Here is a 72,089-nt window from a genome sequence, read left to right on the forward strand (position 1 = left end):
TTCAGAACATCACTGGCAACTAGAAACTCATATGCAAGAGTGATTTTTATAACTGTAGATAAAATAGATAATGGAATTGTAACAGTAAATACACCTTAAATATAAATATACACATTGCCATCCCACACGTATAAAAGTCATGCTCTGTAAATGCTCTGTCTACACCCTATCTTTGTGGGACACTGAATTTCAGGATGGATCTTCGAGGGTTTACATGTGTCCCATTAGTTATAGATATTTCCAGAGATCTTATGTAGGAGCAACACATTACAAATTTTGAAAAAAAATTAAGTATCACAGAGCATTTTTTGAATATTTAATACTTTTGTTCTATAAAGAGTATTTCTTAAATATTACAAATGGTGAAACAAATATACTAGCTTACAGATATATACAATGTACTAATTTATACTTCAAAAATGCAGGAAGAGAAATTATATATATATTTATATATATATATATAATTTTAGATCTAATGAACAATTCAATATTGCTCTTGAGTTGGTCTTGCTGTATTGCATGCATGCCTAGGGCACGCCCATGGCTTGTCACCAGATGGAAGAGGGATTGTCAGGGACAGAATGGGACCCATGGAGCCCCAAGCTTATTCCCAGAGAGCCATCTTCTAAGCAATACTTTGAGTTTTGTAACTTACTGAGGCAAGGTCAAAATCTTTTGTGTCCATACACAATGTAGGATGTGTCCTCAAATATCACAACTACTTATTCGAGGATGGGGCCACATAAATGCTAAAAACATCTGATTCAGTGGAACTAACTCCTTGAGCCCTGAGTGTCAATTGGAGAGCTTTGAAAAGATTATTTTGAGATAATCATCTATACCCTCAGTGCAGTTCATAAAAAATGATCTCAGAACAAAGACCCATGATTGAGGCATCAATAGCCTTCCAGTAAACTCACAGGCAAAATACAAAGGAACAAAATGTGTCCTGAATGACATCAGATTTTCAATAATTACAAGCTTCTCACATTGATAAAGTTGTAAACACTTAAAAATGTAGACATTGCCTTGAGAGGGCTAAATGAATTTCTAACTTGGATCAGGAGCAATGTGGCAGTCATGGGAAGCCTGCAAACTGGGAGCCTTGTAGACAGGACAGCTCATGGCAGACATCACATTTGACCATTAGCTGAACCCACCTAAGATCTCTATAGTTCATTCTGGCCATGAAGTCCCATTTTTTTTTCCCACTTAACCCAAATCTAAATTACAAATGGATGGCATCTCTCTGAGAATGGAAATAGAAAAAAAAAAAAGGGGGGGGGGGGAGGCGGACAAGTTGAAAAGCAAATGTTCTAGAAAATTCAACAATGAGATCTCACTGTGAAGGTTGTGAAACAGTCACGTGGAACAGGAGCCCAGCAGAAGGTATGGCTGTTAGGACTTGGAGAGGGACTTGGTTCTGGACCAGGAGTTCTGGGTTTCCCTGATCCCCACTGGCAGCCAGGCCAGCCATCTCTACCCTCCCTGCCCAAGTTGTATTCTAGGAGGCCAGAGTGGTGGGCAGACCATGGAGCCAATGGCTTGCAAAGTGCCTCCTACAAACTAAATACATCACAAAGATGAGTTATTAGCAGAGCAGAGGGGATGAGAGGAAGGCAAAAAAATTAAACCAAAAGGGGGAATTTAGGATCTGTTGAGAGCACAGAGCTGCCCAGAAGTGGCCACAGCAGGAGGGGCAGGAAAAACAGAAAGTGCAGGAGAGAGTGGCATCCATAAAGGTCCTGAATTTGACCACTCAGTACCAGCTAACACCGCTGCCCAGCAGACTGGAAGCATCCCTGCACAAGCCTGAGGGCAGCACTCACTCTGCCTGCCAGGCAGGCGACAGGAAGGTGTTCTGCAAGGGAACATTGCAGAGGAAGCCAGAGTGGGATGCAGACTGGAACCAAGAGGAACACTTACAGGCTCTGTCAGTGGGAATTTCCAGGAAGCAGCTCCAAAGCAGCCTTGAAGAATGCTTGAAGATGCCAGCAGAAGAATTAGCTGAGTAGGCTGTGCCCTGCCAGTGACAGAGGCCTGCCCGACCTGTCTCCAGCCAGCATGCAGCAACCAGCAGTGGTGTAAGGATGCAGATGAGATTGTTTCGAGTGAACCCAGCATTGGCCAGCTCTTAGAAGACAATTTCTAAAGGAACATGCACCATAATCGATTACTTGAACTCATTTTCCAGGAATATACTTGTTAGAGATAATCATCAAAAACACGGTGAACAACTTCTGTCTCAAAGTGTTTCAATAAGGTGCAAAGTATGGCACAAACGTGTCCCTGTCTGTTAGAAAATGAATGTGCTTCTGGTCTTCAGAGGGCCTTTATTGTCTGTTACTCAGTTGGAGATAGAGCAAGTTATTGAAAAAAAGATCATGTTGGAGGACAAAAAATGTCTAAAAAATAGCTACTTTGATTGGTTTTATTTAAAATCTAAGGGCTGGAAGAGTTATACCCCTCATGGGTCAAAGGAAGGAAACTTCTCATTTCTAAAACTCTCAAAATATCACACACAAAAGTATTATTGTGATGTTTCAGTTGTCACAATATCCTCACACAAACGTTTCAAATGGAAATTGAAGAATTTCTGACAGTGGCACATTCTTAGTGAATTCACCATTGTATGTGAAAAGAAATACTCTAAAAGGTTGAAATGATACCTGCTAATAACTAGGTTAGTGAGGACATCCCCTCAGAGTGGCAAGGCTCACAGGTCAGCTGTATTATTTTGAATTCAGTTAAAGAACCATAGAAGGGAACAACTTTGGCCTGGTCTTCTCGCCTCCTCCTGCCCGTCCCATCCCCCAGGGATGTCACAGGCTTCGGAGCAGAGGGGACGCCTGGTCTGGGGGGTGGTGGCTGCAGCTCTGGGTTAATGTGCTCTCACGTGTATCCAGATGGTACCTCCTGCTGTCAGCAGAGCACACTCTCCTTCGGCAGACAGGAGCCTTCCTGCCTCCTGAGGGCCAAGGATGCCTCCAGAAATGGCTGATGTCCCTTTGGGTTCCCTGCGATGCCGAGCGTGTTGGTTTTCATTTTAAGCATCCGTCAGATTCCCTGATTCTGGAGAGGGGGTGCTTATCGGTGGTGGTGTGAAATGCCCTCTGAGGACAGTTGGGCACGTCTCAGTCAAAATGCACTATTTAACACGTGGGCGTCTGACATGCTACCCTGACGACGGGGGGTGTCACGTGGGACGGGGAGGGGCGGAGAGGGGAAACACAACCGTTGCTCCCACGGGAGGGCAGTTCACATCACCACGCACTTTCCCTTGAGCTTCTCTTTCCTTTTCTGCTGCTTGCTCTTTTTCCCGTCGATTTGGAGGCTCACGGTCCTGCGCTTCTCCAGGTTGAGCAGCTCCTGGAAGAGCTCCTTCACATTGAGGTTGAGCTTGGCCGAGGTCTCCATGAAGGCGCACTTCCACTTGCGGGCCAGCACCTCGGCCTCGCTGCTCTCCACTTCGCGGTTCGGGCTCTCGTCACACTTGTTCCCCACCAGCATGATGGGGATGCTCTCCACGTCCCCTTTGATCTCGCAGATCTGTTCATAGATGGGCTTGAGCTCCTCCAGAGACTGCCGGCTGGTGATGGAGTAGACCAGGATGAAGGCGTGCCCTTTGGAGATGGATAGCCGCTGCATGGCCGGGAACTGGTGACTGCCCGTGGTGTCCGTGATCTGCAGGGTGCAGATGCTCTTGTCACAGCTGATGACCTGCCTGTACGTGTCTTCCACGGTGGGGATGTAGCTCTCCCGAAACGTGCCTTTCACAAACCTCAAGACGAGAGAGCTCTTGCCAACACCACCTGCGCCGAACACGGCCACCCGGTAATCATTGCTCTGCTCCGGCATGTTGCTTGCAGGCTCCAACGATTAACTAGGAAGCACCTACCAAAGGAACCAGATGTTTGAGAGAATTAGTAAAAGAAAACCTAGGAAAAGACTGCTTTACCCTCTGTGGATAGCCTAAAGGAAAAAAAAAAAAAAAAATAAGTGGTATTATTTGCTTTCACTTTTTCTACATAATTCAAATTTCATTTTAAAATTCTCTAATTCTAAATCCAATTATAGTTAACCCTCAGTTTTCAACAGGGCTGTTGATCTACTGAGTGGCTAAGTGGAGTCAGTCTGTTCCTCCTTATTGGACCATGGTTCTGAGCAGCTTTGCTCTCACATCACCCAGCACCCAGGGAAAAGATGCAAAGTCAGTCCAAGGGAGGAAGAACCCAGGAAAGGTAATGCAGACTTGGAAATTAGCCAATCCTCAACACACACACACAATCACAGCAGATCTTTACTGTTTAACCTAAAGTTCTATATGAACACTCAATATACCGGTCATAATACATAATTTTTATAAGTACAGAGAGGGAGCTAAAGGGGAGCAGAATGCAACTAATATTTAGACAATTTAGACAATGAGTTTATATTAACTCATGAAATCCTCACCACCCTGCAGAACTGGTGTCATTATCCCCTGCAAAATGAACCTGAAAACACAAAAGGAACAGGGGAATGTAATGTCCCTGATTTCACACAGCCAGTGAGGTGAGCTGTTGCTCAGTTGTGTCCAACTCTTTGTGACCCCATGGACTACAGCATGCCAGGCTTCCTTGTCCTTCACCTCCCAGAGCTTGCTCAAACTCATGTCCGTTGAGTCAGTGATGTCATCCAACCATCTCATCCTTTATCACCCTCTTCTCTTCCTGCCCTCAATCTTTCCCAGCACCAGGGTCTTTTCTAAGTGAAGTGAGACAGGGATGCAAACTGACGTGTCTCTCTCTGTCCCACAGGCTGCTGGAGTCACAGGGGGCCTGAGTGTGAACTCTCATTAAGCACCGAGTATTGACAGTTAACTAAGAAGCTAGGAGGGGTCCTTTCATTAATCACAATTAAAATGACTATGGATGCTTTATTTTTAAGAATGATAAGCATTACTAAGGTAATAGTATAAACCACTATTAATGGTCATTAAAATGGAGTAGAATGGGGTTTCCCTTCAATACAAATACCATCTCTTTCCTGACATATAGATTATTAAATATCTTTCATACTACCCCTTTTTTGGTAAGAAATGACATAAAAACATCCAAAAAATAGAGAATCAAGCAATATCCAACATTTTTAAAGTGAAGTAGACAAGCAATATGGTAATGGGAAACATGGAACCCATTTTCTCTAGGCAACATTTGCTGACATTCACTTTTCACTTTCACTTTTTTTGTAGTAACTGAGGGACAATAATAAAAGGCATTCCTCAAAATCATTTTCAGAGACCAGTAAAAATTAGATATAATTAGCCATGGAAGAAAATGGGTGTGTGCAGCAAATGTCTACTAGCAGACAGATCAGGTCAATTCCCAGGACAGTGACATCTCATCTCATGATTTCTTTCTGAGTTCGCTATGTACATTGGCCTGTGAATATGCTCAGTTAAATAGTCAGCTGTTCTTGTATGCACTTTGGAACCCTTAACCTATCAAATACATATGTATGTACACACACAACAGAATCTCTTTGCTATATACCTGAAACTAACACAGCATTGTAAATTAACTGTACTTCAAGTTTTTAAATGGTTACAACTTTTTAAGAAAAGAACAAAGTGAACCCAGAGAAAGAAAAAAGAAAGACTAGAGTAGAAATTAATAAAGAATAGAGAACTAATAGAAAACAATTAATAGAACCAAAATTTGGTTCTTTGAAAATACAAACAATAATAATTTTTCTATTAGGTTGAAGGAAAAAAAGACTCAAATTATTAAAATCATGAATGAAAGAAAAAACACTACAGATCTTACAGAAATAAAGGTTATAAGGGCATGACCAACTCCAAGCTGACATGTTAGATAACTGCGATGAAACAGATGCAAACTACTCAAGCTGACTCAAGAAGAAATGAAAAGTCTGAATAAAAACATAATGGGATAATAATCAAAATGTTATTTACAAAGAAAATGCCCAGGTCCAGACAGCTTCACTGGTGAATTCCAGCAAAAAAATTAATACCAATTCATTACAAAATCTTCCAAAGAAGTTAATGGGAGAGAATACTTCTTAATCTTTAAGAATCCAATATTACCCTAATACCAACACTAGAAAAAGATGTCACAAGAAAAACAGAGACCACTGTCTCTTATGAATATAAATATAAAAATGAACAAAATAGTAGCAAGTTGAATCTATCAATATACAGAAAAGACATATAAGCATATAACCAAGTAGAAATTATGCCAGCAATATAAAATTAATTTTATACACACACATACACACACACGGGCTTCCAGGTGGCACTAGTGGTAAAGAATCTGCCTGCCAATGCAAGAGACTCAGGAAACTCGGGTTCGATTCCTGGGTTGGGAAGATACCCTGGAGGAGGAAATGGCACCCAACTTCAGTATTCCTGCTGGGAGAATCTTATGGACAGAGGAGCCTGGTGGGCTATAGTCCATAGGGTTGCAAAGAGTCTGACATGACTGAGCATCTGAGTACATACACATATATACATAAACATATACATGTGTGTGTATGTGTGTAATATGTATGTATATATAACATAACAGAATATATCAATGAAAGACAAAATCCACGATACCTCAGTAGATACAAAAAACTGACAACATTCAGCACTCAATTATGTTAAAATAAAAACACTTAAAGGAAAAGTGTAGTCACTGAATCATATCTGACTCTGTAACCCCATGGACTGCAGTCTCTGTCCATGGAATTCTCCAGGCAAGAACACTGGAGTGGATTGCCATTTCCTTCTCCAGGGGATCTTCCCAACCCAGGGATAGAATCTGGGTCTCATCCATTGCAAGCAGATTCTTTACCTTAAACCAGCAATAAAAGTGAACTTCCTCAACTAAATAATGGGCATAAAATGAACAATACCAAACTAACACAATACTTCATGGTAAAAGACTGAATGACTTCTCACTAAGATCAGGAAAAAGAGCATTCACTTTTATAGTTTCTACTCAACATGTTACTAGAGGTTTTAGCCATGATAATTAGGTAAGAAAATGAAATAAAAGGCATTCAGACCGGGAAGGAATGAAGCAAAACTCTCTCTACTGCAGGTGGCATGACTTTGTATTCAGTTCAATTTAGTCGCTCAGTCGTGTCTGACTCTTTGCGACCCCATGAATCGCAGCACGCCAGGCCTCCCTGTCCATCACCAACTCCCAGAGTTTACTCAAATGCATGCCCATCGAGTCGGTGATGCCATCCAGCCATCTCATCCTCTGTAGCCCCCTTCTCCTCCTGCCCCCAATCCCTCCCAGCATCAGCGTCTTTTCCAATGAGTCAGCTCTTCGCATGAGGTGGCCAAAGTATTGAAGTTTCAGCTTCAGCATCAGTCCTTCCAATGAACACCCAGGACTTATCTCCTCTAGGATGGACTAGTTGGATCTCCTTGCAGTCCAAGGGACTCTCAAGAGTCTTCTCCAACACCACAGTTCAAAAACATCAATTTTTTGGCATTCAGATTTCTTCACAGTCCAACTTGCACATCCATACATGACCACTGGAAAAACCATAGCCTTGACTAGACGGACCTTTGTTGGCAAAGTAATGTCTCTGCTTTTTAATATGCTGTCTAGGTTGCTCGTAACTTTCCTTCCAAGGAGTAAATGTCTTTTAATTTCATGGCTGCAATCACCATCTGCAGTGATTTTGGAGCCCAAAAAAATAAAGTCTGACACTGTTTCCACTGTCTTCCCCTTATTTCCCATGAGGTGATAGGACCAGATGCCATGATCTTAGTTTTCTGAATGTTGAGCTTTAAGCCAACTTTTTCACTCTCCTCTTTCACTTTCATCAAGAGGCTTTTTAGTTTCTCTTCACTTTCTGCCATAAGGGTGGTATCATCTGCATATCTGAGGTTATTGATATTTCTCCCGGCAATCTTGATTCCAGCTTGTGCTTCTTCCAGTGTTTCTCATGATGTACTCTGCATATAAGTTAAATAAAGCAGGGTGACAATATACAGCCTTGACGGACCCCTTTTCCTATTTGGAACCAGTCTGCTGTTCCATGTCCAGTTATAACTGTTGCTTCCTGACCTGCATAGAGGTTTCTCAAGAGGCAGGTCAGGTGGTCTGGTATGCCCATCTCTTTCAGAATCCTCCACAGTTTATTGTGATCCACAGAGTCAAAGGCTTTGGCATAGTCAATAAAGCAGAAATAGATGTTTTTCTGGAAATCTCTTGTTTTTTCGATGATCCAGCAGATGTTGGCAATTTGATCGCTGGTTCCTCTGCCTTTTCTAAAACCAGCTTGAACATCTGGAAGTTCTCGGTTCATGTATTACTGAAGCCTGGCTTGGAGAATTTTGAGCATTACTTTACTAGCATGTGAGATGAGTGCAATTGTGCGGTAGTTTGAGCATTCTTTGGGATTGCCTTTCTTAGAGATTAGAATGAAAACGGACCTTTTCCAGTCCTGTGGCAACTGCTGAGTTTTCCAAATTTGCTGGTGTATTGAGTGTAGCACTTTCACAGCATCATCCTTCAGGATTTGAAATCGCTCAACTGGAATTCCATCACATCCACTAGCTTTGTTCATAGTGATGCTTTCTAAGGCCCACTTGACTTCACATTCCAGGATGTCTGGCTCTAGGTCAGTGATCACACCATTGTGATTATCTGCGTCGTGAAGATCTTTTTTGTACAGTTCTTCTGTGTATTCTTTGTATTAATAGATAGAAAATCCTAGGGAATCCACTTAAAACTATTAGAACTAATAAATTAGATCAACAAGTTTTTAGAATACAACACCTGTTTAAAAATAAACTATTTCTACATACTTGAAATAAACAATTTAAAGTTAAGAAACCAATTCCATTTACAATATCATCAACAAGAATAAGATGCCTGGGAATACTTTTAACAAAGAAGTAAGAAATGTACACCTTTGAAAATTATAAAATACTGATGAAGGAAACTGAAGATCTACATTATTGGAAAGATACACATGTTTATGTATCAGAAGACTTAATGTTGTTAAAACAACAATAGTCCCTTAAATCATCTACAAATTCAGTGCAATCCTTCAGAAAATTCCAACTGACTACATAAATTGACAAGCTGATCCCAATATCCACAGGAAAATTCAAGAGACCCAGAATACTGAACCATTGGTAACTGAAGAATAAAAAAGAAAAGGTTGGAGGACACACACTGTTTGATATCAAACCTATTACAAAGCTACAATAATCAAGACAGTGTGATATTGCAGAGGATAGCAAACAGATGAATGAAAAACTTCAGAGTCAAGAAATAAATTCTGACTTTTATAGTCAAATTATTTTTGACAAGGTTATCAAGAAAATTCAAGAAAGAATATCTTTTCAACAAATGGTGCTGAAACAACTGATATTCATATGCAAAAGAAAGAAGCCTCCCTTATAACATATATAAAAATTAAATCAAAATGGACCAAAGACCTAAAGGTAAGCCCCCAAACTAAAAATATCCTAAAAGAAAATACAGGCATAAGTTTATGATCTTTGATTTGGCATTGATTTCTTAGTGGTGATTCCAAAAACATGAACAAGATTTTTAAAAAAATAGGTAAATTTGATTTCATCAAAATCAAAAAGTCTGTATTTAAAGAACACTATTAAGAAAGTATAAGGCGACCCAGAAAACAGGGATAAAATTTCTACAAATCATATATCTGACAAGTGATTAATTCCACAGTATATAATAATTACCTGGCATTCAATAGCAACAACAACAAACTCACAAAAAATTAAAATGGACAAAGCATTTGAACCAACATTTCTCTAAAGAAGCTATTCTAGTGGACAATGAACACAAGAAAAGACACTCAACATTACTATTACTAGTCACTGTTGTTGTTGTTCAGTTGCAAGTCATGTCTGACTCTTTGTGACCCCATGGACTGCAGCATGCTTGGATTCCTTGTCCTTCACTATCTCCCTGAGTTTGCTCAAATGCATGTCCACTGAGTCAGTGATGCTACCTAAACATCTCACCCTCTCTTATCCTCTTCTCTTCCTCTGCCTTCAATTTTTCCCGGTATCAGGGTCTTTTCCAATGAGTTGGCTCTGACTCTTTGCATCAGGTGGCTTAAAGTATTGAAGCTTCAGCTTCAGCATCAGTCCTTCCAATGAATATTCAGAGTTGATTTCCTTTAGGAATGACTGATTTGATCTCCTTGCTGTCCAAAGGACTCTCAAAAATCTTCTCCAGAACCACAGTTTGAAAGCATCAATTCTTCAGCACTCAGCCTTCTTTACGATCCAACCCTCACATCTGTTCATGACTACTGGAAAAACCATGGCTTTGACTATATGGACCTTTGATGGTAAAGTGATTGTCTCTGCTTTTTAATACACTATCTAGGTTTGCCATAGCTTACCTTCCAAGGACTAAGTTTCTTTTAATTTCATGTGTTCAGTCAAATCCACAGTGATTTTGGAGCCCAAGAAAATAAAATCTGTCACTGCTTCCACATTTCCCCCTTCTATTTGCCATAAAGTGATGGGAAATGCAAATCAAAACCACAAGGTAGAGCACTTCACAGACACTTGGAAGACTTCAACAAAATTAAAAATTAAAAAAAAAAAGCCACAGAAAATAGCAAATGTTGACAATGATGTAGGGAAACTGGAACCACTGTGCTTTGCTGATCTGAATGTAAAGTAGTATAGCTGCTTTGGAAAGCAATCCATCACTTCCTTAAAAAAGTAAACAGAATTACCGTAAGACCCAGTGATTTCCCTAATCCTACACCCATGAGAAATGAAAACACAGCCACACAAATAATTGTATGTGAATGTTCTTAGCAACCTTACTTGTAGTAGTCAAAAAGCAGGAAAAAAATCCAAATGTTCACCATCTAATGAAAGCATAAGTAAAAATATGGTATATCCATACAATGAAGTATTATTTAGCAATAAAATGATATGAAGTATTGATAGGTGCTCTAGCAAGGATGAACCTTGAAAACATGATGTTAAATGAAAGAAGCCAATAACAAAAGACCACACATATTGTCTATTTATATGAAATATGCAGAATTGCAGATCTATAGACACAGAAAGGATATTTGTAATTGCCTAGGGATGGAGTGAGGTGGATGTTGGGGAAAACTGGGAAGAGACTGGACAGAGTTTCCTTTTGAGTGATGAAATGTTCTAAAACTGACTGTAGCAATGATTGGACAACCCTGTGAATGTACTAAAAACTACTAAGTTGCATACTTCAGTTGGATGAATTATATCTCAATAATGCTATAATTTTAAAAAAGACTGCATAGGATAACACTCTACTGTATATGATGATGATGTCTACTGATTCTGAAACTGATTCAGTGAATATCCTAAAGTTAATAGGCTCAGCTTTATTTGTAACAGCCAGATGATGGAAACAACACACATCTTCACAGTAGAAATGATAAGCAAAGAATGAAATATTCATACTATAGAAAGCAATATACTGAATTAATTTATCCATACAATAAGAAAAAGCTATGAAAAGAACAAAGAATAATACATGCAACAGCACGGTTGAATCTGACAGTTGAGATCTGCTAAGCAGCCTGCTGAGCGCTAGAGATGTTACATATTTTCGTTGGGCAGTGGTTACAAAGATGTTAACACCATACTGCTATAAGATAGTTATACAGGTTATTCTGAATGATTTCATTCTTTTAAGTTTATTACAGTGGGAGTTCCTTGGTGGTTCAGTGGTTATGAATGCAGGGGGTGCAGGTTTGATCCCTGGTCAGGAAGTTAAGATCCTACATGCCTCAAGGCCAAAAAGCCAAAAGATGTGGATATTGAATAATATTCCTCAAACTGAGAAGGAACTTTGAGATTAAGAAATGAAGCAGGCAACTCCATAAAGTACAATTATGAAGCTTATTGAAGGTAAATTACATATGGGGTGGATGAGGCAGACAGCAATCCAGAAGCATTCATAGCTGCACTCCACCCTGTTGAAAGGGCTACGGGGGAGTTTAAAGGGGCCAATGTGAAATATAGAATCTGACGACCAAGTGAGAAGCATGTTTTCATGCATTGGGAATCAATGGTTTTTCTTCCTGGAGGCTGGTTGGTGTGTCTGTGGGGGGGTGGGTGTCTCATGACCATCTGTGCCAGCAAAGGCATTCATTCCACTTTTCATGTCAGGTGAAGGCTAGGGTAAAAGTTGATAGGAAACATATTCAACTTGTAAGTATTCCTTGTGAGTTAGGCAGAAGGGTCAGGAAGATCACCTGGAGAAGGGAATGGCTACCCACTGCAGTACTCTTGCCTGGAGAATCCCATGGACAGAGGAGCCTGGTAGGCTACAGTCCATGGGTTAACAGAGTCGGACACAACTGAGCAGCTCACACTTTCACTCTCAGTTATAAAGAGAAGGAAAGGGGTAGGACTGAGAACTAAGATGGAGCTGACAACAAGGACTCAGTGTGGTTCAGCCACACAGAAGGAAATGAAGACCAGCAAAGTTTCCGTTAAGAGGCATAGGGGAGTGAAAGTCACTCTGCAGTGGGCATGAGAGTGATGGGAATTAATGAGGTGGTTGGAAAGAAAAGAAATACAGATTCTACCTAAGGAAATTCAGGGATTAAGGAAAGGAGAGGGATAATTGGCAAAGGCTAAGGTAAGGGTTAGACAAGTGCGGAAGAATATCTGTATGGGTCTGCTGCTGGGTATCCGATGGGACAAATCTGAAAGAAAACAGGAGCCACTGGGATTCAGGATGCACACACAGCCAGTTATTCTTCAAGGAGAGAAGGAAGGGCAGGTGACGGCAGAGGAAGCCCCGATTAAACCTGACCAGGCAAATCCCAACTGCTCCTGTTATCTCAGCTTAAAAACTTTAAAAACAAACAAATGAAAAATGATATAATGCATGTACTTGGTTAAAAAAAAATAAAAAGATTATAAAATACTCTTTTATCTACTCCTAGACCCCTTCCTTCAGCAGCTCTGGTCTCTAAGAATGGAAGCTCAATTGTTTCCTGGTGTTCACTTTTAAATTTTAAATAATGCATTCATTGCTTCAATAATAGATCTTAATGTCCTGAATTACTGATTTCGGACCATCTCTCTCTCTCTCTCTCTCTCTCTCTCTCTCTCTCTCTCTCTCTGTGTATGTAAAATTAGCACTATTATCTTCCTCCATTGCCTAATTGTATCACTTATGCTCTATTTTTAAAGCACATATCAGTATTTAAATTTTCCAGTTATAATATTTACAATTTGTTCCAAAATGTATATTGTCTTCTGTGGTTCTTCTTTAGGTTGTTTCTAAATGCTATTAATAAACAGCATTAAAAGGACATTGTAAAGATTTTTTACTGAGGAAGTAGACACAATTGGACCCACTGAGAGAAAGGTCATTTTCACCAAACTGCTGATTGCATAATTTTCTGTGTCAGAAACACTGGGGTCTTACTTTCCCAGCTTCCTGTTTGTTTCTTGCCTAAGTATTAATAATATAATTTTGTATTTCAACTTATCATCTTAGGATTTATTTTATACTTTGGTATAAACATTACTGATAATTTCTTTTAGATGACATTAAAATTTCTGAACTCACACCCTTTCACTTGATTGATTAAGTTCAAATTCTTTTTTCTTTTCAGACATTAAAAATCATTTAACTTTATCATCCAGGGTTGCTGGCACAAAATTCAAAGCCAGTATAATACTCTTTCCTTTGCAGGAAAGGTGTTTTCCCCTTCTCTTGGCAGAGTTAGGGTATTCTCTTTATTCTGGGAGTTATGACATTTCAGGATATATCTACAACTGCTTTGTAACTGTGGTGACTTTTTCCTGGGGTGGGGGGGGGGCGGTGCAGGGGGCTGGTGTGCAGCATGTAGCTGGTTAAAAACTTAACCCTTTCTGCAACTTGGGAAATTTTTCATTTGCTTTTTAAAATTACATCATCTTAATCCTTGCATTTTTTTTCTCTTTCTGAAGCTTCTGTTAGATGATGAACCAAGTGTACCTGTTCTTGATTTCTCTAAAATCTTTTCCTTTATATTGTAGATAAACCTTCTTGTACTCTGATTTTTTTCTTTCTCAGAGAAGCATTTTGTTGTCAGAAAAGGTGATACCAGGCAGAATTTCAGTAAGAATACTAATTGAGATTTGTTACTATTGTTCTTATCTGAGATTGCAGCCATGAAATTAAAAGATGCTTACTCCTTGGAAGGAAAGTTATGACCAACCTAGACAACATATTAAAAAGCAGACATTACTTTGTCAACAAAGGTCCATCTAGTCAAGGCTATGGTTTTTCCAGTGGTCATGTATGGATGTGAGAGTTGGACTATAAAAAAAGCTGCTGCTGCTAAGTTGCTTCAGTTGTGTCTGACTCCATGCGACCCCATAGACAGCAGACCACCAGGCTCCACCGTCCCTGGGATTCTCCAGGCAAGAACACTGGAGTGGGTTGCCATTTCCTTCTCCAATGCATGAAACTGAAAAGTGAAAGTGAAGTCGTTCAGTTGTGTCTGACTCTTTGTGACCCCGTGGACTGCAGCCTACCAGGCTCCCCTGACCATGGAATTCTCCAGGCAAGAGTACTGGAATAGATTGCCATTGCCTTCTCCATAAAGAAAGCTGAGTGCTGAACAATTGATGCTTTTGAAACTATGGTGTTGGAAAAGACTCTTGAGAGTCCCTTAGGCTGCAAGGAGATCCAACCAGTCCATCCTGAAGGAGATCAGTCCTGGGTGTTCATTGGAAGGACTGATGTTGAAGCTGAAACTCCAATACTTTGGCCACCTCATGCGAAGAGTTGACTCATTGGAAAAGACCCTGATGCTGGGAAAGATTGAAGGCAGGAGGAGAAGGGGACGACAGAGGATGAGATGATTGGATGGCATCCCTGACTCAATGGACATGGGTTTGGGTGGACTCTGGGAGTTGGTGGTGGACAACCAGGCGGTTGGCCTGGTGTGCTGCAGTTCATGGAGTCGTGACTGAGTGAGAGACTGAACTGAACTGAGATACTTTTGGTTTCGTTTCTTCATTATGATCCTTCTCTTTCACATGGTTGGTTTCACCAAATGTCTATTGGTCTCTTGTTGACCACTGATATACAGAAGAATCATATTGGCTGCAGAGGCGGCTGGACTGGGTTCTCTTGATGCACAGATCTGTTCACCCCAGCCTAGTCCCCAAATAGGAAGGCTATCTGGCATGACTTTACAGGCAACCTTCAGCTTTTCTTGAACTTGTTTAGGCTAAACTGTCTCTACAGTCTCTTATACTTCTAAAAAGCTTATACATAAACAGGAAATGAAGGAAAGAATCAAGAAAAGAGGGTATCCTTTCCATTGCAAAGTGTCATAAAATATAAACATGTGTGTTTTATAATAAAACTTTAAAAAGGGACATTTTAAATACTGACAGTCAAGTTAGAGGTTCAAAATTTTGGGGTCATAAGAAACACATATTTGGTCTTTATCCATGGTTCTTAGCTCACAGCTTCCCAAACTCTTTCCTGAGAGGTAAAAGCAGTGAGGGCATCTTTTATTACAGTATTTGTCCTCTTGTCCTTAGTTCCTAAAAACACTTCAGAACCATAAATATGTAATGAGTGTTTTATTATTCATAAAAAGCCCCTTTCCATCAACTGGGTTGATGCTAATAAGGTGACTTTTGGAAAGGATCTAAGACTAGAGTTTGGTTGCCAGGATAACTAAACAACCAAGAACAGAGGACTGGAAATTTAAGCCCCATCTCACACCTCTAGGAAGGAGAAGGGAAGGGGTGGGGGAAGCCTGTAGGTTGAATCAATCGCCAATGGCCAACTATTTAATCAATCATACCTCTGTAATGAGGGCTCTGCAAAAACTCAAAAGGACAGCATTAGGAGAGCTTCCAGGTAGGTTAACACATGGAGCCATGGGGAGAATTGTGAACCGGAGAGGGAATGAAACCTTCATGCCCTTTCCCCATACAGCTCTTTCATCTGGCTGTTCCCTTTATCATAAACCAGTAACCTAGTCAGTAAAACATTTTTCTGAGTTCTAGGAGTCACTCCAGCAGATTAAACAAACCCAAAACAGAGAACCTCTAATTTATAACCAGTTAGTCAGATGCACAGGTAACAACCTAGACTTGCAATTGGCATCTGAAGCAGAGGTCAGTCTTGTAGGTTATCCTGTGGAGTCTGATGCTCTCTATAGGTGATAGTGTCAGAAGTGAGTCAAATGGTAGGACATCCACCTGGTGTCTAGAGAATCACTGGACATGTGGGGAAACCTCCTCCACACTGTGACTGGGTGCAGAATTATCAGAGGCTTGTCCTCAGCCTACAGGGTCCAGGACTGTAGGGAAAATAGACTTTGATTTCCTGAGTCACAAGAGGTGCCCATTCATGGATCCTTTGGAAGACATGTTAGATTCACATGAATAAAATTTTTTAAAAAAAGAAACATCTCATGTAAAACCACCATCTTTATCTACATTATGCCCTGAATTAAGCCTGCTTCAAAAGAACATATAGTTGAATGGAGAGAAAAATCATAGATTACAAGAATTCAGCTGTCAGTTTTTGGAAAAGCCAGACAATTTAGTGTACTATCCTGCCAAAAATGTCCCATGAATAATCTGAGATCAAGGGCACTTGCATTTCTTGAAGTTTACACAGGCTGTCTCAGATCAATTTTTACCTTGGTTTTCCAAAATGCTTTCTCCTTGAGTAGATATGTCTTTATTACCATTTTAAACTTTATTAACCTTAGGCAAATTTCATATTTAAAGTTGGTACCTAAGAGCTTATGTTTAAAACTACTAGTAATAAAAAGTAAATGGGTCATTTAAGTAAAAGTAACTGGTTCCAAATAGGAAAAGGAATACGACAAGGCTGTATATTGTCACCCTGCTTATTTAACTTATATGCAGAGTACATCATGAGAAACGCTGGACTGGATGAAGCACAGGCTGGAATCAAGATTGCCGGGAGAAATATCAATAACCTCAGATAGGCAGATGACACCACCCTTATGGCAGAAAGTGAAGAACTAAAGAGCCTCTTGATGAAAGTTAAAGAGGAGAGTGAAAAAGTTGGCTTAAAGCTCAACATTCAGAAAACTAAGATCATGGCAGCTGGTCTCATCACTTCATGGGAAATAGATGGGGAAACAGTGGAAACAGTGGCTGACTTTACTTTGGGGGGCTCCAAAATCACTGCAGATGCTGACTGCAGCCATGAAATTAAAAGACACTTGATCCTTGGAAGAAAAGTTATGACCAACCTAGACAGCATATTAAAAAGCAGAGACATTACTTTGCCAACAAAGGTCTGTCTAGTCAAGGCTATGGTTTTTCCAGTAGTCATGTATGGATGTGAGAGTTGGACTATAAAGAAAGCTGAGTGCCGAAGAATTGATGCTTTTGAACTGTGGTGTTGAAGACTCTTGGGAGTCCCTTGGACTGCTAGAAGATCCAACCAGTCCATCCTAAAGGAGATAAGTCCTGGGTGTTCATTGGAAGGACTGATGTTGAAGCTGAAACTCCAATACTTTGGCCACCTGATGCAAAGAGCTGACTCATTGGAAAAGACCCTGATGCTGGGAAAAATTGAGGGTGGGAGGAGAAGGGGACGACAGAGGATGAGATGGCTGGATGGCATCACCGACTCAATGGACATGGGTTTGGGTGGACTCCGGGAGTTGGTAATGGACAGGGAGGCCTGGTGTGCTGTGGTTCATGGGGTCGCAAAGAGTCAGACACGACTCAGCAACTGAACTGAACTGAAGGATTTTTACTGATATTACAATATAAAAAAGGATATCTATAAGAAATTAACAATTTTCAATAAAGCATACATTCTCTAGGTAAGAGAGTGTACTTTTTAGAATTTTAATTTAATAAACGATTCATTTCATGTACCTTCTTAGTGGAACATAAAAAATGAAAGATTTGTTAGTGAGAAATAGCTGCCTGATCATAAAGAAGGAGTTAAACATCCCCCGGCTCACCTTTATCCAAAGAAGTAGAATCCTTTTTGAGTAATCTTGTTTCTTAGTGTTGTGGAGACACCCACCCTGGCAACACTAGTGCGGGCACTAAACCAGGTGACTCATCTGCACTCAGGTATGGAGCCCCCATCCCATATACATGGTGGGGGTCAGGGGGGTGGGGTTCCTTAGACACCCACCACAAGACCTGTAACAACAGCAACAATGAAACAAGTGGAGAAAAGTTGGGACATTTCTTGGAATGGAAAGGATAGAATAAATTATTCTTTAAGAGTTTTGTTCAGTTCAGTTCAGTCGCTCGGTCATGTCCAACTCTTTGCAACCCCATGAATCACAGCACACCAGGCCTCCCTGTCCATCACCAACTCCCAGAGTCCACTCAAACTCATGTCCATCGAGTCTGTGATGCCATCCAGCCATCTCATCCTCTGTCGTCCCCTTCTCCTCCTGCCCCCAATCCTTTTCCAATGAATTAACTCTCCATGTGAGGTGGCCAAAGAATTGGAGTTTCAGCTTCAGCATCAGTCCTTCCAATGAATATTCAGGACTGATCTCCTTTAGGATGGACTGGTTGCGTCTCCTTGCAGACCAAGGGACTCTCAAGAGTCTTCTCCAACACCCCAGTTCAAAAGCATTCTTCGGCGCTCAGCTTTCTACACCATCCAACTCTCACATCCATACATGACTACTGGAAAAACCACAGCCTTAACTAAATTGACCTTTGTTGGCAAAGTAATGTCTCAGCTTTTTAATATGCTATCTAGGTTGGTCATATCTTTCCTTCCAAGGAGTAAGTGTTTTTTAATTTCATGGCTGCAATCACCATCTGCAGTGATTCTGGAGCCCCCCAAAATAACAGCCACTGTTTCCACTGTTTCCCCATCTATTTCCCATGAAGTGATGGGACCAGATGCCATGATCTTAGTTTTCTGAATGTTGAGCTTTAAGCCAACTTTTTCACTCTCCTCCTTCACTTTCATCAAGAGGCTTTTTAGTTCCTCTTCACTTTCTGCCATCTGAGAGCCAATTTAGCCTACAGCTTAGGCACAGAAATAAGATTCACTGATGTCTGTCTAAAACTATTTCATTGGGGACATACATGATGGCTAGGAATCCAAACAGCCAAAGAAAATGCACTTAGTTACACTTTTCAGATTTACAAGAGCCTGACAATGCCCTATGTTTGGGGCATCTTCAGCTTTATGGCTTTTCCATGTGGGTAAGAGAAATAAAAAGGCACATCATGTTAATAAGAGATAGTACCATTGTCTTGGTCAAAGGATCAGTTACCAAGTTTGATCCTGAATGACCAATGCAGTATGATAACCTTGCAGGGAAATTAACACCAAAAGATGAAGACAACTGGAAGGCAGAAACTCTGCCAGCAAGGAGAAGAAAGTGCTCAGTATCAGGAGTGATGGCTTAAAGAGCTACTATGTGTAGCCTGATGTCCTTCCTTCACTGTCCACTTATTGGAACATGGCTCTTTGTATATGCACTTGGTTGTAGATTTCTATTTTAGTCAAATGAAAGTTTACAAAATTGCCAAGTGGGTAAAAAAATATTCCTTCACACAATCATGAACTAGTTTATTACTCACGCTTTTGGTGTTTTACCTAAGAATCCATTGCCATCATGAAGACATACCGCTACATTTTCTTCTAAGAGTTATATAGCTTTAGTTTTTATTTTAAGGCCATTGCTCCATTTTGAGTTAATTTTTTAATATGGTGTGATGGAATCCAACTTCATTTCTTTATCTATGGATATCCAGTATCCTGAAACTATTTGTTATGAAACAATTCTTCCTCTGTTGAATGATCTTGACCCCTTATCAAAATTCAATTAACTACAAATGTAAACTAGGTTTATTTCTGGACTCTTAATTTTATTCCATGGTCTATGTGTCTATTCCTATGCCAGTACCACACAACTGGTCTACTGCATCTTTATAATAAATTTTGAAATCTGTAAGTGTGAAGCCTTGAACTTTGTTCTTTTTCAAGATTGTTTTGGCTCTTTGGGTTTTGTGCAACAAATGACAGTGTCAGGAAAGTTAAAAGAGAACCTACACCACGGAAGATAGCATGTATCTGGTGTACCAGATATCATATACCATAGCAGATATATGTACCAGATATCATATATCTGGTAAGAATCTAATATCCAGAATACAGAGGAAATACAACTGAATAACAAAAAGAAAAAGCAACTAAAAATGGATAAAGAACTTGAATAAACATTCTCTAAATAATATACAAATGGCCAATAAGCACATGAAAAGATGCTTAACATCACAAATTATCAGGGAAATGAAGATCAAAACCACAATGAGAAATCACCTCACACGCACCAGAATGGCTACTATCAAAAATCAAAACAAAAAAACAAACAAAACAGAAAATAACAAGTGTTAAGGAAGATGTGGAGATGTTAGAATCCTTCTAGGAAGAATGTAAAACAATGCAAAATTCAACAGTTACCATGTAACCCAACAATTTACTTCTGTGTATATACTCAAAATAATTTAAACATATATTATGATATATTATTCAAACAGTTGAAAAGATATTTGTGTACCCACATTTCTAGTTCCTAACAGCATTATTCACAACAACCATAGCAACCTAAATGTCCATCAACAGATGAATGGATAAACAAAATAATATATTTACAAAATGGAACATCATTTAGCCTAAAAGGAAGAAAATTCTGGCACATGCTACAACATGGATGAACTATGAGAATACTGTGTGAAGTGAAATAAACCAGTCATGGAAGAACAAATATCATATGACTCCACTTACATAAAACATCCCTAGAACAGTTGAGTTTATTGAGACAGAAAATAGAATGGTGGTCTACCAGGGCTTGGGGGGAGGGGAGAATGGGGAGTAATTGTTAATGGGAATAGAGTTTCAGTTTTGCAAGATGAATAGTTCTGGAGATGGATGGTGATACAACAATGTACATGTATTTAATGCCACTAAATGCAATTGCAATGGGAAATTATATGTTACATGTATTTTACCATGATAAAAATACACAATTATAAGAGAAAATATTTTCAGCAAAAATAAAACTATGAATTAACAATTGCACCCATAGCACAATTGGTATTGGCACAGCAGATAGTCCTTCTCCTTTGTCATCCACATTACACATTAAGAGCAACAAGAATCTAATCTGATCTTGCCAGGCCAAAAAAAAATATCTAATTTCTTGAGACCAACTGAAATCTACACCTACTTCTAGGCCCTAATTTTATACTGTATCAGTGCTCCTGTTACACATCACTATTAGCCACTGCATTTAAAACTAAGCCCACAGGACTGCATTGTCCAATATAGTAGTCACTTGCCACTTGAAATTCAACTAGACTGAACTGAGAGGTCTTGCCCTGGATTTTGAACACATATAAAAAAGAGTGTTAAATATCTCATTCATAATTTTGACACTGATTCCAAGTTGAAATGATATTTCATGTACATTGGATAAAATAAAATATATGATTTGAATTAACTTCAACTGGGTCTTTACTTTTTTAAATGTGATTACTAGAAAATGCACATGTGCTAAGTCACTTCAGTTGTGTCCAACTCTTTTCAACCCAGTGGACTATAGCCTACCAAGCTCATTTGTCCATGGAATTCTCCAGGCAAGAATATTGGAGCAGGCTGCCATGCCCTTCTCCCACCCCAGGGATTAAACCTATGTCTCTTAGGTCTCTTGTGTTGGCAGATGGGGTTTTTTTTTTTTACCACTAGGGCCATCTAGGAAGCTCTACTAGAAAATACACAATTATATATTGGCTCACAGTGTTTATCTATTGGGTTGCACCACACTAGAACAAATCTCTATACTTTTTAAGCAAAGTTTAATACATTATACTTAATCCAGTATGTTACAAAATTTAAACTTGACTTTTTAAATGCTTGGTGGTGGTTTAGTCGCTAAGTCGTGTCCCACTCTTGCGATCCCATGGACTGTAGCCTGTCAGCCTCCTCTGTCCATGGGATTCTCCAGGCAAGAATACTGGAGTGGGTTGCCATTTCCTTCTCCATGGGATATTCCTGACTCAGGAATTGAACCTGGGTCTCCTGCATTGCAGGCAGATGATTTACCAACTGAGCTATGAGGGAAGCCCCAAAATGCTTAGAATCTTTTTAATATTGAAAGGCAAAATGTCACAAGTCATTGGAAAAACACTTATTTTCCAGCTATAATATATGAAATAATACACCAAAATGCTTAATAACTAAAATGCAGTCCTTTCTCAGAGTCCTGTAGGAAGATAATTAGAAAATAATTACGAAGGTATCAAGAACCAGTATTAGAAGTTTCACAGTGGACATGTTTACTAAACAGAGCAAAGTAGAAACATTTCAAATATACTTTAGCGTGTCTATTATGTATTAGAATGATTCTCTTTCAATAATAAGATACTTTAGCACATACATTGTTCTTTCACGGGGCTCCCCAGGTGGTGCCATGCAGGGAGCCGGCCTGCTCAAGGCCCAAAAAGGCCCTGGGAAAGGCCTTGAAAGAGGCCATTCCCTGTCCCGCCACCCCGTGATAAAATAGTAAAACATTTGCCGGGTCTCCTTTGTTCTTCCTTGAGAAAAACGTAGTAGTGACCTTCACTTAGTAGTTTATCTTGGAATGCCAAAAACAAGACGTAAGCTTCTGCAATCACTTAAGACAAAGAATTGTATTGACGTGACAAAAACCAGATGGCATTTTTATGAACTATGTTTTCTGCTTGTACTAGTATAAAGGTAGCTGTTTTACTCAATAAAGTTGCTGACTTGCCTAAAGAGCATTCAGCCCTCTCGACCCCATCCTTTACTTTCAGCTTCTTTTCCTCAGGCTTCCGTGCTGCTGCGGTCAGGACTTGTTCTCATTGCTGGCTGGTCCCGGCAGTGCCATGGTAAAGAATCTGCCGGCCAGTGCAGGAGACTCAGGGGACACGAGTTCGAATCCTGAGTCAGGAAGATTCATGTGGAGGAGGAAATGGCAACCCACTCCAGTATTCTTGCCTGGAGAACTCTATGGACAGAGGAGTCAGTGGGCTACAGTCGAAGGGATCACAAAAAGTTGGACGAATGAGCTTACATGCAGCAGTAGCATCCTTCTTTCAGTATTTATTATTTTGTGTTCTCTCTCTTCCTCTCCCTCCAATACCAGTGCCATAAAGGCAGGATCCCTGTGGGATTCACCCAGCAGCACATAATTTTATTTAACCCAGTGCTGGACACATCAGAAACACTTAGCGCATGTTGATTACCAGCTGTTGAAATACATTTTTGTGAGCTGACCAAGGAAAATTGTATAAGAGAAGATCAATGAACTCTTTAAAGAAAGAAAATCAAGTTTTAAAAAAATCTATGTAAGAGTAACTGCTGGCAATGTCAAGAGAAATAAAAAAATTACATGAGTATCTATAGTGACATTATAGAGACAGAAACAGAGGTGAGTGAATTTATTGCACTGTTCATCAGTCAGTTCTTGCAGCAAAGAAGCTGAAGCCAAACAGGAACTTCTGGGTACTTTATTTCTTAATATATAAAAATAAGACCTTTACAATGCGGTAGATTCCTTACAACATTTCATGTGAAGGTGGCAAGCCAAGATGAAATTTTTTTTTAACCACAGGATGGTTCACTAGTCATCTTGTAGCAAGGAAAATATATGTGTTACAGAACTAAAAGGCAAATTGTGTGTTTTTCTATTACACAAAAAGCAACTGTTCTACATTCATAACCATTTTCTGGGTGGCAGGCAGTCTTTAGCAATATGACATACAGCAGGTATTTTCCAAAAATAAGCACATTTTCTCCACCCCTGCAATACAAAGGTGACATTTTAAAACATAAGAGAGGGATCAGTACCTACTTTGGAAAAACAACTGTCCTATGGAGAAAGCATTTTGAAAAGAGATATAACAGTGGAAACATTTTTATACATGATTTTGCCAAATGCAATGCAAATGTGTCCCTTAAAAGCTCTCTTACTTGTACAATTAAAAACTTGAAAAGAAATGTTTTTTATCATTTTAAGTCTTCCAAATGAAGGGTTTCCATGGGTATGGGTACATTTGATAAGAGCATGTCAATGCAGTATATTTCAGTTACATTTTGAGGATGTACAGTGGACATCAGAGGTGGCCAGAAGCCAGAAAAAGGCTCCCTGGAAAGTTGCTATTGGAGCAAAGATTTGAGAACAATGATGGTGTGAATTCTGAATACCTGGGAGAAGAACTTCCCTGGTTGAGGGAAGGGACAAACGCAGAAGCTATCATGATATGTTCTAGGAAAAGGGGGGATTCTAGAATGGAAGAAGGGGTACAGAAAAGTAGATGGAGCCAGCAAGGTAACGGGCAGGGAATGTGTGCGTGGTGTAGAGGCAGCTGTTACTGTGGTGAGGTCCAGCTGGGGCCAGGGTGGTGGCAGGGGAGGTGGGTCAGGGCCATCACTAATTAACTTGCCAGTTAGACAAGCTCCAATGGCTTAGCATGTAAAGAATCCACCTGTGATTCAGGAGCCGCAGGAGCTGTGGTTCGATCCCTAGATCAGGAAGATTCCCTGGAAGAAGAAACAGCAACTCACTCCAGTATTCTTGCCTGAAAACTCCCACGGACAGAGAAGCCTGGCAGGCTACAGTCCATGGGGTTACAAAGAGTCAGACACAGCTGAGCACACATGCATGCAAGACAAGCTCACACCTCCATCCTTGTTACCTGATCCCCCCAACCCAGCTATGCTTACCCCCTCGACAGTGTCACTGGATTTCACGTCTTCAGATGCCATCCATCCAACTGTATAGGCGAGGCTTCCTTCTTAAACTGCAGACTCACACTGCAGAATCATATGTCTCCCTCTCTCACCTGAACACCTCTGCTCTGACACGTTGGAGACGTCTCAAATATAGTACGTGCAAAACACAAAAACTCTCTATATCCACCCTAAGCTGCTCCCCTTATAATTTGCATCATCTCAAGCAATGCCTACAGCTTCCTTCTGGATGTCCATGACAAACCCCTTGGGATCCTCCTGAACCCCTTGAGTTCTCTTGGACCTCTTGTCCATTCCATCAGCAAAGTGTGTCGGTGGTATCTTCACATCCAGACTTAACCACAAATCATCTTCCCCAGTGCCCTCACAACCCCCTGGCAATCCATCACCTCTTACCTGGATCACTACCACAGCCTCCTAAGCGGTCATTTGCTTCAAGCCTTGAGCCACTCCAATCAGCGCCTCCTCCAGGCACTAGATTACATCATTCCTGTGCTTAAAGCCCACTGGTCCCCCGTCTCCCTGAGAGTAAAAGGTGAAGGGTCCTGCCCCAACCTGTACCCTCACTTCCTGCCATTCCGCCCCCTGCTCGCTTCATTCCAGCCATCTTTGTCTCCCCATTGCAACTTGGACACACCTGCCATGTTCCTGCCTCAGGGCCTCTGAACTGGCTGTCCCCTCTACCTGGACCACTCTTTCCCCCACGACCTCCTGCAGGCCTGTGTTCACACATCAGTGAGAAGTTCCCTGACCATTGAACTGGATTTATAGTTCCAGCCTCAATTTCAGCAGTCTTAGGCCTCTTCTTGCTTAATTTTCTTCCATAGCATGTATCCCTTTCTGAATACAACTTGCCTTTTTGACAACTGTGTTTATTTCCACTATATTATAAGCTCCAAGAGAGGTCTCTTCTGTTTCTTACACTGCTGTCTCTGCAGTGACTGAACACTGTTTGGCCCATAAAGAGTGCACAATAAGAATCTGTTCAACATCACTCATTATCAGAGAAATGCAAATCAAAATCACAATGAGGTACCATTACACGCCAGTCAGGATGGCTGCTATCCAAAAGTCTACAAGCAATAAATGCTGGAGAGGGTGTGGAGAAAAGGGAACCCTCTTACACTGTTGGTGGGAATGCAAACTAGTACAGCCACTATGGAAAACAGTGTGGAGGTTTCTTAAAAAACTGGAAATAGAACTGCCACATGACCCAGCAATACCACTTCTGGGCATACACACTGAGGAAACCAGATCTGAAAGAGACACATGCACCCCAATGTTCATCGCAGCACTGTTTATAATAGCTAGGACATGGAAGCAACCTAGATGCCCATCAGCAGATGAATGGATAAGGAAGCTGTGGTACATATACACCATGGAATATTACTCAGCCGTTAAAAATAATTCATTTGAACCAGTCCTAATGAGATGGATGAAACTGGAGCCCATTATACAGAGTGAAGTAAGCCAGAAAGATAAAGAACATTACAGCATACTAACACATATATATGGAATTTAGAAAGAAGGTAATGATAACCCTATATGCAAAACAGAAAAAGAGACACGGATGTACAGAACAGACTTTTGGACTCTGTGGGAGAAGGCAAGGGTGGGATGTTTCGAGAGAACAGCATATATATTATCCATAGTGAAACAGATCACCGGCCCAGGTGGGATGCATGAGACAAGTGCTCGGGCCTGGTGCACTGGGAAGACCCAGAGGAATCGGGTGGAGAGGGAGGTGGGAGGGGGGATCAGGATGGGGAATACATGTAACTCCATGGCTGATTCATGTCAATGTATGACAAAACCCACTGCAATGTTGTGAAGTAATTAGCCTCCAACTAATAAAAATAAAAAAAAAAAAAAAAGAATCTGTTCAGTGTGTAAATGAATCTGCAGTTGAGTTCTAATGAACAGACTGGAAAGGACAAGCCAAGAAATGCACCTCAGGCAAGAGCAACGTGAGCAGAGACCTCGGCTTCATCTCCTGGCCATCACTACCTGTGGCAATTACCCTTGCTTTGGTGGTGGGCTGAGTGGGATCTCAGACAAGGTTTTGAGGCTACAGTGAGAGAGGACTAGTGTGTACCATACCATTATGTCAATGGCAGGGCATCTTCTATCACTGGAGAGGACTCATCTATGGCCATGTACTGCAGGAGTGTATTAACAAAGCCAGGCCAAGACTGTTTGCAGGCCCCTTGGAGAGAGAGAGAGCCCTCCACATCTGATGCTCCGTATCTGGAGCCCTCCATACACTGGAAGGAGGGTGGTGTGACCTTCATCAGTTAGTGATATCAACAGCAATGAGTGATGGCTGGTACATAAAAGGGCTAAGACACAAAGAGATAATAAAGTGTCAAGAAAAACTCCTAAGGTTTCCAAATGGTGAAACTGGAGAGATGGGATGAGATCAAAGGCCAGGTTTTAGGGGGAAGTCATTAGCTTGATTTTCAGCAGATAGAGCACTAAATGTCTTCGGGACAGTCAAGGGCTCACATCAAGTACACAGGTGGAGGATGCTTCCAGAGCAGCTGCAGCATCAGGGATCAGAATGCAGACGTGGAAGTCATCTGTGCTGTGGTAGGGGTTGAAGCCAAGTCTGTGGATGAGATGACTTGTAAGAACAAAGAGAAAATAGTATAGGACCTAGATAGAACCTCAGGAGACTCCAAAATGTATTGTTTGAAAAGGCAGTGGGTCTGCAAAGAATTAAGAGAAGGAGTGACCAGACTGTAGAAATAAAAGCAACTGCACAGAAGGGCATGTTGTGGAAGCTGAGGAAAGGGAGGACTTCAAAAATGAAGAGAGGGCTTGACTATGTCAACTGGTAGTGAGCTGTGAAGTACAGTGAGAAACTGAAAACACCCACTGGTTGAGAAACAATGAACATCATCAGTGACCTCAGTGAGAGATGTTCTTAAAGCACCCTGGGTGGAAGCTGGATTGCTGTAGGTTGAGAAGTGAGCATGGAAAAATGAAGCGTTAGTCACTCAGTTGTGTCTGACTCTTTGTGATCCCATGGGCTATAGCCCACTAGGCTTCTCTGTCCTATTCCATTGCCTATGGAATTCTCCAGGCAATAATACTAGACTGGATACTTACCATTCCTTTCTCCAGGGGATCTTCCGGATTCAGGGATTCAACCCAGGTCTCCTGCATTGTGGGCAGATTCTTTACCGTCTGAGCCACCAGGGAAACTCAGAGTGAGCAGGAGACACACACGTTGATACATGAGATGCAGACATTGATAAAGGCAGCTCTGAAGTATTTCCTGAGATTGATCGTAAATTGGAGGACAGCTTGTGAATCGAAGGCTGAATGCTACCCAGTTTTGATTAAATACAAAGACATGAACATGTTTAAATGTTAATGGGAAGGAAACTGAATATGCTAGCAAGATAAATGGTAGTTCTGGGAGAAGCTAAGGAGAAGTTGAGCAAGGATGCTGTAGAAGCAAGATGCTGTGGTCAGGGAGCGGATGCTCCACTGTTCCTCTGGAAGTGGGAAAGCCTCTTACACTGATGAGATCCCCTGGGGATGCAGGTATTGGATTTAAGAGCAGTGGAGGGAAAACATGAAGTCACATAGATGACATTTGAGCATAAGGTGAGGGAGAAGACTAAACCAGAGGGAACGCCCTTGGTTGAGAGTAGAATATCCAGGAAGTCTGAAGTTGATGGACTGACAAAAGGCAAGGGCATACACTCAGGAGCTGAGAACCATTAATCAATGAATACATAATTGTGTCTGTTCTCTGGTCACTAGGCAGCTCAGCAAAATTTGCTGTAAAAGGCTACAGCTACTGATGTGTCTAGAATCCAGTGACAAACATCAGACAAGATGTAGTACTACCTGCCCTCAGCAGGCTTCCAGTCAAGGCCAGGACCACTGGAATCATTACCAAGATAAGTATCTCAAAACCAGAATAACAAAATATCAAGAAGGTCTATTCTTGCAAAACTGTGACTTCAGTTACAGAGTCAGGACTGTCTGTGGGGAAATGAGCTCAGTCAAAGACCGGAAAAAAAGAGTGCTCCTGAAAGAGCAAACATGGATTTAGCCAGATACAAAATAGGGAGTCCTGTAGGTCCAGCTTAAAGACAAAGCTATAAAGGAAACAAAATCAATATCTTAGGATGAACTGGAGAGTGTGCATACTAGGTAAATTAGGAAAAGCTAAAACTGATGGCCAGAATTCCATCCAGAAGCAAAGTGCAACTATGAGACAATGGCTTCATGCCAGGCTGTGTAAGAGAATAAATCTGAGATAGTGAGAGAGAAGAATCATTAAGATGCTGATAAGATAGCGACCACCAACACAACCCAGGAGTCCTGACGGCCTAGTCAGTGTTGAGAGGTCCCAGGCAAGTCTGATCTTTGCAATGTCTCTGATTTAGTTATCAGCAGCCCCCTTTGACAGAGAAGGGAACTGAGACCTTAGCTGGTTAAGGTAACAGTGCACCGATGCGGAGCTGGTAAGTAGCAGAACCTGCATTTCAACTCAAGTTTAGCAAATCCTTTAAAGAGTTCTGGCCAATTCAAATTAGAAACAAGTGAACAAGGAGCTCCACATTATGAAATGTTGGAGGAAGTTTTTCTATACTAACATGTAGTTATTGTCAAGCAACTTTCAGAACATCTCATATTTATTTTAAAATAATAAAAATGGTGTTATCGTTTAGTCGCTAAGTCAAGTCTGACTCTTTGCAACCCCATGGACTGTAGTCCATCAGGCTCCTCTGTCCATGGGATTTCCCAGGCAAGAATACTGGAGTTGGTTGCCATTTCCTTCTCCAGACAATCTTCCTGACCCAGGAAGGGATCGAACTCACGTTTCCTGCTTGGCAGACAGATTCTTTACCACTGAGCCACCTGGGAAGACCGACAACGATGGTAGGCAACGAATAATGGATGACTGTGTATGTTTTCTGATTCATCAATAAAGTTAGAGATGCATTATCAAAAGCTGAACACTGTGCTTAGTCGCTCAGTCATGTCCGACTCTTTGTGACCCCATGGACTGCAGCCCATCAGGCTCCTCTGTCCACGGGGATTCTCCAGGCAAGAATCCTGGAGTGGGTTGCCATGCCCTTCTCTGAGCAATGATACCAGTGGTTAATATAACACCTGCTTGTATAACATGGGTTAAACTTACATCATGCATATTTGAATCAATATTTAACTTAGGCCTAATGCCAGGGGCAAAAGGATCCTGATACAGCTGACCAATGAAGGGCCAGGACACAGGAGACTGGAGTCAGAGTAAGAACTCTGATTTTCCTGGTCTTCACAGGTCTTAAGGGAAGGCAATGGGATGATCCAAAATGTTTAGGACTCACATGCCTTCCAATACTGCATTAAAATAAAGACTTATAGTTCCTAATTAGTATCAGTCCTAAAATTAAGGTTTGGGTCACCTTGGTTGTCTCAGGGTTGTAGAGCAAGATCCCTGGGCCCAAAACGTGGCTTGTATTTCTGTAACAGAAGTACAACAGCTTCAGTGGAACCTGGAATTGTCCTAAAAGATAGAACTGGGTAATTGCATTGTCATCCACAGATTGGCACTTGCCATGGGTGCTTGCCATCTCCCTCTACAAGGATTAAGCCATGTGCTGCCGCAGCTGCTGACCTCCAACATTCCTGAAGGAGTTCAGGGCAGAGAGCAGAAACGAGGCACTCTCTGCTCTGGGAAAACTGACAAGTCTTCAGATAGTTAGATATTCTCCGGAGCTGATTTTATGAGCCCAATTCTTATATCTCCTCATATCTAGAAAAGCAGTAACATCCTTCATGGTGATGAGTGTTTCTCATGATTAGCAGAAGTTTCACGAGACCATCTGAAACTTTTTAAAAAAACATGTGCTTGATTCCCTTCAGCAAAATTACATATATACTGTCCTTTCCCCCACTGCCTCTTAGAAACAGTTTAGACTCTGGCTACACAGAACTACATACCAGCTACATAGAACTCACTAAATGGCCTATCATTTATCACTAATTTATCACTGATTGCTTTTTTTTCCCCCTCAACTAACTCTCATCACATTTTTGAGTTGACTAACCTCCTATAAATAAAAATACTGGATCAAACTGTATGTGCATTTTAAATTTGGTAGAGATTGCCAGTTGCCCTCCAAAATTACCACCAAATTGCCCTAGTGACGTATGATGCTGCTAGTTCCTTGGTCTGGCATAGCCCAGTGTGGGTGTATTATCAAAGTTGTGGCTCCTGCCCATGTAACAAGAAGTCTGTTTCTCTTGATTGATTTAATTGTATTTGATTTGTGTGAGACTGAGGATTTCTTCATATGTTCCAAGTAATTTGCATCTTTGAGGCCTCCATGTTCCTGCACTCTGCTCAGATTTCTATTAGTTTTGTAAGGATGGTATTTACCCTATTTCAAGGCGGTCATACTCAAACTCGTCTCAGCAGACCAGAGCTATCCTGCTCATCTAGGACCATGTTCCACCTGCTCTGGCCCCACTGAATCCGTCTCTGGGGATCCAGCAATCGCAGGTGTAACTATCTCATCAGGTGATTTGGGTGCTTAACATTTGAGACCTACCATACTAAGATAATTAGACCTCATCTGAAATATTTTCCAAATTTTTATTCCCAGCTGCCATTCATCCTTTGCTGTTGTTTCTTCTTCCTAGACAGAAATTTAAAATTTCTGTGAAGCCCAATTTAAGAAACTTTTCCTCTTTAGGATCCCAGTTTGGCATCTGCTGCAGCTGCTGCTAAGTCGCTTCAGTCGTGTCCGACTCTGTGCGACCCCATAGACGGCAGCCCACCAGGCTTCACCATCCCTGGGATTCTCCAGGCAAGAACACTGGAATGGGTTGTCATTTCCTTCTCCAATGCATGAAAGTGAAAAGTGAAAGTGAAGTCATCCAGTCGTGTCCAACTTTTCACGACCCCATGGACTGCAGCCCACCAGGCTCCTCCATCCATGGGATTTTCCAGGCAAGAGAACTGGAGTGGGTTGCCATTGCCTTCTCCAAGTTTGGCATCATCCTTAGAAAATTCTTCCCCACTCTGAGATCATTAAACATTCTCTCTACCTACATTTTCATTCTTTATGTTTAAATATTGGCTCCAACAACATGGAGCACCTTGAAATGGAGGGTATTTTTAGAGGAATTTAAGCTAACATTTAAAAGAAGGGAAGAACAAAGAGGAAGTATATAGAGTGTTATTTGTAAATCCACCTGGAATGATAGAAAATATATAAACACATGGTTATCATGATATCCTGGAAATTTTAGATTTTTTAAAAAATGTAGGTCACCTCATCATTTCTATCATTCAACATTCCCAGCCTCATTTTGCTTGCATGTAGCTTACCCAGACTTTACATAGATATACACTTACATAAACCTTTAAAAAAAAGTAGGGTCAGATGTACATTTTGCGGTGCCCTCTTGACCACCATTCTGTGGTCAAGAACCCAACAAAAGCCTAAAGGGGCCTCCAAAGAGAAGCACAATCTTTCTTTAAGTGTCAGGAACTAAGGCCTTTCTTAAAATCTCAGGGGACTATTTCAAGAACGCAATGAGATAATCCACTGCTCTTATAGGTGTGTGTGTAATGATGGGGTGGCAGCTGGGTATGGGGCTTGGGGAGATGCGTTCAAGTTCATACCAAAAGGAAAATGCCTTTGAGCTGGATTTTTAAAGTAACAGAGACCTGAGAGAACTGGCTTTGCCCTGGATGCAAAGACCTGGGTACTGATCATTTTTCCTCTTTGCTCAGTATCATTCAAAGATAAAGTCCAAATTCAAAAATCACAGAGATGCTCCATTAAAACAATATGAGTGTAAAGAGGACATAAGAAGGAAAGTTTACCCCTGCAAAGGCTTCTCTGTCTAAATACTGATAAATAGCTAGACCCATCTGGAGCCCAGCTTCAGAAACTGAGGGGGTAGGAGCAGAGGAGAGAAAGAGACAGAGAGATTCATTATTATAGAAAGGCCTAATACAAAGTTCCTCTGTTCTCTTATTTCTTCAGAAAAAATTCACTTTCCAGACATTCATTAGCTTTGGAAAAATAGCATATAAACTTCTTTCATACAAAACGTAGTTCTCTTTCAATGTCCTACAATCCTTTTGAAGGCAGAGAGTCATATGATAGAAATTGTACCCATGCCCACCAGCACTCATTGATCACAGAAGCTATCCAGAGACTGGGGGAAGAAACTGACATCTTTTCAAAAGGACATTCATAGCCACGTGTCAAGAAGTCTCTTTGCTATGCCGTGCTCAGTCGTGTCCGACTCTGCGACCCCGTGGACTGTAGCCTGCCAGGCTCCTCTGTCCACAGGATACTCTAAGCAGGAATACTAGAGTGGGTTGCCATGCCCTCCTCCAGGGGATCTTCCCAACCCAGGGATCGAATCCCAGTCTCCCACACTGCAGGCAGATTCTTTACCATCTGAGCCACCACGGAAGCCCAAGAGTACTGGAGTGGGTAGCCTGTCCCTTCTCCAGGGGAACTTCCTGACCAGAAATCAAACCAGGGTCTCCTACGTTGGAGGAGGATTCCTTACCAGCTGAACTACCAGAAAGTCACTCCTAAAACAAATATTATATATTAATGCATCTTTGTGGAGTCTAGAAAAATGGAAGATGATTTTATTTGCAAAACAGAGAGACATAGACATAGAGAACAAACGCACAACACAAGGAGAGAAATGGAGAGGGGATGCATTGGGAGATTGGGATTGTCATGCATACACTGTTGATACTATGTACAAAATAGATACCTAATGAGAACCTACTATATATAATAGTTCAGGAAACTCTGCTCAGTGCTCTGTGGTGACCTAAATGGGGAGGAAATCCAAAAAAAGCGGGGATATATGTATACATATAGCTGATTTGCTTTCCTGCGCAGCAGAAACTAACGTAACATTTTAAAGCAACTCTACTCCAATAAAAATGAATTTAAAATTCTCAACACCCCTACCCCAAAACAGAAGTCACTACTCATGGATCAGTCAATCATAAAGTATTACAATTAACCAAACTTTATTTAATGGTATTGAAACAAATAGCTAACAACATTGAAGATATGTATGCCAGTGAAGGATCATATAAAAAGACCTAAATGCAAAAAAAAAAGACCTAAATGCTAGCTCACTATTTATTGATTTTCCAATAGGTTTGCTGCTGTTGGTCCAGTAATTTAAATGTGAAAATGGAATGGCCTCCAATGAGGCATGGGACCTCACATGCTGACATCTGTCACCAGGGGCTGGACCAAAGCAAATTCGTGCAAAACGGCAAGGTCCACCATAAGGTCTTCTCCCTTTGTTTCTGCTACAGTAGATCCCTAAGCTGCGTGTGGGCTGAATTCACATCTACTGGTTATTTTTTCATAAAAACCAAGGGAAGTATTTGACCCAATCCTCTTGTTTTACTGATAAAGTAGTAAAAATAGGTTCAAGACTGCACAACTAGTTAATGGCAAGGAAGGGTAGGACACAGGTCTTATAGCAATTTGAGATCATTTGTATATATATGTTTTTGATAGTGTTTAATCAGTTTAATTTAATAGCTCCTAATATTTCAGCTTTTAAATTGCTTTGCCAAAAGGTTAACATTCTATAGTTGTGCTGGTTAATACAACAGCCACTAACCATGGACCTCTGGAAACATAGCTACTCTGAATCAAGGTGCTCTGTAAGTATAAGACTTAGCAAAAAAAAAAAAAAAGTAAATGTCTCATTAGTATTTTGTATTAACTACATCTTTAAATGGTCATTTTTTAATATACTGGGTTAAAGAATATATATTATTAAAATTAATTTCACCTATTTATTTTTACTTTTCTAACATGACTACTAGGACATATTAAACTATGCATGTGGCTCACACACTATTTCTATTGGACAGTACTGATTTATGGGAAGACACTTAACTGCACTAAGGAGAGAGCTACAAGCAATCTTCCTTTCCTGAATTTGCCCGTGACAAAAGCAAAGGAAGAAAGGATGAGACGGCATTTGTTCCAAATACTTTAAAAAATACTTACCTGGTCAAGGAACCCAGACTTGCAAGCCACATAAAATAAATAAAAACTAAAACATAATTTGAAAAAAAATAATTTTATGTTAATTGTTAAATGTGCATACATGCATCAATTTAATGTGTAAAAGAACATTAGCAATCATGACAACATGACAATCATCACCTCTCCTTTTAAGAGCAGCTATTTTCCTAGAAAAATCATACCCAAAGCCAATTAGTGTCCTAGAAATCAGTTCTGCCTTTAAAGAGACATCTGTCCATTATAAACATCCATACCAAGTAGATAAATAGACAGCTGAGAGCTGGATGATAAATGGATAATGGGCAGACCAACAAAACAGACAGACTCAGTTCACCATATAAGTGGGAATGGGGCATCATGGTCATCTGAATTGAAAGTTACAGGTCAGCACTGAGTCCATTTTAACTTAAAATAGCTGGCAGGCAACCTCCTCACCCAGGTAGCCAAACATTCCTCTTTGTAACAAAGAAATTCTCCTGTGCAAAACTGACTGCCTTTATCTTGGAGGAAAATAATGATTGTGTCTAAATTAATAGGTTAATTTCCAATATACTAATATATATCAAGTATGGCCACAAAATTAGAAAAATGAACATACGATTATTATTATCACAGCTATACTCTCTTTTTGATAAAAGAACCTTGTTTGTTTTCAAAGGTTTTAATTTTTCACTAAGATACATAGATTTCAGTGTACACAGTATTTACTTCTAAAATATATTTCTAATAAAGTCAGGTGTGGTTCCTAGGAGATGTACAGCAGGACATGAATAAAGTCTTCTCTGTTCTTCCCCTGGTAAGATGGCACTGTTGACTGCTGAGAATGCTACTTGCTAGCCACAAGCTGAAAAGAGACTTCCACAACTTGGAATTCAATGTGAGTGTTTTCTGAGTCTCTTCTTTGGAATAACTCTACTAAAGCTGTAACAAGAAAGGATTCTGGAGATTTCTGCAATAGCCGTGCATATATATTTGCCATCTGCAGAGATAACTGAGCAGCAGTTGTGTGCGATGGTGGAGACGACAGTCACCTCTCCCCACCCTGTTTCCTGAGTTCACTGGGCACTGGAGTCCCTGCTACCAAATTAAACTCCATGTGTTAAACGGGATGAAAATGCTTCCTTCTTTTGTGTCTTCTGTTTCTGTAAAATGAACTATGGATTTTCCTGCATCTCAGCCCATAGGATCTCCTGCATTTCCAAAGATAGAATTGTTGACAATTTGCAATTTCAGGCAACGACCAAAAAAAAAAAAAAAAAGTATTATTCCCTCACAAATTTGTTAAATTTATTCTAATTTTATCCTCCCCTTTTCTCTCCCTCCCACTCCACCTCCTCGAATCCAAATGTCACTGGGAAAGAATCACATTTGGACTGATTTGGAATGTAAAATGCTCCAACCTTTTACTGTTACCTAGAAAATCTTCCTTAAAAAGAAATTTTTCCTCAAGTTTTCAGTTCCAAACAGAAAAGGTCCCCTATGCTAGGACTAGCTTCTCACATGGAAGGGGGTCATTCAAAAAATAATGTGGGCAAATATGTAGAATAAATTCCTAAGGAAGGCAAGTTGTGTCACTGCACAGTGGGAAGAAACTGAATTCCACCACAGCCATGTAGATAAGCATTCATGGACATAACACGATTCACAGAGCTTGTAATTTAAGTTTCCCAGACCCCCATAGAACGTGAACTAGAGTTTTAAAGGGGAAAACCAGCATTTTTCAGCACAGAAGACTCAGGCAGGTTCCCACCTGGCTAGTAGCCAACAACGCTTTGCAGGCGAGCCTGGGAGCTGTCAGCAGTCATTGTCATCTTATGGGAACCACAATCTTACAACTAAAGATGGGATGCGGCACCTTTCCCATCTTCTCTTCTTACAACAACAAAACAGGAAGAAACACATGTAGACATCATGAAATGCATTCTTTGAAAGGAGAATTAAAACAGTTAGCCAAGTCTCAGCCAAGCCCGCGAAGAGCTCCGCTCTAGTACGAAAACACGCTGAAACGAAACAGCAGCCTCTAACGTGCTCTCACTTTGGACCAGATCTTTTCAGGACTTCCGTAAAACCATTAAATCAACTTCTACATAATAGAAACACCTGCACCGTATAATTTTCTAAAACACAAACTCCTGCTTCGGAATTCCAAATAATGTGTAAGATATAGATTTTTTTTTTAAAGGATATTTTTATAAAAGTATCAAGATGCTCACTCTCTCTGACAAGGATACAGAAATGCAGTTTTTTACTCTTTCATCTACTCCAATCTTTATATTGCTGACTCGCCCTCCCAGATAGCGGTAAACCCTGTTAAGGCACTAGCAGACAAGAATGCAAAAGCCGTCAGCGTCCCAGTGCAGAAGCAGCGAGGCCACAGCAAAGGAAGAGAAATCTCGGTTACCTGAGGATGAACACAACTCTTCCCAGAGCTGCTTCTGAGCTCGCCTCGAATAGGACCGGGCAGCGCAGGCTGTGCGGATACGGGCTCCTCCCGCAGGTAGGCGGGGCGCGAGCTGCCTCGCGCCGCCGTGACGATGCTGTCAGCTATTTGCCCACCCGTGCGCCCCGCGCCCCGCGCCCCCGCGCACCTGCGCCCGGGCTCTGGTGCCCCGCGCCCCCAGCGCACCTGCGCCGCCCAGCCCGGGCGGGCCCGGAGCTGTCACTGCCACCCCACCATCCTCCAGCCTCCCCCACCTCCTCCCCTCTTCAATCTCGGACTTCTCAGCTGTGCCAACTGCTGCAGCGGTGGATGCTCCTTCTTAAATGGCGCCTGCTCGCCTCCAAAGAGCGTTTAGGTGCCACCTACTGCATGCTCCTGGAATAGATGGTCAAGACTGGAATTCTCAGCGAATTCAATGAATTAAAAGAATTTCATTGAAAGTGCACCAGATTCTTTTGTTTCAGATTGTTCACATTCCCGACTATAGTTACTACTAGACGCCTAAGGCTTTCTTTCAGTGTCTAGATTCTAAATTAAAAACCTCATTTATAAAGCAGATAAAATCGGGCCATGATGGACAGGCAACCACACATTGCAGATTAACACATTCTAATTTAACAGGCTCCTCTAGCAAAACCACCATGGGCAATCCGGGGCTAAAATTGTCTTTACACCAAGTAGTTTCACCTTAGTACTTCAGGGAAATAACCAAGTATATTTTCTGACATTGATAAACCGTGTTGTCAAAGAAGCATTGATCAAGAACAGGTGAATCAGCAAGAATTAGGTTTATGGCTAACAATTCTGTGCTGAAACTTTTAAAGAAATGCTCTTCTATAACATGATCCATATTAAATGTAAACTACACTTAAGGAAGATTTCTTCTCCCTATTATAACCCGTTCTTTTTTAATACCAAATTTTCTAAAAGAATTGGACATTTTCTTATTCTTTAAATTTGATTTAGCTTAAAGAATCCCATTTATCAGCTCTAAGATTGTTCAGAATTTACAGTTTCAGTTAGCATTACCCTATGATGCTTATTTCCAGTGTAAATTTCTGCCTTGCTACTCACAGGAAATATGTGGGTTTTTTAAATCTTACTTCAGTCTGATAAATATAATCACAAATTTTTTTTAGCTTGCTAGTGCACCCTAATTCTGACCTTGAAGTTATGGCTACTGGAATATGAATAAAATACCATTTTTGTCATGTAAGGCCACTATCAGCAAATCAACTCCTATTTTAAAGATATAAGGATATAACTCTCTTCCCAGTTTCCTCTTCATTATAAAGAAGTGGATGGCTACTAGGAAAGCCATCCTAAACCTGGAGGAGGGCTCAGAGACCCAGAGACCCTGGGTGTCTGCCTCCATTTCTAGAATCTGCAAGAACCATCAAATCAAGGTGTTTTCCATGACAATCCCAAAATGTAGGTTATCAATTAAATGATAAAATGGAAGTTGAGGGCTAAATAGAGAAGGGTGAAAGATATAAAAAGGTAAAAATATTGAAGGCAAAAAGCCAATTCTGGCACCAAACTACTAGGGAGAAAGAATCTGGAGGTGATGAAGGAAGCCAATTTGATTCTGCAAACTCCACACTGCAGTGGAATTCTGCATTTTGCCACATATAATCATTATTTGTTTTGAGAATGTGAGCGAGGGTCCCAGAGGGCCCATTTAAACAAGGAACAACACACTTTGAATAATGGCCCTACTGTCTTGTTACTCTCCACAACCCCTGACTTTTCATCAGCCAGAAGAAACAGACTGCTCCCAGGACTGCAGCCTCAGGATCTGATGTAATAAGATCCTTAGAGTTCTAGGCCTGTTGGAGGTGGGATGCTCTAAGCCAGTTTCTCTCAAACGCTAATACACATCAGAATCATCTGGTTGAGGGGAGCTCATTAAACAGCCAGCTGGTCCACAGCCCAGGTTTTCTGATTCAGCACGGCTGGGTTGGGTCCCAAAATGTGTGATTCTAACAAGTTCCCTGGTGTCCCTGAGGCTGCTTACAACTGGAACCCCCTGAACTCAGTCACCCATCAGGTAATGCAGAGACTGCTAACACGTGGTGATGTGCTCAGGGACAAGAAATGTAACATTCCTGTTTTCTAAAGCACATGGAAACTCAGTCAACCCAATGTCCCCTACTCTGGGGAAACCTGGCTCTTCTCTACAGAGTCACACATGCACCCTAGGATCGTTTGGGGGTTTTAAAAAGAACCTTTCCAGCTGTATTCCCACTTTACCCTTCTATGTAGGACTCAGCACAGGTATACTAGGCCTCTATGCAAATTAGAAAAAAGACCCTGCTCTGGGCAGACTTGATCACTCTCCCCCTAAGACAGTACATTGCTTGAGGGACAGAGGACAGTTTGTGCAAAGAATGTGCCAGGGGCAGGTGCAACCCACTCCAGCCCCCCAGCTAAATGGGTGGGGCACCTGTTGAACCCTAGCCCCACTCTTGCCATCTATTGGTCAGTTTTGTACATTACTCAAGCTGCACAAACAATCACATCAATTTTACTTCCCTCGAGCCAGCATGGTCCAGGTGAGGGCTGGCAGCTCCATTTAGGACCTGGGTCTACAGATCCAGAGTGCCAGACGCCATCAAGGAAGAGGTAGAGACACATTCTAACAGTGGGGTCCTGAGCTGAGGGATCAGGTGGGAGGCACTCTAGCTTGCAGTTGAGAAAGCAAATGGAATGAAAAGACACAGCTTTGGGCTAAGTTATGTGTCCTGTTGTCTCACTTTCAATCTGTTTTCTCTAACACAATGGTTCTGGACAGCAGCATCAGAATCACCTGGGAAGTTTTTAGAAATGGACATTTTAGCCCCCTTTACTGTACCAGACTCTGAAAGTGGGGCCCAGCAACCTGTGTTTCAGCAACCAATCCAGGTGATCTGGTGATTTTGATGATGCAGACTTTGAAACACATCAAACTAAAGTGTTGTGTTTGTGGGGTGTTTTTTTTTTGTATATTTTTAACAAATGCCATGTCAACATATCTCCTTAAAATTTGTTGAAAGGGGAGCAATGCACCCCCTCCCCAGATGTTTCTGCTTCTTCATATTCCCCCAGCAACCCACGTAAGAGTGGGGTACAGGACTCCACTGACCGGAAGACATCCCCTTTCCCAGCAATCTTACCAGCAGTTGGGATGTCCATCTCTAAGGCTGGCTCTCTTCACCTCAAACTCCTGCCTCTATCTTCTCCCCTACAAAGTCAGGCAAACTAATCCCTGAAAATGCCAGACCCTCTAAACTGAGACCTTAGCACTGAAATGCAGAAAGCTTTTCACATCTACGTGGAGGAAAGAAACACAGGCCCAAGAACATAAGGGAAGAAGAAAATAAATTTGTCTTCAATTTTTGTTTATGAGTCCTCTAGCCCCAAAATAAGACCTTTGAAATAGGGTTGGCCCTTCAAAAAGGTCCCCCATTGAGAACCACCCTGGATTAGTCATTGTATGTATGCTATCCTCCCTCCAGGCCCTTTTGAGGGCAAGTCCCAGGAAGGAAATCAGCTGACAGCTTTCAACAGCAACACTCCAGCCACAGGGGAAGGAGGCTTCAGTCTCCAGCGGTGGTCATGGTGATGGGTGGCAACACCCTCATCAGAAGCCAAGGATGATCTGGAGAGGATGAAATCAATTTGTCATGAATGAAGAATTTCAGAGGCAGAACTTTTTACAGAGAATAAAAGTTCTATATTATTCCACTAGTTTTAATTATGCTTCTGCATTTTTACTCATCCCTTCAGGCTCTGTACAACTGTACAAGGTGCTTTTCAAGTGTAAGGAGATTTTGCGTCTCTCCCTCCTTGCCTGCCTCCATACTGTGTACAACCCAGTAAGGACGAGGCACCATGCTTGCTGTCTGTTATTAATCTTTTCAGCTTACCCAGGCTGCACAGATACTAACGCTGACATCTGTTTTCTGTAATCTCAGAGAATTTCTCATCCCTGCCTTATCTAAGGTTGACCTAGTTCTCTTGGTCTACTAAAATATTAGTGAACACATACAGATGATTCTATCCACAAAATGCAACCCTTGCACTGCTACGCACAGCCCAGGATCCAGGCCATCAAACCCCTTGCCTTCCCTCCTCCCCAGTCTTCCATTCTAGCTGATGGAACATTTGTGCCTTTTTCATCAAGTTCCTCTAAATCCTACACTGCTTTGTGGAAGAGTCTGCCACCCCCTTTTCCCTAACTAAAAACTGATTGTTCTCCAGTCTCTACTTTTCCTGTAGCATCTCAAACAGAGACTTTTCTTTTTTCTCTCTGCTCCATTATCTCCTTGATCTCAGTGCAGTGTATCTTCTGAGCCTGTCTCCCTATCTGGCTGCAAAATCCTGCCTACTTTTACACTTGTACCACTGTCTTCACTTCATCTTGCTGTGCTTTGGTCTGATGGCCTTTCTCTCCACCTGGATCCAGTGCCACTTAAAAGATTCATCCTGCTCTCTGCTCTCTTCTTTCCATGGTCTGTTTCCAGTGACTTTTCCCTCTACCGCATCCCAGTCATCTCCACTGGTGGCCTCAGCCTGCTCTCTGGCATCATGATACATTACAGGACAGTGAGATATTGTTTCTAGCATCCCCTTTTCTAGCCACTACTCCTGAACAGGCCAGTTTCTGTACTGTGCTCAGGATTACTTTCCTCCTAAGCATTTGTCTCTTTCATATCATTGTTTCTCCCTTTTCTATCTGTATAATACATAGTAGAAACATGTATTTTGTCCTTACTTTTGTCCCCTTTGAAGAGTCAAAAAGACTGAAGGTATCATTGAATGAGTCCGAGCGTCTAAGCTGTCTCCCCTTATCTATACTTGTGTTCTCCAGTCTGTTCCCCAAGCAGCCAGGAAGATTGGAGCAGATACAGCCTAGAGGGGCATTCCAGAGTTTTTAGAATCAAGCTCAACATTTATGTTGGCTCATGAGGCTCTCATGATCCAGTGGCTTGCTGTGTCTCCAATTTCATTTCATGCCCTACGTCCCGCTGCTGTGAAGTGCCAGCCAAACTGGGCTTCTTTCAATTTCTCAAATACACTGACGCTTTCCTCCCATTAAGACTGTTGCATGTGTTCTGCACATCAGCTCCGTGAGCTTATTTTTTCATGGCCATTCCACTACATTCTTTGCCTCAAATCTAGTCCTAAATAAGTTGTCTAGAGAGAGATCTTCTTTGACTCCTCTGTTTAAACTTGTATCACCTCCTGTTGTGTGTTGAATTGTGCCCCTCCAAAAAGATACGTGATGCTCTAATTTCTAGTAACTCATAATGTTACTTTCTTTGGAAATAGGTTTGTTGCCAAAATAACTGGTTAGGTTAAAATGAGGTCATACAAGAGTAGAGATCAAACCAGTCAATCTTAAAGGAAATCAACCCTGAATACTCATTGGAAGGACTGATGCTGAAGCTGAAGTTCCAATACTTTGGCCACCAGATGCAAACAGCCAACTTATTAGAAAAGATCCTGATGCTGGGAAAGATTGCAGGTAGAAGGAGAAGAGGGTGACAGAGGATGAGATGGTTGGATGGCATCATCGATTCAATGGGCATGAACTTAGGCAAACTTCAGGAGATGGAGAGGGACAGGGAAGCCTGGCGTGCTGCAGTCCATGGGGTCGTGAAGAATTGGACACAACTTGGCAACTGAACAACAACAACTATAGTAGAATGGCCCTTACTTTAATATGGTTGGCATCCTTCTGAGAAGAGAAGAAATATACAGGGAGAAAATAGCTATGTGATGATGGAGATAGAGATTGGAGAGACATATATACAAGTCAAGGACTGCCAAGGGTCACCAGAAAACACCAGATGTTAGAAAAGGCAAGGAAAGATTCTCCCTGGCTTTCTCCCTGAGAACAACTTGAAGCCTCTAGAACTGTGAACTGTAGCTTCTAGTCTTCTAGCCTCCAGAATTCTGAGACAACAAATCTCTGTTTCTTTAAGCCCCTCAGTATGTGGTACCTTGTTGTGGCCACCCCAGCAAACTAATACACTTCCCATCATCCAGTCCTTAGATTCTGCTTCCTGTAGAGTCTAGATCATGATTAATTCACATTTTCTATTTGTTTATTTATTAGCTGTTTATATACTTATTTATTTTTGTCTTCCCTTTCTGTAAAAGGTAAATGAATGCAGGCATCATAATTACCACATTCACCATTGTCCCAGTACATTGGGTTGAAAAAAATCTAAGGATGAAGTACATAAAAACTACCCCCTCCCCACCCAAGTTCAAAACCAATTAAGACTATAAAGGAGTCAAAAAACTTGAACAAGATGGTAAACTGGGAAGCTTCAGACCCTTGTTCACCCAGAGAACTATCAAGTAAAGGACAACAGACCAAGTGAAGTAGCTCTGTTGGAGCTCTAAAAAGCAGTCAAGAATATGCAGCAACCAAGTGAATGCCCAATCAAGAAAAAGCCACATTCAAATTGGTAGGAAATTATCTTGGTGTTTCTGCTTACTCTGTCCCAGTCTGGGGTCAGACGAAGGTACAGTGTGGTCCAATGGAAGGCCAGTTCCTAGTCCCTCCCTTGAGTCAAAGGAAAAAAAGTTGAATGTATTTGAAACATTTTATCTCATCTGGCAGCTATCCAAAGGACAAAGTTTGTCTCGTTCATTCAGAAATCACATAGGACTGATGACAAAGGCATTCACAGTATGCCACCCTCAAATATGCCACTTTGTTGTATGAATTATCTTGAGCTGAAGGCAATAAAGAACCAACAAACCCAGGAAAACCTCTTTACCTCCCCCTTACCTGCCTAAAGTAGGTAACCTAAAGTAGACAGAAAGTCTAAATTTCCTTATTTGGAAAGGAAATCTGCAAAGGAAATTTCCATTAGAAAGGATATCTATACCAGATAGAGAGCTATTTCCAGAAATAACTTTATTCTCCTTAGAGAATATTATCTGCATAACAAAGCAACATTGATTTAAAATACATTTTCTTTCCTTATCTTCCTAAAATTTGCCTTCCTTACACCTAGAAGTTCCACACCCTTACTCTTTTCTTATCTTAGGATGGTATATTAACCTCAGTCATCTGGCTGCCTGTTTGAGTCTCATATTTTTGTGAGACTCCTATTCATATATAGGTAATTAAAATTGTTTTTTCTCCTTTAAATCTGCCTCATATCAATTTAACTTTTAGATACAGAACTTAATACAGTAGAAAGAAAGCCTCTTCTTCCTCTACAGTGGCAATATTTGTATATCAGGTGCCAAAACACTTGAAAACTGCAGGAAGACCATAGATTACAGACAGAGGAACACAACAGAATGTCTAATGCAATGGGAAGAAGCAGAGGTGAGACTCTTAAGGACTTTAAGACATTTAAAAACAGTCATATATATGGGGAAACAATGGGGGGAAAGGACAGAGAGGGAAAGTTCCAGGGAAAGTGCATGCCCACAAAAGGCCTAGGAAAACTTTATGCCTTTATGTCAAGCTGATTAGTAAAGGCCTTCCCCTGCACAGAATCAATCTGCAAAGACAGGGAAAGCTGGCTGTTTTTTTTTTTTTTTTCCAAATGTCCAATTTTCAAAAAGAAGTTCAAAAAGCATGATAAGAAACAGGTAAATGTGGCCCATTCAGAGGAATAAAATGAATCTCCAAAAATGGACCCTAAAGAAATTTAGGTTTCGGACTTACTAGACAAAGACTTTAAAATCCCTACCTAAAATTCTCAAAGAACTAAACTAGAACACAGACAAAGAACAAAAGGAAATCAGAAAATGATATATGAACAAAATAAAAATATCAAACCCTTGACAATTTATGAACAAATTCAACAAAGTTATAGGATACAAATTCAATATGCAAAATTAAGTTGCATTTCTATTCAGTAACAGTAAACAACCTATTAAGGAAATACAAAAAAAAAAAAAATTCTATTTGCAATAATATCTGAAAGAATAAATTATATATGAATACTCATCCAAGGAAACAAATACCTGTAGACTGAAAACTATGAAATATTTCTGATAGTGATTAAAGAAGACACAAATAAATAGAAAGACATCATATGTTCATGGATTGGAGGACAATATTAAGATGCCAAAACTACTCAAAGGGATTTATGAATTATAAAATTACAACAATGCTTTTACAGAAATAGAGAAATCATTTTTAAAATTCAAATGGATCTCAAGATACCCTGAATAGATAAATGAATCTTGAAAAAGAAGAAATTTGAAGGTATCACACTTCTTAAATTCAAAACTTACTACAAAGCTATGATAATCAGAACAGTATGATATTGGCATAAATATAGACATAGCAATGAAATAGAAAAGAGAGCCCAAAATAAACCCTCATATATATGATCAAATGATTTTAAACAAAAATAACAAGATCATTTGATGAATAAAGGCAGTCTTTTTAACAAATGATATTGAGTAAACTGTAAATACATATTGAGAACTATGAAGTTTGACCCTGGCCTTAATACAAAAAATTAACTCAAAAAGGATTTTAAAAGTCTAAGTATAAGAGGTAAAACACATAAAATTTTAGGAGAAAATATAAGGGGAAAATGTCATGACACTGGATTTGTCAATGACACCAACAGATAGGACATCAAAAGCATAGATATAAAGTTAAAAATAGACAAGTTGATCATGAGAATTAAAAACTCCTGGGCATAAAACAAATAAGCAATCAATAGGGTGAAAGGCAACTCAATGAATGGGAGAAAATATTTTGCAAATAATATTATCTGGTAAGGAGTTAATACCCAGAATGCTAAAAAACAAACAAACAAACAAACAAACAAAAAAAAAACCTCCTACAACTCAATAACAATAACAAAATATATGAGGAGTATGTGGAGAACAATTTGTGGGACTGTAAAACCCATAGCAACTTCTAGAGGAAACAGTATTATGAAACCTTAAACAATTCAGTATAATTCCAAATCAGGAAAGGAGTATGTCAAGGCTGTATATTGTCACCCTGCTTATTTAACTTATATGCAGAGTACATCATGTGAAATGCTGGGCTGGATGAAGCACGAGCTGGAATCAAGATTGCTGGGAGAAATATGAATAACCTCAGATATGCAGATGACACCACCCTTACGGCAGAAAGTGGAGAAGAACTAAAGAATCTCTTGATGAAAGTGAAAGAGGAGAGTGAAAAAGTTGGCTTAAAGCTCAACATTCAGAAAACGAAGATCATGGCATCCAGTCCCATCACTGCATGGCAAATAGATGGGGAAATAGTGGAAATGGTGACAGACTTTATTTTGGGGGGCTCCAAAATCACTGCAGATGGTGACTGCAGTTGTGAAATTAAGACACTTTTTCCTTGGAAGGAAAGTTATGACCAACCTAGACAGCATATTAAAAAGCAGAGACATTACTTTACCAACAAAGGTCCGTCTAGTCAAGGCTATGGTTTTGCCAGTGGTCATGTATGCTTGTGAGAGTTGGACCATAAAGAAAGCTGAGCACTGAAGAATTGATGATTGAACTGTGGTGTTGGAGAAGATGCTTGAGAGTCCCTTGGACTGCAAGGAGATCCAACCAGTTCATCCTAAAGGAGATCAGTCCTGGGTGTTCATTGGCAGGACTGATGTTGAAGCTGAAACTCCAATGCTTCAGCCACCTGATGTGAAGAGCTGACTCATTTGAAAAGACCCTGATGCTGGGAGGGATTGGGTGCAGGAGGAGAAGGGGATGACAGAGGATGAGATGGTTGGATGGCATCACTGACTTGATGGACATGAGTTTGAGTAGACTCTGGGTGATGGACGGGGAGGCCTCATGTGCTGCAGTTCATGGGGTCGCAAAGAGTTGGATATGACTGAGTTACTGAACTGAACTGAACTGAACTGAATATAGAATTATGGTATGACCCCCACAATTCCACTTATGGGTAAATATCCAAAATATTTGAAAGCAGGGTCTCATACATATATTTGTACATCAATATTCACAGGAGCATTATTCATAATAGCTGAAGGAGCAAGTACCAAAATGTCAATGATGAATTACTGGATAAACAAAATATGGTATACACATACCACAAAACGTTATTCATTCCTAAGAGATAATACATTCTGACACATGTCATAGCATTGGTAAATCTTGAGGCTATTGCATTAAGTGGAATAAGCCAGACATAAATGTACAAATTGTATGATTCTAATTACATGAAGTACCTGGGGATAGTCAAATTCATAGAAATGGGGAATGATAGCATCAGAATGATGTCATGGGACATTTCCAACTTCAGTCCTCCTCACAAAAATATTAACTAGAAACTGCCCACCAATACGACCCTGATGTGAAAATCTTAGAATGCAGGCAGGAGGCTGGAATACCCCACTGTAAAACAGAAGCCAAGACAAAGCAAGTTAGAAAAGTTAAAGGGATAGTCTACATTCTGACTGAATCGCCAGCCTGGGTATAGTAAAGAAGTTCCCATGGGCCTCCAGTTTCTCCAGTGGAAAACAGTACCCAGAGTGGACATTCAGCATTGTAGGATGCTTCCCAGAAGTTCCATTTGGATTTCATCTCATGACAGTTACTGGGAAAACTTACCAAGCTTGACCTCTGAGGATCATATAGAAATGTAGAAAGAGTCAGTGCTTATAGCAATGAATGCACTCAGATCTTAGCTTCTGCTTTCAGTGACACCCAATTAGAGAACTCATCTGGTGGTCAGTGGTTTTATCTTGATATGAAACTTAGTTCAGATTTCTGCCTGATTTGGATCCTCAGCCAGTGGGATGTACTGGCATGGAGCTTATTCCATGGTCTCATCCAGGTAGGGAGGCAAATTTGTACTCCCACCCAATGGCTCATCATAGCCTCTTGTTGCACTATGGCAATGCACCATAAAGCATAGCTACAGAGTCTCAGCAGCTGTAGAGTGCATCCTAAGGCCTGCCTAGGCAGGGGAGCATATTTGCACTCCTACCCAACTGCTAAGTCTAGCCAGCAATCCTGCACCTCCAGGACATCTGACAGCCACAGAGTCCATCCTATTGTCCACCTGTAGAGAGGCAAGTTAGCAGCCCTATCCAAATGCCCAACTGTTAAGCATACCCCCAGATCCTACATAACCAGGAAACTTAATGCGTTACACTGAGCAGCATCAGATCTTAGTCTTTGGTACCGTCAAGCATGGAGCCCAGCTCTTCTTAATTGCTCAACACAGCCTGCGTTCTTACCTACAAAAGAGTTTGGGACTTTAATACTGTACTCTCAACATCAGAAGGCTCATCCAGACAGAGAATCAATAAGAAATAGTTGATTTGACCAAGACTATGAGCTTCCCAAGTAATGCTAATGGTGAAGAACCAGTCTGCCAAAGCAGGAGACATAAGACATGCAAATTCGTTCCATGGTTCAGAAAGATCTCCTGGAGAAGGAAATGGCAACTGGCTCCAGTATGCTTGCCTAGAAAATTCAATGGGCAGAGAAGCCTGGTGGGCTACAGTATACAGGGTTGCAGAGTCAGACACAACTGAGCAGATGCGTGCACGCACACACACACACACACACACACACACACACACAGATCACATGATCCTGAAAGACGTACACTAAGCATTCCATCCAGCAACAAAGACACACACATTTCCCTCAAACATGCATGAAGCATTTTCTAAAAGTGATCATACATTTGGTCACAAACCAAATCTCAACAAATTCAAGAAGATATAAATATCTTTTCTGAACACATTGTCATGAAACTAGAAATCAATAAGAAGAGGAAAGCAATAAAATTCACAAATATGTGGAAATTAAAACATTCTTGAATATCCAATGGACCCAGAACAAAAGGAAAAGAATATATTAAAATATATATCTTGAGACATATGAAAGTGAAACACACCACAAGTTGTGGTATAAAACAAAACCAGTTATAAGAGGAAAGTTTAGAGTTGATAAATGTAAACACCAAGAAAAAAGAAAAATCTCAAGTAAGCAACTTAACTTTACACCTTAAGGAACTAGAAAAGAACAAAGCATGCTCAAAGTTCGAAGGAGGAAGGGATAATGATTAGAGAAGAAATAAATAAAATAGATGATAGAAAAACAATAGACAAGATTAATATACTAAAATTTGATTTGATTCTTTGTGAAGATAAACAAAAATGACAAATCTTAACGAGAATAATCAAGAAAAAAGGAAGGACTCAACAGGAAAAAATTATAAATGAAAGTAGAAACATTATAATAGATAACACAGAAATACAAAGGACCATAAAAGAGCAATTAAAAGATAGCAAATTAGACCTAAAAAAAAAAAGGATAAATTCCTAGAAACATATAGCCTACCAAGACTAAATCATGAAGAAAGAGAAAATCTGAACAGACCAGTAATCAGTTAAGAGTATTGAATCAATAATCAAAAACCTCCCAAAAGTTCAAGACTGGATGGTTTCATTGGTGAATTCTACCAAAAATTTAAAGAAGAATCAATACCACCCCTCAAACTCTTCAAAAATTGAAGGGAAGGTAACACTCCTAAATTCATTTCATAAGGACATCACTTTAATACCAAAGCTAGATAAAGACATTATGAGAAAACTATAGGCCAATATTTCCAATGAATTTACACACAAAAATTCTCAATGAAATACAAGAAGACCAAATTCAATACAACATTAAAAGGATCATATACTGTGATCTTGTGGGATTCATCCTGTGATGAATAGATTGTTCAATATACCCAAATCAATAAATGTAATATGTCACATTAGTAAAATAAAAAATTAAAATCACATGATGATATCAATATATACATAAAAAATTTAACAAATCCAATATCCTTTCTGATTAAAAAAAATCTCAATGAAGCTGGTATAAAAGGAATGTACCTTGACATAATAAAGTCATATTTAACAAGCCTAGAGCTGTTATAATCAACAGTGAATGGTTGAAAGCTTTCCCTTCAAAGTCAGGAACAAGACCAAGACCAGAGTGCTCACTCTCACTTCTTCTATTAAATACAGAACTGGTATAATACCTAACTAAAGAAATTAGGCAAGAAAAATAATTTAAAGGTGCTCAGATAAAAAAGGAAAAAGTAGAATTATCTGTTGCAGTCTAACATGATCTTATATATAGAAAACCTTAGCAACTACATGAAAAAAACTGTTAAAAGTAATAAATTCAGTAAAGTTGAAACAAAATCAACATAAAAAAAAATCAGTTGCATTTCTATTGCTGTTGTTGTTCAGTCTCTAAGTCACGTCTAAGTCTTTGCAGCCCCATGAACTGCAACATAACCGGCTTCCCTGTCCTTCACTATCTCCTGGAATTTGCTCAAACTCATGTTCATTGAGTTTCATCCTCTGTCTCCATCCATCTCTTCATCCATCCATCTCATCCTCTGTCATCCCCTTCTCTTCCTGCCCTCAATCTTTCCAGCACCAGGGTCTTTTCCAAGGAGTCAACTCCAGTACTTTGGTCATCTCACATCTGTTAGAAGGGCAATTATCAAAGAAAAGTAACAAGTCCAGGCAAAGATGTGGAAGAACCAGAATCCTAATGCACTGCAGTACTGTAAGGAATGTAAATTTCTACAGTCACTGTAGAAATAGTGTGCTGTTTCCTAAAAAAATTAAGAATAGAACTAATATACAATATAGCAATTTCACTTCTGGGTGTATACATGAAGGAAATTAAATCACCATCTTGAAGAAATATCTGCACCCCCCTGTCCTCTGCAGTATTATTTACAATAGTCAAGACATGAAAACAAGAATTCACCAATGGATAAATGATAAAGAAATCTTTAAATGAACAGTTACAGAAGAAAAAGACCCACTCTTCAACATAGTCTTTGGCAAAGCAAAAGTTTTTAATTTTTATTAATTTCAATTTGCCAAATTTTCTTTTGTGAATTAGGCTTTTGGCATTAAGTTTAGGAATTCTGTGCCTGCTATCACATCTTAGAGATTTTATCCTGTTTCTTGGAAAATTTTTAATAGTTTTACATCTAAGTCCTTCATACATTTTGAGTACGTTTTTGCATAATGTGTGGGACATAGTCCATGGTTCTTTTTTGTGGAGGAGCAGTCAATGGATATTCAATTTTACAACATCTTTTTTTGGAAAATGTTCTCTTTTTTCATTTGAGTTGTTTTTGCAAGATGTATTAAAATGTCAACCAGACATATTCCTGTGAGTGTTTTCTGAATTCTCTACTCTATTCTATTCATTGATAGAATCAATCTACTTATCCCTCTACTTTAATCACATAATATGATTAGAGTAACTATAAATAAGCCTTGTATCTTTCCCCTGTAGTCCTTTTTATCAAAGTCATTAAAGTTATTTTTCTAGTTTGTCATTTTATATAAAATTTAGGTAATCACGTCTGTGTCTAATAATAAATGTAGCTGGGAATGTGACTGAAATTTTACTATGTCTGTAGATAATTTGGAGGAGATAATTTATGTTGAGTCTCTATGGAGAAGAGATGCTTCTCTATTTATTTGAGTGTGTTGTTTTTTTTTTTTCTTTCAGCATGGTATAGCTTTCAGCATAAAAGTTCTGTTTTGCTAGATTTACACCTTAGAATTTAAATTTCTAGCAATTATTAGTGATATTTTAATTGTGGTATCCATGTGTTCATTGTTAGTATAGAAATACAATTGATTGTTGTATGCTTGTCTTATATCCTGTGACATTAGCTATTGGTTCTAGATATTTTTTTCTGGTCAATTCTTGTGACAGTCTATACAGGGGAAAAAAAGTTTTGTTTTGTTTTTTTCCTTTGATCTTTATGTCTTCTGTTTTCTTTTCTGGCTTTATTGCATGGGCTAAAACTCCAGTGCTATGTTGAATAGCAGATATGAGAGAGGACATACTTATGGGAAAACATTATCTTTAACCATTAACCTAATGTTATCCTGAGGTATTTTGTAGATGCTCTTTATCAACTTGAAGAGGTTTTCCTCTATCCCGGTTTTTCTGATTGTTTTTTTATCATGAATGAATGTTGAATTTTGTTGAACACTTTTTCTGCATTGATTGACATGATCATATTCTTTTATTTCTGTCTTTTTAATACAGTGAATTACATTGACTACTTTTTGAATATTGAATTAGTTTCACATGTCTAATAAAAGCACAAGTTTTCCAAGGAAGCAGAATTTTTCAAAGATCTTTTAGAGTAAATTTGAAAAACTAGTTTTCTGATAAAATATTTAAAAATTTTTAAAACTCACCTTAATTGTAATATTAAAACTTCTTACCAGTTATCAAGGGATAAAAATAGATGAAGCTCAAAATCTACCTCACTTTTTGTAAGGGAAAAACTATACTCTTCTGTGTTCCTCCTTTATTCTTACAATACTACGATACTTATACCTCTTCTGATACCCAGTGTGAGTTTTACCCATATTAAGCAATTCTGCCACACCTGCTGGTTATCTTATCATTTAACTCAGCTCTGAAACTATTTACCTCGAGATAGTATCAGATCCTACAGTTAAAAACTCAGACCCACAAGAGTGTCCCCATTCCACTTCAGACATCAATCGCAAGTAGTAAGTCCCTGCATTACCCATAACCCCTGGATAATATGGCTGCAAATCGGAAGTTCCTGTGACCACCCCCTTTTCCTGGATTTGATTATTTGCTAGAAAAGCTCACAGGGCTCAGGAAAATACTTTCAGTTACCAGATCACTATATAATAAATGATATCATAACGGATACAGTTGAATAGTCATATAAAGAGGCACGTACAGTGAGGTTTGAAAGAGTTCTGGGCATAGGAGTTTCTGTCCCTGTGGAGTTGGGATATGCCTTCTTGGTACATGGATTTGTTCACAATTTGGAAGCTCTCTCAACTCTAAGCTTTGAGATTTTATGGAGGCTTCATTGCATTAACATGATCAATCAGCTCAAGCGCAGTCTTCATTCCCCATCTTAAAGGATGAGGGTGGGGCTGCAAGTTCCACACTTCTAAATATGGCTTGATCTTTGGTGACCAGCTCCCAACCTGAAGTTATCTAGGAACCCACCTAGAGTCACCTCCTTAGAGCAAAAGACATACAAGAAATTCCAAGGAATTTAAGAACTCTGTCAGGAACTACAGTCAAAGACCAAATATTAGAACAAAAGACAGTCCTGGTATACCTATCATATAGGAAATTCTAAGGGTTTAGGGACCTCTGTGATAGGAATTGGGGACAGAGACCAATATATATATTTTTCTATCATTTCACACTCTTTGAGGGTGAAAGGCTCAGATCTTCACAGGTAAATTTTTTCAACTTCCAAGAAATAGTTAATGCTAACATTTAAATTTTTATGCTGAAAAATAAAAGAGTATACAAATTTTGTACAAATATAACTCACTTTCTAATATGATACAGATAGAATAAAACATAATATGGGAAAATTACAGACAAATTTCACTTATGCAAGTCTATGTAAACATATCAAGCAAAATATTCAAAATTGAAGATAATTGAATGAATACAATCACATTAACCGATCAAAGTAGTAAAATAATATGATGATTTTATTATATGCTTAAAAGGCACTGAACAAAATCCCACAGCATTTGGGGAAATAAACACACAAATAAACATTACTAGAAGAGTTCCCATAAGATAAAAATGCAAACCCTCAGTATTATTTCACATTTTTCTGGACTAGTTTACTCTGGTAGGTGAGAAATGGATGCAAGGGATAAAACTATTAAAAATGGAGGCAAAACAATCACTAATAGTAAATAATATGATTGTTTATCCAGAAACCCATGGAGGTCAACTAAAAAACAAAAAAAATAGAATGCAGTAAATCGGCTGGATTCAATATAAAAATACTATTAACTTTCTTATATACAAATCATAAGAAAATTAGGAATTGCAGTGGAAGAAAATAGTTATTATACAATACCATTTACAAAAAGAATGAAGATCTTTTAAATCTCATATGACTGAATTTACAGGTATTTGCAGGAAACAGTTGGCTCAAACTGCACCACTTTACCAGGAGCAGGGAGAGAGGGGGAAGGAAGGAAGGAAGGAGAACCTCGGGTAAAAAGACGCATTTAAAAGAATTATTAACCTAATATAAAAACATTTATTTTCTCTAAGTTAATATAAAATTTGACAATTCCAACTTAATATACTTTTTAACTTAATACAATTATAAAAAATTCTCATGGGAAATTGCTCTTTCCCTGGATTCACAAACCATTTTCATATAGAATCTGCCAGCTGTTTACTCCACTATGTATTCTTCCCTCTTTCCTTAGTAATAAAACCTTCTATTTTATACTGGGCAACAATGTACATTGACAAATTAGGACATTTGCCAGACTCTTTTGCAGCTGGGAATCCACAAGCAGCACGTTCTGGAAAATGGCATCTCTAAAGTATTTTGTATGACTTTCCACCTTGGAAAACAGCCATCCCATGTACTGTCCCTTCTTTGTCCTGCATCTTGCTGACCTGAACACATGTATACTGTTGGGAACACTAGAGACCATGAAGATCTGGAAAGTACTCTGGATGCCAGAATGCATAAGAGGAGTTCTGGGTCCCATATCATCAAAGAAAAAGCACTCAGCTTAGGAGAGTCTTGCAGTTAAGGTTCATTTTGTGTGTGTACTTGAGAGAAACAAATTATTCTTTCAAGTTACTGTATTTTGCTGTTCTGAAGTGACTCAGCAGCAACAGCAGCAGCCAAACCTGGTAATACTAACTGATACAGGATTCATGGAAATCAATGAGAAATTGGAAAGTGAAATCAAATAATTCAAATAACAACATAGATAGTTTATTCAATTGTGTCCTAGAAAAAGTGCAGTAAGATACATGCAAAAAGATGTTCTTTGCAGCATTATTTGTAAAATCAAACACAACATCTGGAAAGAATCAAAATATCCATCAACAGGAAACTGGATATACCATTGATAATTCTATATGACAGAACATTGCATAGAAGCTGAAAAAATAGATTATAAATATAGTGCTAAAGTCAAGGGTTCCCTGAGATTTTTTTTTCAATTAAAAATCAAGCTTTCAAAGTTTTCGTTGCTTTGGAGGCAATATCACCGAATCCATCCACTTGAGCATGTGCTAGATGGTGTTATAAAATATTTTGAACTATCAATATTAAAATTGCATGAATGATGTAGAAGAAAAATAAAGGATCTCTTTGGAGTCAAGGAGCAAGAGGAAAGTGCAAATCTGTTACATAGATTTTCACTGGTGCTAAAACTAACAAGGGCTTTGCTAATTCCTGCTGACCCTGAGCTGAGGTTTTATTGGGCATTTTTACTGCACTTAGGGGATGAGGAAAACCCTGAGCTCTCATAGCCTAATTAGGAATGCTCACCCACCAAAGACTTCTTGAAAACCTTTCCTGACTCAACATGAAATAAAACATCTTAAATAGAGAAATAATGTGGATATGTACTAGTCTTAGAGCAGGGGATGAAAGAATTTTTTTTTTAAAAAAAAAGGATCTTATCTGAGAATTCTTAATGCAGTTGCACTATGTAAGTATGGGGCTTGTCTTCATACTATAGCCATGCCTAATAAACCTAAAGCAAAAAATGAACTTACAGTAGTTGCTGGCTACTGGTATTCCAGGTGACTAGCAATACATTAAACCCCTCTGGCAGAAAGCAATTTGATCCCAAGGTCTAAGGAATTTCTACAGATGGAGTGCCACATAACACAGAATGAAATGAGAAGGGATTAAACAGACATATAAACAGGGCTTCAAGAAGACAATTGAGCAGCAGCAACACTACAGAACTGAATCAGCAAAGATTGCAGATATTGAAATGATTAGATATGGACTATCCCAGGAAAATTATCAACAACCTCAGATATGCAGAGGATACCATCCTAAAGGAACTGAAGAGCCTCTTGCTGCTGCTGCTGCTAAGTCGCTTCAGTCGTGTCCAACTTTGTGCGACCCCGTAGACGGCAGCCCACCAGGCTCCACCATCCATGGGATTTTCCAGGCAAGAACACTGGAGTGGGGTGCCATTGCCTTCTCTGGAAGAGCCTCTTACTGAAGGTAAAAGAGGAGAGTGAAAAAGCTGGCTTAAAACTCAGCATTCAAAAAATGAAAGTCTTGACATCCGGTCCCATCACTTCATGGCCAATAGATGGGGAAAACGTGGAAATAGTGACAGATTTAATTTTCTTGGGCTCGAAAATCACTATGGATGGTAACTGCAAAAATGAAATTAAAAGACACTGGCTCTTTGGAAGAAAAGCTATGATGAACCTGGACAGCATTTTAAAAAGCAGAGACATCACTTTGCTGACAAAGGTCCATATAGGCAAAACTATGGTTTTTCCAGGAGCCATGTGTGAATGTGAGAGTTGGACCATAATTAAGACTGAGCACCAAAGAACTGATGCTTTCAAACTGGTGCTGGAGAAGACTCTTGAGAGTCCCTTGGGCAGCAAAGAGATGAAAGCAGTAAATCTTAAAGGAAATCAACCTTTATTGCTTTATGAATGATTATTCATTGGAAGAACTGACGCTGAAGCTGAAACTCTCATACTTTGGCCACCTGATGTGAAGAGCCGACTCATTGGAAAAAAAAAACAAAAAACAAACCCTGATGCTTGGAAAGATTGAAGGCAGGAGAAGGGGGCAACAGAGGATGAGAGGACTGTATGGCGTCACTAACTCCATGGGCATGAGTTTGAGCAAACTCAGGATGATGATAGTAAAGGACAGGAGAGCCTGGTATGCTGCAGTTGATGGGGTCACAAAGAGTCAGACACGACTTAGCAACTGAACAACAATGACATTCTATATTTAGTGAATTAAAAGAACACATTGAAATCTTATTTTAAAAAAGACACCATCAAAATCAACCATGGGCTAAAACAACAGGTTAGATGAAGCCAAATGAAGCCAGAAAAAGACCAAGTGTACGGAAGAAACCAATTTTTCAGGATGATAGGAATGCACAAAGGAGTGGGGAACAAAGAAAATAATAAACTTGAACAATCTAAACAAACATTAACTCTTTTAACAACAACTTCTAACTTATGTAGATTAAAAACTCAACATAAAAGATAATAAATAACAGTAGTTTATAAATCAAGGGGACAGATAATGAGAATTAAAATTTCCAAGATTCTTACATCATTCAGGATGATGGTCAATATAATGGTTAACTTTAGAACTTAAGAGAAAATTTCTAGGTTAATCACTGAAAAAAATAAAAGCAGTGTTTATAAATTGCAAACCAGAAGAGGGAGAAAAAAATAGAAAGAGAGGGAAAATGAAATCAATCTGAAAGGGGGGATAAAAGAAAGACTAGAAAAATAATGAGATAAATAGGGCAAAATATAAATGAGTCTAAACATGTAATCACAATAAATAAAAATAGAACAAACTTTTGAGAACAAATGGGAAAAGCACAGTGTGAGACTAGAGATCACATTGTGATGAATAAGGCAAAGAACTCCAAAATAGATGAGTGAAGTTTGGAAAGGAAGAAATGTATCATTATCTGTGAATAATATGACTATTTAAATAGAAAATCTAACAGATTCTGTGGATAAATTATTCATATTGTTTTGTGAGTTTACAATGATTTCAAAATATAAAATTAATGTGCAGAAATAAATTTAATATATTTGAGGACAAACATTTGGAGATGCAATGCTTGCAAAAACATCATTTACAGTGGAAAATCAATAAGTAGGAATAAATCTAGCAGAATATAAGCAAGACATTTATAGAAAAAAGAAGAAATTTTTATCATTAAAGTATAAAGATAATTTAGCATACCAAATGTAATAGAAAAAAATCTGCTTCTGCTTTATTGATTATGCCAAAGCCTATGACTGTGTAGATCACAACAAACTGGAAAATTCTTCAAGAGATGGGGATACCAGACCACCTGACCTGCCTCCTGAGAAACCTGTATACAGATCAGGAAGCAACAGTTAAAACTGGACATGGAACAACAGGCTGGTTCCAAATAGGAAAAGGAGTACGTCAAGGCTGTATATTGTCACCTTGCTTATTTAACTTCTATGCAGAGACATCATGTGAAATGCCAGGCTGGGTGAAGCACAAACTGTAATCAGGATTGCTGGGAGAAATATCAGTAACGTCAGACATGCAGATGACAGACACCACACTTATGGCAGAAAGTGAAGAGGAAGTAAAGACCCTCTTGATGAAAGTGAAAGAGGAAAGTGAAAAAGTTGGCTTAAAACTCAACATTCAGAAAACTAAGATCATGGCATCTGTTCCCATCACTTCATGACAAATAGATGGGGAAACAATGGAAACAGTGACAGACTTTATTTTTTGGGCTCTGAAATCACTGCGGATGTTGACTGCAACCATGAAATCAAAAGTCATTTGCTCCCTGGAAGAAAAACTGTGATCAACCTACACAGCATATTAAAAAGCAGAGCCATTACTTTACCGACAAAGGTCCATCTAGTCAAAGCTATGGTTTTTCCAATGGTCATGTATGGATGTGAGCGGTAAACTATAAAGAGAGCTGAACACTGAAGAATTGATGCTTTTGAACTGTGGTGTTGGAGAAGATTCTTGAGAATCTCTTGGACTGCAAGGAGATCCAACCAGTCAGTCCTAAAGGAATCAGTCCTGAATATTCATTGGAAGGAGTGGTGCTGAAGCTGAAGCCCCAATACTTTGGCCACCTGATGCAAAGAACTGAGTCATTAGAAAAGACCCTGATGCTGGGAAAGATTGAAGGCTGGAGGAGAAGGAGATGAGAGAAGATGAGATGGTTGAATGGCATCACCGACTCAATGGACATGAGTTTGAGTAAACTCCAGGTGTTGGTGATGGACAGGCAAGCCTGCCATGCTGCAGTCCATGGGGTCACAAAGAGTCGGACATGAATGAGCAACTGAACTGAATATATGTGTTATATTTTATATTAAATTGTTATTTATATCACTAAACTATTATTATACCATGAAATATTTGTATCGCTAAATTATATAAACTAAAATATACATGCGAGCATGCTAAGTCGCTTCAGTCGTGTCCAACTATTTGCAACCCTATGGAGTGAACCCACCAGGTTCCTCTGTCTATGGGATTCTCCAGGCAAGAGAACTGGAATGGCCATGCCCTCCTTCAGGGGATCTTGCCTACCTAGGGATCAAACTCATGTCTCTTAAGTCTCCTGCATTGGTAGACAGGTTCTTTACCACTAGCATCACCTAGGAAGTCCAAAACAAAAATTTTTGAAAGATAGTAAAGAAAAAAACCTATAACTTTACTGGAAGATAGTAAAGAAAAGCTATATAATTAATCATTGTTGGAAAGGAATATTAGGTTGGTGCAAATAATTGCAGTTTTTACATTGTTGAAATTTGCCATTTGATATTGGGATACATTCTTAAGTAAATGTGGTTATGTTATATATCATTTTAATGCACATTTCTCATTTTATATTTTTTTGCTAATGACATTACTTGCTGCTTATTTTATTTTTATTTAAACTGTGGAAATGATGTTAGATAAAAAGCAAATTCGAGTGCTTTTCTTGAGTTCAAAATGGGTCATAAAGCAGCACAGACAACTAATAATATCAACAACACATCCGACTCAGGAACTGCTAACAAATACGCAGGGCAGTGGTGGTTCAAGAAGTTTTGCAAAGGAGATGAGAGCCTTGAAGATGAAGAGAGTAGTGGCCGACATCAGAAGTTGACAACGGCCAACTGAGAGCCATCATCGAAGCTGATCCTCTTACAACTACACAAGATGTTGCCAAAGAGCTCAATGTCGACCATTCTATAGTCATTCAGCATTTGAAACAAACTTGAAAGGTGAAAAAGCTTGATAAGTGACTTATTCTAGACAACAACAATGAACCATTTCTTGATTGGATTGTGATGTCCAATGAAAAGTGGATTTTATATGACAACCAGGGATGACCAGCTCAGTGGTTGGACTGAAAAGAAGTTCCAAAGCACTTCCAAAGCCAAACTTGTGCCAAAAAAAGGTCATCATTACTATTTGCTGCCCATCTGATCTACTACAACTTTCTGAATCTCAGTGAAACCTTATATCTAAGAAGTAGGCTCAGCAAATTGATGAGATGCACTGAAAACCATGAAGCTTGCAGCCAGCATTGGTCAACAGGAAGGATTAATTCTTCTTCATGACAACACCCAATATTGTGTCACACAACCAACACTTCAAAAGTTGAACCAATTGGGCTACGAAGTTTTCCCTCATCCTCCATATTCACCTGAACTCTCGCCAGTCAACTACTGCTCTTCAAGCCTCTCAACAACTTTTTGCAGGGAAAATGCTTCCACAACCAGCAGAATGCAAAAAAAAAAAAGTTTTCTAAGAGTTCACAAAATCCTGAAGCATGGATTTTTATGCTACAGGAATAAACAAACTTATTTCTCATTGGGAAAAATATGTTGATTGTAATGGTCCTTATTTTGATTAATAAAAATGTGTGTGAGCCTAGTTATAATGATTTAAAATTTATGGTATGAAATCACAATTACATTTGCACCATGATACTTTGCATGACACTTTGTTGGCTTAAAACTCAACATTCAAAAAACTAAGATCATGGCAGCTGATCCCATCACTTCATGGCAAATAGATGGGGAAACAGTGGAAACAGTGACAGACTTTATTTTCTTGGACTCCAAAATCACTACAGATAGTGATTGCAGCCATGAAATTAAAAGACACTTACTCCTTGGAAGAAAAGCTATGACCAACCTAGACAGCATATTAAAAAGCAGAGACATTACTTTGCCAACAAAGGTCCATTTAGTCAAAGCTGTGGCTTTTCCAGTAGTCGTGTATGAATGTGAGAGTTGGACTATAGAAAGCTGAGCACTGAAGAATTGGTGCTTTTGAACTTTGGTGTTGGAGAAGACTCTTGAGAGTCCCTTGGACTGCAAGGAGATCAAACCAGTCAATTCTAAAGGAAATCAGTCCTGAATATTCATTGGAAGGACTGATGGTGAAGCTGAAGCTCCAATACTTTAGCCACCTGATGTGAAGAACTGACTCACTGGAAAAGACCCTGATGCTGGCAAAGATTGAAGGCAGGAGGAGAAGGAGATGACAGAGGATGAGATGGTTGGACGACATCACCGACTCAATGGACGTGAGTTTGAGCAAGCTCTGGGAGTTGGTGATGGACGGGGAAGCCTGGCCTGCTGCAGTCCATCGGGTCGCAAAGAGTCGGACATGACTGAGCAAATGAACTGGACTGAACATATTTAAAACTAAAACCAAAACTTTTCTCCTTCATACATGCATTCTTTATATCCCACACTGTTCTTTAATAATTCAAATTTCCCCTGACTCAGAACATCTTCCCTAGGTTTTCTCAAATAAACATTGATTCACTGTTAAAAGTATTTATCTGATTCTAGTAAGAAAATGAAAGGAAAAAAATACAAAGCCTATCTTTTTTATTGTCTGAGCCACCAGGGAAGCCCCACAAATCCAATGGGTTTTTACATGAAAATAAAATCATAGCCAGTTACTCAGTGTGTTATATTCTCAAAGCAAATTCAATTTTTAAATTTCATTTGCTCATTTTATTAGATATAGCTGACAGGTATATTATTCTTATTTCTATTTCATAGATAAGGGAGGAGAAGCTCTAAAAAATTAGATGACTTTCTAGGAAATCTAGGTCTAGGCAGTGGGAGAAGCAGGTCTTCAGACTGGCTGAACTTAATAACTGTTTGATCCTAGAAAAGTCACCATTTTTTAGATCTCAGTTTCCTGACTTTTTTCTATGACCTTTATTGCTGCACACAGACAACAGAGTTAAAGAATAGATAGGTGATCAAATCTCCTTCTGTGATTCAATTGGCCTGAGTAGATGAAATGAGGTCTATTTCTGTGTCTGCTATCAACTGTGGCCCAACCAAAACACCCAAAGCTTCCTAGCTTAAGGCAGCTGCACATGGTTTCTCATGAGTCTGTGGGTTTCCTGGCCTTTCTTCTAATGGTCCTGACTGGTCACTCATGTGGCTGCAGGTCACTGGAGCTCAGTTAGGACTGCATTGGCTCAGATGAGCCAGTGGGGACCTGGTTGTATGGCTAGACCTCTCTACCACACGCTCTTCATCCCTGTCTTCTTCACATGCTGCTATAAGTATTCTACAGTACCTGAAGGACACTTGTGCAAGGCCACTTAAGTTCTACCTTGGGAGTCACCCATGGTCATTCCCATCAGATGCTGCAGGTTAAGGCAAGGGATAAGACTAGCTCAGAATTGAAGGTGGGAAAATAGATGCCAGTCCTCACAGGAGTGATGGCAAAGTCACCTAGGAAAGACATGTGAACACACGGAGGCAGGCATGATTCCCCCCAGAACTACCAGATCGTGATCTTCCATAGTTCTTTTCAGGCCTCAATAATTCATAGCCTACTGAGATTCCCAGAGTCTCATCTCACCCCAGCTCCTGAGGTCAAGCCCCTGATCTGTGATCTGTGTCAGGTCTGGGTGCAAATGAGATCATTCAGGTGTAGTTCCCTGGGCACCACTTTCCTTGGGCTAGAAGGCTGAGGAGTGCAGTATAGCCTGGAGCAGCCTGTTCAAACACTAAAGCAAACACTTGCCCATTCTCAGCAACCTCGGTACCTGCAGCCTTCCCCAACACACACTGGCAATGTCTAAGGAGAGAGCAAACAACAAGGTCTCTCATCTGAATCCTCTTTGGGTTAGAGCATGGCTGCAGCTGTGGTAGGCAATGGAAACTCACACAAAATAACCCAGCTCAGATCAAGAGCAGCTGCGTCATGTACATGTGGCTCTGAGTGTCCCATGTGACAGGATCTGTGCCATCTTTCAATACACCGGAGATTTGTTTGGCCATTCTTCTGCTCCGCTGTCTGTGTGCGGCAATAAAGCCCAGGCTTCCCAAATCTGCTTAGGAAGATGTAATAGTAGTAGTGTTAGTCGCTCAGTTGTGACAGACTCTTTGTGACCCCCTGGACTGTAGCCTAGCAGGCTCCTCTGTCCATGGGATTTCTCATGCAAGAATACTGGAGTGGGTTGTCATTTTCTTCTCCAGGAGATCCTCCTGACCTGAGGATTGAGCCTGGGTCTCCCGCACGGCAGGCAGATTCTTTACTGCCTGAGCCACCAGAGAAGTCCCTGCTATCTAATTTGGCAGGGGGTTTCTAAAAATAAGGTTACAGTCATGCTCAGCATCTCAATGAGTGTGTCTTTAGTGCTTGATCTTGAAACAACACAACACCTCACCTTCTGCCCAAGCAGCAGGGCTTTCCCTGATTAATGATCAATATGATGTGCACTCAGTCATGTCCAACTCTGAAACCTCATGGACTATAGCCTGCCAGGCTCCTCTGTCCATGGAAATTTCCAGGCAAGAATACTGGAGTGGGTTGCCATTCCCTTCTCCAGGGGATCTTCCCAACCCAGGGATCAAATCTGCATCTCTTACATGTCCTACATTGACAGGCAGATTCTTTACCACTAGCGCCACCTGATCAATGGTCACCATTAAAGTCTTCTCCTTGCTTTCTGACCCCAAAAGCTTAGGGCATGAGTGCCATGTGTACTTTGCACAAACTAAGAATGACGAACACTTTTACAGCTGTTGTCATCATTTTTGAAAAGAATTTTATCCTGTAAACAAGAAGCTCAAGAGAAAATATCGATGAGCAAAGTAGTTTCCTATATTGGTGATATAAAAACACTTGTTCAGTTTCCAACCACTTTACCATATGTAAAACTTTCAGTGCATCTGTATCAGAAAAACAATTCCTGGATTCATTATACAAGTATACACACTCAAATGCACACATATACGTACATAATGGTATACATACATGATACACATGTAATGAAGCACACATATACGTATTGCTCTAGCTAAAATGTTCCGTTCCTCCGTAAGACGGCCCTAGTAGCATTTAGTTGTCTTTAACTTCATTCAAAACAATTTTGTTAGCTTGTATTGTGGCAGCTGTCATATCAGTATGCATTCAAAAATTATCAAAATTGTTGAATTTTTGTATAGCCACTTTAATACTGATGCTGAAAGAAAAAGGCAACTTTGTCTCCATATTATGCTTTGTTATTTCAAGAAAGGCAAAACTGCAACTGAAACACAAAAAATGATTTGTGCACTGTGTGGAGAAGGTGATGTGACTAAGTGAACATGTCAAAAGTGGTTTCTGAAGTTTTGTACTGGAAATCTTTTGCTGGACAATGCTCCATGGTTGGGTAGGCTTATTGAAGTTGATAAGAATCAATTCGAGATATTAAATGAAAATAATCAACATTGTACCATGTAGGAGAGAGCCAAAATACTCAAAATAGCCAAATCAACCATCAAAAATCATTTACTCCATCTCGGTTATGCTAATAGCTTTGATGTTTGGGGTCCACATCAGTTCAGTGAGAAAAACCTTTTTGACCATATTTCTGCATGCAGTTCTCTACTAAAACAAAGAAACATTCCATTTTTCAAGTAAACTGTAATGGGTGATGTAAAGGGGAGTGTATACAATAATGCGAAATGGAAGAGATCATGAGGCAAGTGAAATGAGCCACCACCAACTATACCAAAGGCCAGCTTCATCCAAAGAAGGTGATGCTATGTACAAGGTGGGATTGGAATGGAGTCCTTTATTAGGTATTCCTTCTGGAAAACCAAGGGCTTCCCTGATAGCTCAGTTGGTAAAGAATCCACCTGCAACACAGGAGACCCTGTTTCGATCTCTAGGTTGGGAAGATCTGCTGGAGAAGGGATAGATTACCCACTCCAGTATTCTTGGGCTTCCTTTGTGTCTCAGCTGGTAAAGAATCTGCCTGCAATGCAGGAGACATGGGTTTGATCCCTGGGTTGGGAAAATCCCCTGGAGAAGGGAAAGGCTATCCATTCCAGTAGTCCATGGGGCCACAAAGAGTCGGATACGACTGAGCAACTTTCACTTTCTGGAAAACCAAACGATTAATTCCAATAATCACTGCTCCCAATTAGATCAACCTAAAGAAGCACTTGACAAAGCATCTGGAATTAGTCAACAGAGAATGCATAATCTTCCACCAGGATACCACAAGACCCTATGTTTCATTGATGACCAGGCAAAACTCGTTACATTTTGGGAGAGAAGTTCTAATTCACCAACTCTATTCACCAGACATTGCACCTTTGGATTTCCATTTATTTTGGTCTTTCCAAAATTCTCTTAATGAAAAAAGTTTCAATTCCCTGTAAGACTGAAAAGGCACCTAGAACAGTTCTTTGCTCAAAAAGATAAAAAGTTTGGGGGAAGATGGAAGTTGCCTGAAAAATGGCAGAGGTAGTGGAACAAAATGCTATATATGCTGCTCAGTAAAGTGGTTGATGAAAATGAAAAGCATGTCTTTTATTTCTACTTTAAAACTGAAGGAACTTTTTGGCTAACCCAATGCATAATGATATGTACACACATGTAATGATACACACATATACATATATAATAACACACATACATACATAATGATGCACACACATACATAAACGCATAATGTTACACAATATATACATATGTAATGATACACACAAACATAATTATATAAACACATATACATAATAATAAACCCATATACATACATAATAGTATATGTATTTAATGATACACACGCATATTCACACACATTTTGGCCTCCAGTATATTTCACTCTTAGATAATCACCATTTCTAGAGAAACCTACACATCCGCATGAACATATCCTGATGACTGTACTAATTTTGTTTTCAGGACTGAAGACAAACCACTTTTCAGCTGGCCAGCTACGCTATCTTTCCAAGAGGCCAATATCTCCTAAGTGAATGCTTGAAAAGATTGCAAGCATTTAAACATTGCACTAGAAATAGAAGCAGAGTCATCTTTGCAGTCAAACAAATATAGAGATGAATTCCATAGGCTCTGTGCAGACAGCAGGAAAATGCTGTTTCAGGAACAGTAACCAGCCTCCTTGGAGCTAGTTATTACTTCTCAGACTGTGGTCATCTAAGTCCTCTGTCACTGACACAGAATTTTTGGCAGATCAGATCTACCATGCTAGTGGATTTCACCTGGCAGGTCAAGGCTCCTACTTCTACCTGTGGTATTGGCCCTTACCTGGTGGGACAGGATGGGTTCTCACCTGGGGGGTCAGAGCTCATGGGAATACTGAACCCTTCCCACTATGCCACTTAAGAGTCATCAACAGGAAAGATTTATTTTTACTAAACTAAGCCTACACATTGCTTGACAAACTATTACACTACAGATTTTGTGATATGTGTTGTATGGTCGGTATAATGGAGAAAGCATCTTTCCTCTTGTATTTTTCAAGTGAACATCTGAAGAAAAATATCTGTAACCTGTGGGTCCTAGTCCATTGAATCAAAATATATAGCTGCCTTCAAGAAACGGGTAGTAATAACCTGGAAAAAGTTCTTGACTGATTTCTAGTCTTGAAGCTGATTTTCTGGAGTTTCTAGACAGATGATCATCTCAAAATCCAAGAACTGATTGAATTGTTTGTTTTGATGCTGTTAAGTATCATGAGCTGTTTGTAAATTTTGGAGGCTAATCCCTTGTTGGTCACATTATTTGCAAATTATTTTCTCCCTGCAGTCCCACTCCTGGGCTCATATCCAGAGAAAAACATGATCCAAAGGATACCTGCACCCCAATCTTTATTGCAGCACTGTTTACAATAGCCAAGACATGGAAGCAATCTAAATGGCCATCAACAAAGTAATGGATAAAGAAAGTGTGGTACATATATACAACAGAATATTACTCAGCCACTAAAGAGAATTAAATAATGCCATTTGCAGTCACATGGATGGACCTAGACAGTGTCATACTGAGTGAAGTAAGACAGAGAAGGAGAAATATCGTATGACATCCCTTACATGTGAAATCTAAAAAGAAATGATAAAAATGAACTTATTTACAAAATAGAGACTCGCAGACAGAGAATGAACTTATCGTTGCTGGGGGAAAGGGACAGTTAGGGAGTTTGGGATGGATATGTGTACACTGCTATATTTAAAATGGATAACCACAAGGACCTACTGTATAGAACAGGGAATTCTGCTCAATGTTATATGGCAGCCTGGATGGGAAAGAGTTTTGGGGGAGAATGGATACATGTATATGTATAGCTGAGTCCTGTTGCTCTTCAACTGAAGCTATTACAACATAGTTAACTGGCTATTTGTTGTTACTGTTGTTTAGTCACTAAGTCACGTCCAAGTCTTTGCACCCCATAGACTGTAGCCCACCAGGCTCCTCTGTCCTTGGAATTTCCCAGGCAAGAATATTGAAGTGGGTTGCCATTTCCTTCTCCAGGGGTTCTTTCTACCCAGGGATTGAAACCACATCTCCTGCTTGGCAGGCAGATTCTTTACCACTGAGCCACTCGGGAAGTCCCCTATTAAAAATAACAAGTTTTTTTTTTTTTTAATCCAAGAATTGAGACAAAAAAGAAACTACAAAAAAGAGATTTTTAACTGTTAAAGTTATCTTTCATCTTGAAAGCACAGTTTGTAGGTCTGAGTTTAGAGTTTCTTATACGACTGTCTTCCTTGGGGCAAAAAGAACTCAGGATACAATGTAAGGGAGCCTTCATGTTGCAAGAAGTAAAATGGAAAAGCTCTGATTCGAGGAGGTAAAGAAAGGGATGTAGAGAGAGTGAGAAAACCAAGGTGGAAAAAGCCAGATGGCTTTACGGATTTATGCAGGATCTTTGTGCAAGACGTTGAAAATAGGAAAAATCTGATGTTGATGGATTTGGGCAGACAGGCTCCTCTGGGAACGTTCACAATCCCCTTGACCATATTCAGCTGCCCTGAGGGTGGTGCAGCAGTTGAGCAAGCCTCCATCATTCCCACCCCCAGTTTTTAGGAAGTAGCTCAACACTAGGAGAATGCCAGCAGAGCCTGGAGGGAACCCAGGAGCCCTGCGTTCTCCTCCGTGTGAAGGGGAGAGAGCTGGGAAAGGCTTTATTCTCTGCTCTGTTGGGGGAGAGCTGGTGGGGGAGGGCATGATCATTTTCTCCCCTGACCCAAGAAGGCTCTGACAGCAGGAGCCTGCCTCTCTGGCGGTGCCCTGTGGTCCTTCCTCCACCCTCCTACCCCCTTCCCCAGTGCTGGCAGGAGAACCCATGCCCCTGCTCAGCAGAGAGGACTGCATTTTCATCCCCACTGGTTCTCCTCAGCAGAGGGTTCTGATCTGTCCACTGTTTCCAGCTTTGTCACTGCTTGAGAAAACCTAACTGCATTAAAGGCCACAGACAGGCAAAGTAAGAAATTAAAAAAAAAAAAAAAAAGAAAAAACCTTGAAGGGAAACTAGGAGGGTTGGATGAGAACATTTATGTTAACCCCAATCCTTCCCGGGGCCTATTCCTCTCTTTTTCCTCCTCCTCTCTTACCTGAACCAATACTAAATTAACAACCTGGGAACCATCCTTTCATAATTTTCTCTTTATTATATGCAAACAAGTATATATAGATATATATGTATATATACAATGTATCTAATATTTGAAAAAATGAAAACATGCAAAAATGAAAGAAATATATATCTCTGCAACTGTCTCTTTAGTCTAATAATATATTGTGGAAATGTTCAGCTATTTATTGATCATACCCCCAAAACTGTCTGCCTTGCAATCCACGCTTAGACTAGGAATGGAAGAGAGCATTACTTCTATCCACAAATAGCCATGCTAATCACTGTTTTAGGTGAAGTTCTGCCAATCTGAATGTCAGTGACCCATTATTGGTACTTGAATTTTGCCTGCTGATTTTTGGTGAAGCTGAGCACCCTTCCAAGGTTGGCAGATCACCCAGCTTTTTTCTTCTGCGCCCACTGGTCCACTGGCCTGTCTCTCCATGCTGCCTTCTCTGAGCTTTAACCCCAATGATAATCGTTTGGAGGGTTTTAAATAGAGGAGGTGTGTGATCTGCTCTATATCTTTTAAAGATGTCTCCAGCTGATGTGAAAAGAAAGAACTATACGGGCAAGAGTAGAAACAAGTGCACCCATTCTTCAGGTTTGGTAGTTACACTTACAGAAAGGAAGGTGGCTTGGACTAGCATGACGATTTTAATGGACATGTTAAACATTTCATCACATCTAGCATTTGCCGCTGGATTGTTTTCCTTGTTTTTCCTATAACTTTTACTAAGAATGGTTGCCAAATTTTATCTTTCAGTGTCAACATGATCACACGGTTTTTATTTTATAATTGGATGTCAAAAGTTGACCATTATTGAACTATCCTTGAAGTTATTTTGCGTTGCTTTTAAAAACACTACAAGATTCTATTTTCCAACATTTTATTCATAATTGGGATTGACATATTTCTTTTTTAAATTGTATTATTGTAAAATAACATAACAATAGTTTCTCTGGTAAACTGAGTGACTTTACAACTTCTTTTCTCTTCTGTGGTCTGGAATACTTTAAAGATCACTGGAATAATCAATTACTTAACGGTTAGGTAGAATTTAGTTGTGAAGTCATATGTCCACAGTATCTTTTTTAAAAAGCAATGTGCTTCAATCATATTTTCAACTTTTATATGAAAAATGTTATGTTTTCTTCTCCTAATTTACATTTTGATAGGAAATTGTAAGTTGTAACACCAAGAAGTTGTATGCAGTATTCTCTTGTAATTGGTTTGATCATTTGTATATATGACAATGCTCCCTTCTCTAATCTTGTGTGATATTTATACCTCCACCCTTTGTTCACTCATTAGGCTCATGAAAATTTTGTCTGTTTTGTTGGTCTTTTTAAAAAACTAACTTTCAATAAAACAACCAAAAAAAACACCAAAACTGAAGGCATATCACCAGCATGTTGTATGGAAAGAAAAATACTAACTTTCAGAAGTATTGGTACCATTCATTGGGATATTCATTGGAAAGACTGATATTCTTTGGAAGGGCTGATGCTGAAGCTGAAACTCCAATACTTTGGCCACCTGATGCAAAGAAATGACTCATTGGAAAAGACCTTGATGCTGGGAAAGATTGAAGGCCGGAGGAGAAGGGGTCGACAGAGGATAAGATGGTTGGATGGCATCACCGACTCGATGGACATGTGTCTGAGTAAGCTCTGGGATTTGGTGATGGACAGGGAAGCCTGGCGTGCTGCAGTCCATGGGGTTGGAAGGAGTTGGATGCAACTGAGCAACTGAACTGACCTAATAAACCATAGAGGAAAAGAATATGAAAAAGAATATGTGTGTGTGTGTATGTGTGTAATGAATCACTACATAGCAGATATTAACATAACATTGAAACTCAACTATGTGTGCATGCCAAGTTGCCTCAGTCATGTCCAACTCCCTGAGACTCCATGGACTGCAGCCCTCTGTGCTCCTCTGTCTATGCAATTCTCCAGGCAAGAATACTAGAGTGGGTTTTTCCAGGAAATCTTCCCAACCCAGGTATCGAACACATGTCTCTTATGTCTCTTGCATTGGCAGACATGGTCTCTACCATTAGTGCCACTTGGAAAGCCTGAAAATCAACTATACCTCAATAAAACAAATTTTAAAAATAATAAAAATTCTGAGCCTCAAGGAGAGGCACATGCAGAGTTGATACTCTGTTTTTGTTATGGTTTTACTCTCTTACCTAACTGAAAAATTCTAACCTGACATGATATATCAAAAAATAGGAAAAGAAATCTTCAGTTCAGGGCTTCCCTGGTGGCTCAGTAATAAATAATCTGCCTGCCAATGCAGGAGGCACAGGTTTGATCCCTGGTCTGGGAAGATTCCACATGCCGCAGAGCAACTAAGCTTGTGCATCACAACTACTGATTGTGCTTTAGAGGTCAGGAGCTGCAACTACTGAACCCATGAGCTGCAGTTACTGAAGTCTGCATGCCCTGAGCCTGTGCTCCACAAGAGAAGCCACTGCAACGAGAAGCCTAGGCACGCCAGCTAGAAAGTAGCCCCCACTCATCTCAACTAGAGAAAAAGCCCTTGCAGCAATGAAGACCCAGCATACTCATACATAAATAAATAAAAAGAAATTTTCAAGTCACCAATCATTTTTGCTGAAATAACTGAGTTCAGGCTACCATTAACACAGTAATAACAGAACAAAAGAATGATAAATGACTGTTACTGTTGAGCTGTGCTCTTTCAAAAGGACAGTCTCTATAAGTTTCTCAATGTTGCATGCAGGAAAGGTTTCTAAAGAACAAAGAAGTGATACAGGACGCCAGCAGACATTTATTTAAATGTCACTTATGCACTGGGTAATGAGAATTGAAGGAGTTCCATTTGAGATAATAAACCAATTTTTGCCAGAGAAGATGAAATAATTAATTATTCAAGGGCAATGGCTTCTCCTTCAACTTCATTTTCACAGACTGCACTTATCCTTAGCTGTTTAAATATGAAAACAGGCTGCACTCTACATTCACAAGTACCTGCTTAAAGAAGAAACCAACCTTAGTTAATATGGGAACCCTGAGTGTCTGTGACTTTTCCATAAACTTTGCTAGGCTCGAGCCCTATATCCAGGCAAAGCAAGATCCCCTCTCTCCCATTGTTAGGATGATGGTAGTCAGATGGGCTGTAGTTCCAGAAGGGTCTGGGTAACAGCTAAACAGAGTTGGATCCCTCAGATTCAGCAAAGAGAAGCTTCCCACCAGAGAGATTATAGGTTTGCTTTCAAATAGAAAATTCCACGGACTGAGGAGCCTGGTAGGTTACAGTCCATGGGGTCGCAAAGAGTCAGACACGACTGAGTAACTTGACTTTCACTTTCACTTTTCAAATAGTCCC

General features: G+C 39.8%; 1 protein-coding gene across 1 annotated transcript; it reads right to left on the reverse strand.

Annotated features, from left to right (window-relative positions):
* Window positions 1-1,288: 1,288 nt before the first annotated feature.
* DIRAS2 (DIRAS family GTPase 2) lies at window positions 1,289-37,376 on the reverse strand. Its single transcript, XM_061163575.1, has 2 exons — window positions 37,245-37,376; window positions 1,289-3,894 (listed from the first exon to the last, which is right to left on the reverse strand). The coding sequence occupies exon 2, from the start codon at window positions 3,856-3,858 to the stop codon at window positions 3,259-3,261; it is 600 nt and encodes a 199-aa protein (XP_061019558.1). The 5' UTR covers window positions 3,859-3,894; window positions 37,245-37,376; the 3' UTR covers window positions 1,289-3,258.
* Between the last annotated feature and the right edge of the window lie 34,713 nt (window positions 37,377-72,089).

Source organism: Dama dama, chromosome 16, assembly GCF_033118175.1.
Source record: "Dama dama isolate Ldn47 chromosome 16, ASM3311817v1, whole genome shotgun sequence".
Lineage (NCBI taxonomy): Eukaryota > Metazoa > Chordata > Mammalia > Artiodactyla > Cervidae > Dama > Dama dama.

Coding starts and splice junctions, on each gene's coding strand:
- DIRAS2 (XM_061163575.1), bottom strand. CDS start 3,858: ATGCCGGAGCAGAGCAATGATTACCGGGTGGCCGTGTTCGGCGCAGGT.